At 45.4% G+C, this 60,948-nt stretch overlaps 2 protein-coding genes across 5 annotated transcripts; both read right to left on the bottom strand.

The window, feature by feature from the left end:
- Nucleotides 1–363: 363 nt before the first annotated feature.
- Nucleotides 364–7,900, bottom strand: Casp14 (caspase 14). 4 transcript variants are annotated; one of them, XM_087556189.1, is made up of 7 exons: nt 5,136–5,526; nt 4,833–4,899; nt 4,280–4,429; nt 3,993–4,179; nt 2,944–3,060; nt 2,682–2,785; nt 364–2,161 (listed from the first exon to the last, which is right to left on the bottom strand). In XM_087556189.1, exons 2-7 carry the CDS (start codon nt 4,869–4,871, stop codon nt 2,057–2,059), a joined length of 702 nt encoding a protein of 233 aa, XP_087412315.1. In that variant the 5' UTR covers nt 4,872–4,899; nt 5,136–5,526; the 3' UTR covers nt 364–2,056.
- Nucleotides 7,901–26,970: 19,070 nt separating this feature from the next.
- Nucleotides 26,971–32,462, bottom strand: Tektl1 (tektin like 1). The gene is given in 7 exon segments (NM_001025774.1): nt 26,971–27,350; nt 27,973–28,086; nt 28,173–28,268; nt 28,376–28,542; nt 28,850–29,048; nt 30,330–30,434; nt 31,825–32,462. Coding segments are annotated over 7 exon segments (1,503 nt in total). The 5' UTR covers nt 32,395–32,462; the 3' UTR covers nt 26,971–27,098.
- Between the last annotated feature and the right edge of the window lie 28,486 nt (nt 32,463–60,948).

The following is a 60,948-nucleotide window of genomic DNA, read 5'->3' as shown; positions in this document are numbered from 1 at the left end:
AATAATGTAAACATCTGGTATACAGGTTATCTGACATGTAACCCCTGTGAGAGGATCATTCAATGTACAAAGGAAACATAGCCTGCAGGTCATGGACCAAGGTTGTCTTCAGCATGTAGCTTTGACAAGGCATGCTCAGATACTCTCTTGGAAAACATGTAGCATATAGCCATCTGGTATAGAAATGTAACCTGTAATTTTATAAATCCTAACATCTACTCGTACATCAGAGTCAGGATAAGGGTCTTGATACTTTGTTCATGATAGAGTCACACACAGATAGCCATTGGGAAAAAGGAAGCAAACTCATAACTCCTTCTATTTTACCCCCAAGTAAGTCTCAGAGCAAAGAGTCTAACATAGTTCTGGCAAAATTCAACAGATGTTTACTGAATTCTCATTACACCAATCAAAGGTTGACATCTGACAAAAGTAATTACAGCATTTCATCATGGAAGAGACCGCAGCATAAGCTAAAAAGAACATTAGGAGTGGAGTCAGTGGTGAGGGGGAGGCACTGGAAAAAGGGAAAAAGAGAAGAGGCAGGCATGTGGGAGACCTAAGCTTGGAGAATCGGTCTATTGGGCAAAAGACACAGAGGCAGAGGGGAGAGAGAGAGGATGCTAGCATTTCTGGGAGAACAATTTCATAGAAAAGGAGATGAATTTATCTGAGGGCAGATTGGATGGAGTCATAAAAATATAAAAAAAAACACATCAAAAACCACAGATGTAGGGCTTGCCTTTGGTCTCTAAATATTAGTGCTCTTTGTGTCTCCTCTAGGCTTCCAGAGACACCTCTTTCGTAGGAATTGATACCAAGGAAGTAGGGTCACTGCTGTGATAGACCTGACCATGTGGCTTTTATGATTTGGACATGTTTTGTGGGAGGAATTTGAAAGCTTTAGGTATAGTGGACTGGAAAAGCCATTAAATTCTGGAAACAGAACTCATAGGTTGTTTTGGGATCATTGAGGCCTAGCTCGTGGGGTTTTGGAGAGAAGCAAAGACTCTGTCAGGAACAAATAAAACTATTTATAGATAATTTGACTAAGGATTTGTGTGTGTTCACCATGCTTGGGCTGAAGAAGCTGCTGAGATCACCAGAGGCCAGCACCATTATCATGGTATCTTCTTTACTGGGGTAAACCTTTTGGAATAAGAAAGTTACTAGCTGGACTGCAGGAAGGGCTACTCAAGTCCTCTGGGGGTTTTGGTGTGATTGTTTCATGCTCCAGTCCTTTGATTTTGAGTAAGAATATTTATTGTCACTAGCTGTTGTATGTCCTGCCCTGATTTCCTTACAATGATGAATTGTACACCAAGCATGAGAAACAAGAATATGATGTCGTTTAGCTTTGGTCTCGGGGCTCATTGTATCTTTCAGCGTGTTTCAGAGAGAATTCCCCCACAGGTTATGCAGAGAGAGGAGGAAGAATTCTGGCTGTGGCAGAGTTGAGATCATTCAGGCCGAGCCTTGAGGGTCCGGGGAAGAGAAGAGAGACGGATGCGAAAGCCATTTCAAAGTCAGCTAGAGGGAAGTGAGGGGTGTATGAGCTATAGAAAGAATCCCAGGCAAAGAACAAGAAAAGGAGGAAGCTGGGAAAGCCTGAGAAGAGAGACCAGAAAGAAGAGACCCGTCTTAAGTTGTGACTCATAATGACCGTAAAGCCAACATGGCTGGTCTCTCTTCCAGCCTACTGCCCAGATTCCACAGTGGTGACCTTAATTGGTTATTGGAAGTTTCTAGAAATTGTTCAGAAAGCTACTACCTCTGAAATAGGAATGACCATTTTCAGTTGAGTCGTTGGAGGAAAAGGAAGGCTTGGTGAGGCAAAAGAGCCGAAAGGTAGCTATAGGAAGACCATGCGAGGCTGCATTAACAGAGTCAGGGAGTCCAGGCAGAGGAAGGTGGCGTCAATGTGCTCTGGTTGCCTGGCTTGCTCTGAAACTGATACAGATGAAGGGCTGTGATGAATGAAGAATCCAGGAACTATCTTTGAAGACTGGTGGCGACCGAGAAAGCGGCTGCAGGAAGGCCGTCACTGCCTTTCCTTTTATTGCAGATAGAGCTTCTTCCGGAGGGTGCTTTGGATTTCGGGGTTCACTTTCCTTGGTTTTCCCTCCTGCATCACCTCTGTGTTTGCCATAAGTCGGGTGATCTGCAAAATAGATGTGGTCAGCTACGGGGACTGGCCTGCCAGGGAGGCTGATGTCAGGCGAGCATGGGGATGAGTTTGCAGGGAAAGGCAGGTTGGTCTCCATGTCTCAAGACCTTAATTGTCCTCTGGTGTTCCATAGTTTCTATGCACTCATTGGTTAGCTAGTTGGTGTGTGTCTACATGTGTACTTGTTCCCGTCATGCCTGTAACAACTGTTTGAGAGAGGTGACATAGGGATGTCGCCTTTCACAACTCTCCTGAATTAGTAGCTCAGCGATTTTGATAGACTCTCTGGGCCTCTGCATGTACGAATGTGCACACGCACCCATCCATCCTCACATACACGTGCCTATACAGATGCATACCACACACAAATACATGAACATGGAAAAAAACAACAACGGAAATCTCCCACACACAGGGGGCTCGGGAGTCCGATATGTACATGGAGATGAGAGCACAGGGAAAGGTTGGGAGGGCTCGGCCTGGGTGGGGTTCCCAGATGTCTCATCTGGCTCACCTCTTCTAACAGCTCTGTGATGGATCCTTTTTTATGAATGAACACATCCGTCAGGGTCTGGATGAAGCCAGAGCCTTTCTGGTCATGTCTATAGGAGAGGAACCCTGGGAAGGTCAGAAAATTGAGTTTGGAGAGTCTTCAGAGAGTGGAGGGGACCCCAGAAGAGGGTCCCTTCCTGAAGGGGAAGTTCAGGGATCATGGGTGCTGTTTGCGGGCAGGGGAGGAGCATAGGCCTCCCCCCAGGACATCTGAGAGCTCATACCCTCTACCGTGGAGTAGATATGGATCATATCCGTATATGTTGGGATAGTTGGGGGGTTTTTCTTCTTGATCACAGCAAGTTCATCTCCAGGTAGTTCCTCACCGGGGTCTCTGTGCTCTAAAACCAGGGGGAGGAAAAGAAAAAAGTCAGGAAGGAAAACAGGACCAAAGGAATGTTGTAGAGCAGTCTGGTCGCACGCCAGGTTCAGCTGAGGCTTGGAGTCTTGCACTGGGCTGGATGGAAAAGCACAAACTCTGGGCTAGAGAGATGGCTTAGTAGTTAAGAGCATTTACTGCTTTTGCAGAGGGCCAAAGATTCATTCCCAGGGCCAGGGAGACCCTGTACCTTCAGCTCCAGGGAGCTTCACCCTTTTGTGGCTGTCTCAGTTATTTGCAGTCATACACACACACACACACACACACACACACACACAGACACACACACAGACACAGACACAAACACACAGACACAGACACACACACAGACACAGACACACAGACACACACATACACAGACACACAGACACACACCACACACAGACACACAGACACACACATACACAGACACAAACACACAGACACACAGACACAGACACAGACACACACACACACAAACACACAGACACACAGACACAGACACAGACACAGACACACACACAGACACACAGACACAGACACAGACACACACACACACATACACAGACACAAACACACAGACACACACACACACCACACAGACACACACACAAACACACAGACACACACATAGACACACACATACACAGACACACACGCACATACACAGACAGACAGACAGACACACACACCTAAAATAAAATAAATCATAATAATACACGAGCATGGTGCTGCATAATGTCAGCACTTGGGAAACCAAGGCAGGAAGATCATAAATTCGAGGCCACCTTGGATTACATTATGAGTTTCAGGTCAGCTTGGGATACATAGTGAGTTCAGCCCTGAAGACCAAGGATAGAGTATCCCAGTCCCCACCTCCTCTGCAGGCCTGGATGATATACACTTTTGGCTTGCCTCTCAGGGCCTTGCAGTTCTTGTTGTTCAAGACCTCAAAAAGGTCTTCCAGTCTGACCATATTCCCGTCTTCTCCCTTGAGGAAGCCTTCCTCGCCGTGTGCCATGAGTACCACGAAGGCACAGCTGACAGGCTCTTTCCAATTCTCTATGGTCTGCTGAAATTCATCCATATCATCCAGAAATTGCTTGGAGGAAGAGGAATGAGCAGGATTAGAGAGGTGTCTCAAACCCTACCCTTCTTGTCCGGCCCGCTTCCCTCCTGACCTGGAGCCGGCTGCTCAGTACCTGAGCAGTAGGATCCCTCTTCATGGTGCTTTCAAATTTTAGGTACTGGAACATGCGTTCTAGGGCATCCATATCTACCTCAGAACCCTCCCGGGCTTTGGTGACACACAGCGTCAGGGCCAGGCGGGCACCCGACATATCGTATCTCTCCTAAGGAAGAAGACAGAGGAAGAAGAAAACACAGCACAGTGAGGCCTGGTGTTGGGGTTGGCAGATCCTCTGGACAAGTTGCCAAGAGATTCATGGTGCTCTGTGGACTTCTCCATTTCTTGCTTACTTGCAGAGGTCTCAGAATGTCTACAGCCATGACTGGGATCCTGTCTTATACCATGTGAGAAAGGACGGTATTGTGGTCAGAATTTCTTTTGTGAAGAACGGCAGTTGAGTAAGGAATAAAGTGATAAGAGCCTAGCTCTTGGAGACAGATGTTCTGGGATCCTTCCCTCCTTTTCCAAGTTGCTTTCCATTTCTAGGTCTATTTTTGTCGTCCTTTCTAGTCTTTCTGCAACATTTGTTTTTCCCCCCTTCCCATGCACTCTGTACCCTCACCCACCTCCTGCAAGGGCTGGGGATTAATCGTCTCTGAGTCCATGTCTGGCTTCCAGCACCTTTGTCTTGCCCTGGAGGTCAAGAGAACACAGGTAGAAAGTCTCCAAAGGAAGGCTAGTGGGGCAAGGTGGCAGAATTGTCTATCTCCGACTTTTGAGACTGCGTAGGAAAGTTACTGTATGGTCAAACCTAGAACTGAAAGTCCCCTAGAGTATGTTCTCTCTATAGTTACAATACAGTAGAGTCTTCCACCCATGTTATTCTAGGCCCATTAAAAATGACATCTCTTGCTGGGGGTGGCACATACCTTTGAATCCCAGCATACAGGAGACAGAGGCAGGAGGATCTCTATGAGTTCGAAGGTAGCCTGATCTACAGAACAAGTTCCAGGACAGCCAAGGCTATACAGAGAAACCTTGCCTTGAAAAACAAAAAACAAACAAAAAAACCAAAAAACAAAAGACAAAACCCAACAATGACAACAACAGAAAGAAAGAAAGAGAGAGAGAAAGAAAGAGAGAGGAGGAAAATGGCATTTCTTGAACCCCCTTTTTCTCCTCCTCCAGAACACTTACTTACTTGCCTGTGTTTGGGTCCCCCCTAGGATCATGGCAAATGGCTTACTTACATACTCCTCTATTATACCGAGGGATGTCTGGCTGAAGAGGTTCAGGGTTAGCTTAAATTGAGAATTCCATCAAAGCAAGGGCTGGCTTCATACTTGTGGTTTCTCATCTGAGGAGGGCAATCTATCTCTCCTTGTCTGCCTTGAGACTGAGCATCTGCCCGGAGTCTTCATCCTTCTCCCTGAGTCCTGTCTTGCACCCTGGCTAACCTGAAGGATGTCTGGCATGTCCTGGGCCTTTCCTCACACTCCTGTATGAGACTGGAATGCTTCTTATGTTTGGAATGACATAATGTCTGCTATGCCTTCTCTTCATTGCACATACTTTTACTCAGTTACCAATCCTTACATATACTGGCCATTCAACCATGTGTCTATCCATCCACTTATTTACCATTTATCACGTCTTAAAGTTATTCATCCATCCACTCACCCATTCATCCATCTACCTACCCATCCACCCATTCATCTATCCACCCATCCATCCACCCACCCACCCATCCACCCATCTATCCATCTATCCATTCATCTATCCACCCATCCATCCATCCACCCATCCATCCATCCACCCACCGATCCAACCATCTGTCCATCTATCCATTCATCTACCCACCCACCCATCCACCCACCCACCCATCCATCCATCTATCCACCCACCCATCCACCCACCCATCCATCCATCCACCCACCGATCCAACCATCTGTCCATCTATCCATTCATCTACCCACCCACCCATCCACCCACCCACCCATCCATCTATCCACCCACCCATCCACCCACTGATCCAACCATCTATCCATCTATCCATTCATCTATCCACCCACCCACCCATCTATCCATCCACCCACTGATTCAACCATCTGTCCATCTATCCATTCATCTACCCACCCACCCATCCACCCACCCACACATCCATCCATCTATCCATCCATCCATCCACCCACCGATCCAACCATCTATCCATCTATCCATTCATCTATCCACCCACCCATCCATCCATCCATTCACACATCCATGCACTTTAATATCCAACTATCCAATTATCCCTTTAGATATTCTCCTTTCAGCCATCAAACAATCTTCCAGCCACTGACCTATAAAACAACCATCCATATCTTGACTGTCCATACGTCTATCCATCCACCTACTTGCATCTAACTCTCTACTCCTTCACTGACCAAGCATATGTTTCCTGAGGGCTTCTTATGGATTAATCACTGGGAAGACATTACATTAGGTAGTCCTTCTTCTGGCCCTTATGTAGTTCTATGACAGACATGGACATTAACTTTCTTTCCTATGAAAATGCACACACACACACACACACACACACACACACACACACACACACACACACACTTGACGAGATCCAAATATGGAGACTATGGAAGTGACAAGAGCCCAGCTCTGAACTCAGACATAGCAGACCCCAGGCCCACCCCCGGAACCCCCAAGAACTTAAGCCTCTCTCTGTCTCTCTGTCTCTGTCTCTGTCTCTGTCTCTGTCTCTGTCTCTGTCTCTGTCTCTCTCTCTCTCTCTCTCTCAGATTCTGTTTTTGCGTCTGGAAAGGCAGGATCTGGGAACAGCAGTAGGTACTTCAGTGGTAAAGGCGAAGTAAGGCAGGCTTCATGATCCCTACTGGCCTCCTGGATGTGCCACACCCTCCTCTGCCTGTTCACACTTGCATTACAGCAATGCGTGTGTTTCTACAAGCTACTCACTGAATATCGCTTTAATCATCTTCACAATTACATGCATCTGAAGAAGAGTGTAAGACAGATGTACAGACAAGTAAAAATAAACTTTACAACGAGCATCCCAGGCTTTACATACGATGTAAAGTATTAGATCTCTCAGATTAGAAAGAAGAAAATGACAAGAAGAGGAAGTAGCCGGGTTTCCAGGTTCTTACTCCCACAGTCGAACTGGTAGCTGAGCTCAGTTTTCAGGACCAAAGCAAGCCTGAGGCCTTTATCTGTGCCTCCATCGAGGCTGACAGTGTGGGTGGAGAAGCAGGTGTTGAGGAGAACGTGTTGAGCAAACAAATACACAAATGAACAGATGAGGAAAGGCCTTTGTAGGGATTTGTTAGAACAGAGGGAAATTCCTTCAACTCTGTCAGAATAGAAAAGGGGAAGGGGAAAAGAGGGAGGGATGGCAGAAAGAGAGAGGGAGGGGAGGCGGGAAGAGAGAGAGAGGGACAGAGAGAGAGAGAGAGAGAGAGAGAGAGAGAGAGAGAGAGAGAGAGAGAGAGAGAGAGAGAACACGCAGTAAGTGACCGCAAAGCCCTCACCGGTGCGCTCCTTCTCCTTGGGTCAGGCCCTGGCTTGTCTGACTCCAAGCTGTTGATGGATGATGCAGCGCTGTCACTCAGGAGGAGTTAGAGCCACGTGTTGCTCTCTGAGAAAGGACAGACTCAGAAGTTTCTTCTGAGATCCTGTCTGTGACTGGAGCAGTGCAAACTCTGTCCCTTTATTGTCCGAAAGTTTGTTTTGTTTTTTTTTTTTCACTCAAGAAACCTCGTGACAAGAGAGCCACACCCCTCTGCGGCAGGTGTGGAAACAGAGTCAAACGCCCATGGAATGAATGAATGAATGAATGAATGAATGAAGGCGTGGCTCAGCCAACACCACCCCCACCACATCGCCACTTGTTCTTGGAGGTAGAACATCCGAAGGAAACAAATCAAGGCCCCTCTGCTCGCCGCCCCAGGTTCAGCTCAGCTCGTTATTAATGCGTGATCTCTATCCTTCATTCCTCTCTCTATCAGGCAGATAACAGCAGCTGCTTTACTTTCTCATGACCTCCAGTCCTCAGGAGTCCTCAGGAGTCCTCTTTAGGAGACCTTAGCATTGTCCCTCCCATTTTGAAGCTGAGGTTTACGGCTGTGCAAATAGGTGGCAGCTCAAGGCCACCCAGCCAACACTTGGCATTCAAACCCAGAATTGTCCAGTCCAGCTGACTCCATGGTACTTCATGGCCCCTCCTCAGTTCTCCTCTCTTTCTCTTATTCTCTCCTCTCCGTTCTTTCCCAGTGTCTTGTTTTGATTACTTTTCTGTTGACGGGTTTCATGAGATAAACTCATACTACTCTCCTCTTCTGCTTGGCATGCCCAGTTTGCTGGCTTTAATACCGTTGTAGAGTAGTACCAGGGACTCTTCACCATGGAGCACTCTAGAGTATGCTCACTGCCTTACAAAGACAAGCAGGCTCTCTCACTGAACCAGGAACTAGGCTTGCAGCCAGCAATTCCCAGAAATCCTGCTGCCTATACCAGGGCTAGGATTTTAAGCCTGGGCATGTGGCCCCATACGGCTTTTTACATGGGTTGTGGTGATCTGAATTTAGATCCTCACGCTCGCTTATGAAAATCTCTGATTCACTGAGGCATCTCCCAGCCCTGCGTTTTAAAGTAATTTTTACTACATTTGTATTTGTTTATTAATTGCATACCACACCCCATACCACAGCATGTGTATAGAACTCATCTTTTGGTCCAAGGGACCAAACTCAAGTCATTCGAGGTAAGCTCCTTGACCCACTGAGCCATCTTGTCCACCCACCCTTTTCTGTATATGTGACATGGTACATGTAAGAGTGCATGCACATGCATTCACACGTGTGGAAACCAGAGTCAGTGTTGGTTATTTTCCTCTCTTGTGTTTCACTTCAGTTTATGAGCCATGGCCTCTCGCTGAACTTCAAGCTCACTGATTCAGTTAGACCGATTGGCTCGCAAGTGCCTGATATGCACCTGTCTTCACCCCTCCGTGGCTAGGATTATAAATGTGTCCTGCTGTGCTCTGCATTTTATACGGGTGCTGGGAATTGGAACTCAGTTTCTCATGACTGAGCCATCTCTCCATCCCCCCTTTCTGGATATTTTACAGAAATTGATGCACAGTGCATAGTCCTCTGGGTCTGGCTTCTTTCACTTAGCACAGTGTCTTTGAAATTCCTCGACACTGTGGCTTGCCTCCGTCTCTATTGCCTTCAACATTGAACACTATTCTGCTGAGTGAAACCTATCTGATGAGGCTCATTTAGAGAATTCTTGCCTTTGGCTGATGCACACCACACATATTCATGTGCAATGTTATGGACATTTATGGACAAGTGTTTGTGTAGGTTCACGTATGTTCATTCCATTTCTAAGAGTGGCCTACCGAAACACACATTTTGTTTTGGTTCTCACAATTGTAATATCTCTGTTCACCCACTTCTGTTTGTTTTGGGATTCCCCAGGCACTAGACCCAACATTTTCTCTACAATTCCCCAAACCCTACCCTAATAGAAAACACTAGAATTCATTTTTTTTTCTGGTTCTGGCATTTCACATAAGAGATCTCATAATACACTCTCTTGTAAATTTTATTCTTAAAATTCAGTCACTTTTTATTACATTTATTTATCTACACTGTGTACATGTGTGTATGTGCTGTGAATGAGTGGAGGTCAGGGGACAAGTTTTGGGAATTGGTTCTTTTCCCACTGTGCAGGTCTCAGGGATAGAACTCAGGGGGTTAGGCTTGGGAGCAAGTGCCTTTACCTACCATGCCATCTTGCCAGCCTGATGGGCAGTGTCATTGGCACTTAGAATAATAGTGATTTATCAATCATTGTGGCTGGAGCAGATTAATAACTATTCAACCACCACCCTTAGAAAGAATTTAGGGATGCAGATTGTTAGTATAGTTGTGTTAAGATGTTTTTGTTAGTGGCTTTGATGTAAAAATTCTTGGGACACAATTTAAATTTCAGAAAGGCACACTCCTGAGAGTTGAGTGAGGGACTCCCTGAAGTCAGGGAATAAGAACAATATCCATTTATGCCCTCAGCTTCCTGATTCTATGATTTAATGGAAAATTGTTAACAGACGGGTAGCTGTGTACTCTGAGGATTTAAAGAAGAAATGACTGCTTTTTTTATATGAAAGTTTAGATTTGTGATTCTTTTAAGATTTTTTATAAGATTACTTTTTGAGAAAAATAATAAAATAGTCGATCCTTTTTTTGTAATCGAAAATTGCAGACTGCCAGTAAGAGAACTGACTGAGGAAAAAACCTTGCTTGCTTACGCTTTGTTAATCTATAACAAGTTACTTAAAAATGAAAGTTTGTAGGTCTTTGGGAATAATTTGTTTTTTATCTGTAATATGTAAAACATTTAATCATGTAGGGGTATTGGGAAACATGCAGTATTTCATTTGTACTTACTGTAAGCATTCACTTAAAATAGAATATAATTACATTGTAGTTTTTATACTGCGTGAGAAATTTTCCTGGGGGGTATAAATTATAGGAGAGGAAAAATAAAGTTGTTGGAGCATTGATTTATTTACCAAATGTGTGTGTGTGATTGTGTGTGTGTGTGTGTGATTGTGTGTGTGTGATTGTGTATGTGATTGTGTGTGTGATTGTGTGTGTGTGTGTGTGTGTGTTTGTATTTGTTTTACATTCGTCACCAATCCCCACATCTCCTCCTTTTGATTGCTCAACACACTGCTATAGCTGGCCTCCAACAACAGGGCATTTATGATATTTTTTCTCATTGTCCCACCATGAAATTTCAGCTGGTTATCTATCTATCTATCTATCTATCTATCTATCTATCTATCTATCTGTCTGTCTGTCTGTCTGTCTGTCTGTCTGTCTATCTATCTATCTATGTATCTATCTATGTATCTATCTATCTATCTATCTATCTATCTATCTATCTATCTATCTATCTATACATCCATCCATCACCTAGCAATCAATCTATCAACCTATTTCACACTCTACCTACATAAGTCTGTTATACATATCCATTTCTGTCCTCTACATCTATATATGTCTGTACACATGTTTTTATCTGTACATATTGTGTATACACCTGTGTACCTGAGCACAGGTAAAGACATATAAAGAGTAGGGTTATTCTTTCTCCTTCTCAAACCGGTTTTTGTACCTCTGGTGGTGGTGGTTCTCCGTGAGGATGGATGCTTTCTATGTACTGCACCCTGTGGAGAGAACACACTTTCTTACCTGATTTCTCACTGATAGGTATTTGGGTCGTTTCTAGTGCAACTTTTCAGATTATGAACCGGGAAGTTGTGCGTGCACGGCTCGCCTCTCTTGGCGAATGCACACTTGCATTGATTTCGAGTGCCCCTTTGTGAGGAGCCGCTGCTGGAGCTATGGCTGCTTTGAGTCTCGCACCAGTGTTTTCAAGCCTGTCCAATCCACAGCAGCACAGCTTTCCCAGCCTTTCTACCCTGGTCGTTTCAGTACGAGAGCAACCTCCAGGCCCTGTGAACTGCACAATATCTCATTAAGTGGGTGTCAGGAATTCGTTTAGTTATTCCTCTGCTGATGGATGTTTCAGGAGTTTCTTGTTTTTCTCCATGACAAGTAAAAGATGCCACGGGCAACTTCAACACACGCCTCCTTAAACCCGAGATTGAGTATCTTTGCTTTCTTACAGAATTAAGATAATGTGCACACTTATTTATTTGCACGTGTGTGTGTGTGTGTGTGTGTGTGTGTGTGTGTATGAGGGTGTGCGTATGCCACAACTCCTGGGAGTCAGTTCTCTCCTTCTGTCATGAGGGTCCTTAGGAATCTCACTTAGGCCATCAGGTTTGGCAGCAAGTGAGTGCCTTTACCGGCTGAGCCATCTCACTTGCTCCTAAGAGTTCTCTGAAGGCAAAGTTCCTAGAAGTAGATTTATTGGTCCCCAGATCACCAATAGCACTCCTTCAGTCACTTTTCCACATCAAACAATATGAGGGGGGAGAGGGGGAGGGAGAGGGAGAGGGAGAGGGAGAGGAAGAGGGGGAGGGAGAATCATTATTTCTGCCTTGCCATCAACACAGGCTACTCCTACCAAGCCAAGCTTCCCATATGTAAAATTAAGGTGACTCTGGCTGCTTTCTCTGGCTGCCATGGGAGGCACACACAGAGCAGGGCTTGAAGCTGGCTTTCTGCACATTGGAGGCACACCGTGATTCCTCCTTCTCTATATTTTCATGTTGCAGGCATGCAGCCGGTCACCACCATGCTGGGGTTTCTCTCCAGTCTTTTTCCCCATTCATTCTGTTGCTTTCAGTCACAGTTCTCTAGGACTAGGTCCAGAAATTTCCACTGAGAAACCTATCCTGCCAGAGAGTGGTGGATATGCCTTCAATCCCAGCACTGGGGAGGCAGAGGCAGGTGGGTCTCTGAGTTTAAGACCAGCCTGTTCTACAGAGTGAGTTCCAGGACATGGAGGGCTACATAATGAGATCCTGTCCTAAACGAAACAAAAGCAAGAACAGAAGACGAAACAAACAAAAGACAATACAAAAAAGGTATATAGAGAGATTAGAGCAACACACACAACGAACGAAATCAAACCACGAAAAGCAAGTCAAATAATAATGATGTCCGTTCGTAGCATTGGGCAATTTCTTTTGTATAAATACTCTTTCGGCTGATGTCAAGTTACCAGGAAAATGCTTGAGTGTGGGATGAGGAAGACGTGGCCCGAAGTCAGGACTGAATGGTGTGTAGGACAGCAGGGCGTCTAGACAGGCTGTCCCCTGTAAGGGAGTAGCCTGAGCCGTTCCCTAGGAGATAAACATGTAAGCATCTAGAAAGAAAAAGCAGGTGGCTGAGTGTGCTTGCCTTAGTGAGGTCTTGCAGTGAAGAGTGACAGGGAGGGGTCTTTGCTAACGTCTCCCTAACCCAGCCTTGCTGAGATCTCAGGAGGGAGTCCTCTAATGAGACACAGGCGTATGTGTCAGGAGCCATGAGAGTGAAGGATTTATCACTATGGGCCAGAATAATAGCTCATCGACTACCTCAATTGAGTTATCACACTAATAAGGTATTGGATGATTGTTGGGTGAGAGAAAGTCTTGTATAAAGGCTCCAAGGATTGCTGCCTGCTTGAAGTCGCAGAGCAATGGGGTGTTTTGGGGATGAGCACGGTGAGGGAGGCAGCCACTGCAGAGGGATGTCAGTGAGGAGAGAAGCAGCGGAGAGAGCTTGGTGGCCTTGGAGCTCCATGCTTGTTTTCACGTGGCTAGGGATCAAAGTGTAAGAGGATGTTGGTGTTAGTCAGTGAGTCTGAGTGGTGAGAGGCTATTGTGTGACACTTCCTCGAACACTTATTCACCCTAGATAGAGAATTGAACTTGGTGAGACAATGAGTTTATTTGGGTTACTTACAGGAGTGCAGATAAAGTGTTACTTATAGGAGAGTGAATGACTCAGAGCGCATCCCAGTCTGGAAGACAGAGCGTGAAGACTGCAATCCCAAAGCTTTCTGAATGACCTGCAGGCAGCTTGACAGGTCGGAGAACGTCCCTTCCTAGAGTCCTTACCACGTACATAACCTTACAGAGGGAGGGGTCTCGTGCATCCTGATAGTTTTAGGGCTATGTAGTGAGAACCTGCCTCAAAGTTCAGGAGGATTGGGGGTGGGACTGAGGCTTTGATCCATGAAAATATGCCCAGCGACAGAAGCCAGACTGAGGCCCACGTTGTAGATTGTGGGTTGGTAGAATCAAATTCCACCTCGTGTCATATTTAATATTCATCGTTAGTGGCTTGATGTCAGGAAGTGATTGATATTCACAATCGTAGCCAACAGTAGTATCCTGAAACTTTATCTGAAAGCCACAGTGAGCTAGGAGGAGCACACTACAGTGACTTGTTGCACAACTCACGGACAATGTATACTAAAGCATTGCACTGTCGAGCGAAAGCAGATAAGGAGATGGGTGTGTTGTTCGCCTGGCATAATCATGTTATGGCGTACAGAAGCCCACTCGATTTATGGGATTCTGCACCAGTGGATCCCACTAACTGCTCATTGAAAGAATTGGGGAAGGACCAGTGAGTGGTTTAAATGGCGAGGGTACTTGCTGCCAAGCTTGAGGACAGAAGTTCAATTCCCCAGGGCTTCCATTGTAGAAGGAGAGAACTCACTCCTGAAAGTTGTCCTCTGACCTCCACATGCACACCTTACTCCCAAATACAAGAGCACACATGTGTGTGAACACACACCAATATAATGATAATGATAATGATAATGATAATGATAATGATAATGATAATAATATATTTTGAAAAGAGAAAAAATTTGGGAAAAAGTTGACATCTGAGCTGGCTGCACAGGTCATCAATTCCAGCTACTTGAGAGACTGAGGCAGGAGGATCACATGTTCAATGTCACTCTGGACCCTGCCTCAAAGTAAGGAATAAGAGGAGGTGTAGGGGTATAAGAGTCAGAGGGGATGAAGGACACACACACACACACACACACACACACACACACATACACACCTCAGTGGTATCAAGTGGCACAAGATGATGAATTCGATCTTGAGCTGTTTGATATAAACCAAAAGTCTCACAGAGTTACTTGTTCTTCCTCAATATCCCATTAGTGATAGAGCACAGCCTTCTATACCATTGACATTTGACTAGGTGTTATAAACAACTCACAGGTAATTCCAAGAAGGGAGGCAGGAGGGACAGCTCGGCAGTTTAGAGTGCTTGCTGCTTTTGCACAGGACTTGAATTTGGACTTTCACAGCCATCAGCAACACCAGATCCAGGGGAATCCAACCCCACTTTCTAGCCTCTTCAGGCCCTAGTACCTATGGCACACACGCAGACAGACAGACAGACAGAGACACACACATAAATAAATAAATAAATAAATAAATAAGTAAAAATGCAATTTAAAAGCTGTTCAAAAGGACTGGGGGTGTAGCTTGGCTGGTGATTGCTTGTCTAACACACGTGGAGCCCTGCGTTTTCCCCTAGCGCGGCATACAACTCTATATGGGAGGCTCACACTTCATCCCGGCACTGGGAGGTGGGGGCAGAGGATTAGAAATTCAAAATCGTTTCAGTTACTTATGGTGTTTCAGGTCGGCCTGGGCTACCTGAGACCACGTCTTTTAAAAGAAAAAAAAAGTACATTGAAAGCTGCCTATACATTCACTGTACACATTTAATGGTATTTAAATTGTTATTACACTTATTATTTTGTATACGAACATGGGACCATGCATGCTGTAGCATGTGTGTGAAGGTCGGAGGACAACTTGTAGGAGCTGATTCTCTCCTTCCACTATGCAGGTTCTGAGAATTGGACTGGTCTTTAGGACTGCTGTCAATCAACTTCACTCACTGGGTCATGTCATTTGTCCTATGGCACTATCCATACAAGGGACTTGAATATCTACCTTTATGGTATCTGTGTGCTGGAACCAATCTTCGTGTCTTTGCAGCCTCTGAGTATTTTCTCTGCTGTAGCCTGTACTCTGTGTCACCAGTGCATGGTACTGGTGCAGGACCTGATGCTTTCCCCTGTATCCTGAGCAACAGAAGAGAGATTCATGGTGACGAAAGAGAGTAAATGGGGGTAGAGTTGCTCCAGTACTTGGGACGGCTTTCTGTCATCCCAGGCTGCCTTGGAGCCTAAACAACTCCCTACACATGGCACTGGTAAGATAGGGTAGCATCTTGTTAGGCAGGATTTTGTCAGGCATAGTCTGGGAAGATGCCCAAGTGCCTCGGGCGCTCACGTCCTTGAACAGATACAAGTTTTGCAAGACACTAGTTTGACAACCAATAAGAAGGGCTGCTGTGTGGCTGTGAGTTTTCAGGCCTTCTCATGGAACATTGATTTTATTTGTAAATATCCCTTCTGGTATTTATTACTACATGTATTTACAATAAAAGTACAGACAGGTTTAGTGGCAGCAATAACCATAGGAGTTGTTATTGTTGGGTAAAGCTTAATCCCCTTCCCTTTCCTCTCTGTCTCATTCCCTCTCCCTTCCCCTCCCATCCCTTGTGTCCAATCTCCCTTCTTTATCCCCCCTTCTGTTTTTTTCTTTTCTGTTTTCACTTGTTAGTCAGGACCTTACACATACTGGGTAAATGTCCTATTACTAAGCTACATCATTAGCTGTGAAAAATACTGATTTAGTCTTTTAGTCTTGGGAAGTGAACCTAGGGTCTCACACAAGCTGGGCAAGCCTTTGACTATCAGGTTGCCTCCCAAACCATCTTTTTCCTTGCAAATCCTCTTGCCTCAGGTAATAGGGCAGCTGAGATCACAGGCCTGCGCTCCCAGGCCAGGTGGAAGAGCTTGATCTCCCACTGCTTGGTTTCTTGCACCTCATTTGCAATTTTCTGTAGAGACGGGTTGATATCTCATCACGGCAAGGGACACATAACGCGTATTTTACCTCGCACAAAAGCACATGGTGTTCTCAATGGACATGCCATTCTGCATAAGCATGTGGTACAGTGTGATATCCCGGTACATGACTGTAATATGAAATGATTTGGCCTACACATATAAGACATATAGTTAGTAAGGAACACAGAATACTTAAAGTTCAGGTAGGGTAGCCTTATCTTTGTGTGTGAGTTCATGTGTGGCACATGCATATGTGCGGAGGCCAGAGGAATGTCTGCTTTGTCACTCTAAGACTCTCCACCTTATTCCCTGTGGACAAAGGTCTCTCGCTGAACCAGGAACTAGGCTGGGAGCTAGCAAGGCACAGTGAGCCTACCATCCCTGCTTCCCCAGCACTAGGGGTATAGGTGGCATTTATTGTCTTTTTGAGTGGGTGCTGGGGATTTGAACACAGGACCTCATGCTTGAGGTAAGCATCCTTAGGTGAAGGTCTCCCATTACCTGGCCCTTACTTTCCAGAGGAAGAGTTTATAATACTCTCTCAGGATTTTAAACATCAGAACTTGAAACCTACTAACCACTGTGCTTCCCTATGGGGGAAAATCCATGTGAAGTTTAAGGAGAACCGAGGTGGTGTCATGGATGTTGAAGGTAGCTCGGACTCTTGACTTCTCTTACTTCCCTTGCTCCACAGCCTTGGGTGAAGTCAGTGGAAGAAAACAAGCCTGAAAGCCTAGAAGACCACACAAGCTACCAAAGATCCTTTGTTCTGGAGACCCAAGAGATCAGTGGCAAAAGTAGTTTTGTTCCTGACTTTGGCCAAGTACACTCTTCCCTCATGGCCCTGGCTATGACTTCTGTTCTGTTACACCTTTTGGCCAGACTCATGTTGTTTCAATTTCTATTTTTTTTTTTAGTTTGTTATAAAGAGTATATGTCTTGGAGCTAGAATGCACAGTGATTAAAAATACTGGCTGCTCCTCCAGAGGCCCTGTGTTCAATTCTCAGCACCCATATGGTAGCTCACAATTGCCTGTAACTCCAGAGGATCCAACACCCTCTTCTGACCTCTGCAGGAACTGCGTATACATATGAACAGACACATGCAGGCAAAACACCCAGTCCACTTGAAATTGAAGAAAAATTTAAAAGTGTGTGTGTGTGTGTGTGTGTGTGTGTGTGTGTGTGTGTGTGTGTGTGTGCATTTTGGGGAATGGATTAGAGAGATGGCTCAGTGGGTAAGAGGGCTTTCTACACAATCATGAAGACTTGAGTTCAAAACCTTAACACCCAAGTGAAAAACTAGGCATGCGTGATTGTGGCCTTGGTGCTGTGGGGAGTGGAAGCAGGATGATTGTTGGGGATTGCTGGCTGAGAGCCTAGCTCCAGTTTCAGCGGGAGACCCTGTCTCTAGAGAAGGCAGAGACTGATAGAGCCTGGTATCCGATGTTCTCTGCATGGACACCCCATCCCCCAAACACAATGAAGAGAAAGAATAGGTGTGTGTGTGTGTGTGTGTGTGTGTGTGTGTGTGTGTGTGTGTGTGTGTAGTGAAGAGGAAAGCTTCACTCTGTAGAACCATATAACTGAGTAGAAGACACACAAATGTAATGGAGTGAAGCAGAGGCTCTACAGCCCAGTGTGCTGGCTTGGGCTTTGACATTGCTGTCTTCAGTTGGGTAACCCTTGGTGATTCAGTTTCTCAGTCTATAACGAAAAGATACTGATTCCCACATTACCGGAGTGTCACTTGGGTTGATACATCTAAACACTTAGGGGAGTTCTGTGTTTTAGGGAGTATTGGACTCCTTGGTACCCCCTCCCCCCATTGGTGTATGTTTGTGTTTGTGTGTTGTGTACGTGGATATGGAAGCACAAAATCCAATCATTACCCATCACTCTCCCACCTTATTTGCTGAGGCAGGGTCTCTCAGTCAGACCAAGAGCTTCCTGAGATGCCTAATCTTATTAGCCAGCTTGTCCTGGGATCCCTTCCAAGACTGGAGTTTTAGTTGGGCTGCCCCAAGAATCCAACATTGACTCATGTGGATTTCTGGGGATTGGATCTCTGTTTTTTTGGCTTCTGCAGCAAATGCTTTAACCCCAGAGCCATCTCCCCTGACCTTAGGATGCTTTTGGAATCTATCATTTCCTGTCTATGATCACTTTCTTGTCTTAGATGAAAGGACCAGCACCCAGGACCTGGGAGGGACCTTACATGCCCAGTAGACCCTAACTGAGGTGGGGAAGATCTCTGTGCCTTCCAGACTCTCCCTTTCCCTCTGAACAGGCCCTGGTTCGTGCCCATGAGGTGGCCAGAGGCTGATGCTGAGATGGGACTTCAGGGAGCTTCATGACTCGCTAGGATGTGATGACTTCAGAACAATTAGCGATCGCTGTAAGAGCCGTGCTTCTCAACGAGGCATGAGGCGGAGATAAAAGAGTAATTATCGGAAATCCGCAACTGTGGTTGTTCTTACAACTAAGAGTCACCAGTATGTTTGCGTGTTCAGAAATGGGTGAAGAATGAAGTGGGAAAGAATGAAAGGAGGGAATGTTAGTGACCCAAGAAAAAACCTCGATGGAAAATTACTGCTGGGAAACAGATTTCAGGAGAATTAACTTGCGCAAGGTCATTTCTCCACAGGGGAATGGTTCGGGTGTCCTGTGAATGATTGCTGCATGCTAGCCAATAGGAAAGTTTTAAATTAATTTTTAAAAAGGTCCACTTCCCCGGTGTCCTTTCTTTTCTACTACCTCTGGAGGGTGGTGGGCTAAAAGGGAGGTTAAAGCATTTAAGAACCATCATTAAAAATAGGCATTTGAAACAATTGGAGTTACAGGTATCATATCAAACGCAGGTCCTCATGTTTGCAAGGCAAGTACTAACTGTCCTATTAAACAGTAAACCTGTTTGGGATTTCTAGCTCTAGACTCTTCCTAAAGGTTCAAAGCACTAAACTCATGGTACTTTATTATAATATTAATAACAGATTTATATTGAAATGGAAATCGGCTGAAGTCAAGAGAGAGTTGTTTGAGATGGGGGGAACTTGAGGAGGAGCTGGGGGTCACAGCCTTTAGGGCCATAATAAAACCCTGTTCCAGGGGCAGTGGGCACCGTAGTGGGTGATGATGACTAGAATGCTGGAGACACGCGTGGACACTGTTGTGCTTTGAATGAGATGTCCCCCATAGGTTCATGCATTTGGACACTTAGATGCCAGGTGGTGGTACTGTTGGAGGAGGTTGTGAAACCTTTAGGAGGCAGAACTTTGCTGGAAGAATTATGTCATTAAGGGTTTATAATCTGAGGGTTTATAATCTCTACTTCCTGTTGGCTTTCTTAGCTTCCTATGTGTGGATACACATGTCATCGGCCAGCTTCCTACTCCTGCTGCCATGTTTTCCCCACAAGGATGGACTATTCTCCTTTGTAACAGTGTTTCTCAACTTGTGGGTTGTGAACAATCCATCTAAGATATCCTGTACAACGGACATCTACATTATGATTCATAACAGTAGAAAAACTGTAGTTATGAAGTAGCGACAAAATGACTTTATGGTTAAGGGACACCACAACATGAGGAAGTGTACTAAAGTGTTACAGTACACATCAGGAAAGGTTGAGAATCACTGCTCTGGAACCATGAGCTAAAAGAAACCCTCTCTTCCTTATGTTGTGTTTGGTCATGATATTTTCATCAGAGCAACAGCAAAGGAACTAGTGCAGACAACCAGACAGGAGGCTTCACAGCAACACGCAGGCAGATGGTGGCATGGGTCACAAAGTGAGGTGGGGCTAGAAGGAAACAGATGTATTTAAGATTATTAGGAGTGCTATGATTTGAGTGTGGTTCTCCCTCCCCTCAAAGACTTGGAAGCCTGGTCTTTAGTGTAGAGGTGTTAACAGTTGCAGGTATCTTTAAGAAGTGAAATGTGTTTGAATATGATTGGCCCAGGGAGTGGCATTATTGGAAGTATTGGCTTGTTGGAATAGGTATGGCCTTGTTGGAGTAGGTGTGGCCTTGTTGGAGTGGGTGTGGCCTTGTTGGAGTAGATGTGGTCTCATTGGAGTGGGTGTGGTCTCGTTGGAGGAAGTGTGTCTCTGTGGGGGTTGGCTTTGAGACCCTTCTCCTAGCTACCTGGAAGACAGTCTGCTCCTGGCTTCCTTTGGATGGAGTGGAGTTCACAGCTTCTCCAGTGCCATGCTTGTCTGGATCCTGCCATGCTTCCTACAATGATAATAATGGATGGAACCTCAGAATCTTATAAGCCAGCTCCAGTTAAATGTCCTTATAAGAATTGTCTTGGCCATGGTGTCTCTTCACAGTAATGGAAACCCTAAGACATGAAGTCCATCTACCATTAGAGGGCCGAATAGCTATGCACATGTGAGGAACACTAACCAGCTTTCGTATGCAAAATATTCTATTGGTTTTACTCTTGTATCTACCCATTTTTATTACTATGACTAAATATCTCAGGCTTGGTAATGTTATAAAGAAAATACTTCATTTAGCTCATAACTTCTAGAGATGAAAGGGCACAGAAAATGGAGTCAGGTCAGCTCCGGTGAGGACCTATGAAAGATAGTGTATAATCATGAGGAAACGCACCTGTGGTCTTTGAGTCAGAATGTCTCCCATCGACTCATATACTGGAATGTTTAGCCCCCAGTTATTGCCACTGTTTTCGAAAGATTAGGGTTGTTTAACACCAAGAGATGTGAAGCTGGGAGGGAGACATGGGATGAGGGTAGCTAGGATTTAGTTCTAGTGAGAGTTGTAAGAACAAGCCTGGTCCTAAGCTCATCCCTGTCTTTCTGGCCTGGGATAATGTCTTAGTTTCTTTTGTATTGCTATGAGAAGACATCATGGCCAAGGAATGTATAGAAAAGTTTATTGGGTGCTTACAGGTCAGAGGGTGTGACCATGACCATCAGGTAGGGAGAATGGCAGCAGACAGGCAGTTGGAACAGTAGCTGAGAGCTTGTATCTGACTCTCAAGCTTGAGGAAGGGAGGGAGGGGGAGAGGGAGGAAGGGAAAAAAGAAGGGAGGGAGGGAAGGAAGGAGGGAGGGAGGTAGGACAATGATATCACAGTCTCATGGGCTTTTAAGGCCAAGCATTCAGTATATGAACATATGGAGACCATTTCTAATTAGAAGACCACAGGTGGGCTTTCTCATGGTTATACACGTTATCTTTCCTAGGTTCTCACCAAAGCTGACCTGGTCCCATTTTCTGTGTCTTTGAGTCTCTAGAAGTATGAGCTAAATGAGTTATTTTTCTTTATAAAGTTACCAAGCCTGAAGTATTTAGTTACAGTAACAAAAATGGGTGCATACAAGAGTTAAATCAATAGGATATTTTGCATACAAAGTTGCTCTGTCTAGTAACACATACTTGTAATCTCCATTACACAGAGTCTGAGGCAGGAGGATTTTGAGTTCAAGTCAGTCTGGACTACTTAGTGAAATTCTTGTCACAATAAGTAAGTAAGCAAGCAAGTAAACAAACAAACAAAAGCACAAATACTTCTCATATTTAATAGTGCATTGTTTGTTCATTTACATTCGAACACATGTGTGCACGTGTGCATGTGTGTGCATGTGTATGTGTGTTCATGTGCATGCGTGTGTGTGTGTGTGTGTGTTTGTGTGCATGTGTGTGTGGGTGTGTGTGCATGTGTGTGTTGTGACACTGTTTCTGGGGGAGATGTGAAGAAATTTCTGCTGACCCCAGTTAGGGAACCAATGACAGAGCAGACCAAAGTAAGGATACTACTAAAGTCTAACTTGGTGAACTAGTTGATTTCATTGGGGTTAATTATAGGAATGTGGGTGAGAGGTTGCTTAGAGAACACAAAATGACTCAAAGACAGCTGCATCACCAAAGCCCACCCAGGAATGAGAGGTGGAACCCTGGAGTTCAGTGCCCCATCTATAGCCACTTAGCAGGTTAGAGGGTGTCCTTTCCACGTAACTCAGTTGGTCTGTGCCTCTTCTCAGAAGCTTGTCTTGTCTGAGAGTCTTCTAGGTATCTTATCTTCTCTGAGAGTGACTCTAGGCAGTCTTTTTTTTTAAATTAATTTATTTATTTACATCCTAAACTCTGCCCGTCTCCCAGTCTCCCCCTCACAGAGATCTTCCCCCATATACCCCTCCCCTTCTTCTATGAGAGGGTGAGGTCCTCCTGGTTATTCCCCCACCCTGGGTGCATCAAGTCTCTGTTTAGGCTTATAAATATTGCAGAGGAAGGGATTGAATGTGATTAAATCTATTCTGTTTCAGGAATTTCCTGATGTTGTTTTGAGTTGTATAGTTCTGTCTTCCCTTTAGGATGCAGTGTTCACCCTGAATCCCCTAGTATAACCTATTTCACTTCCTTGAAAATGTTCTGTCCTAAATGAATGTGTTGTTTCACTCTTGCCTTACATCCTATGTCTTAGGAGGTTTCCTTCCAACGTGGAATGTTTTAACCTCAGAGGTTTGTGTTGTGCCATCTCCCTAGGCCCAGCAGGGAGATGGGATTAATCAGAGTGAGATTAATAAGGCCGTCAAACAAGTGAGCCGGGTGTGTTCAGTATGGAAGGGAAGATTTGCAGGCCTGGACTGTTTCTTCTTTTGAGAGGCATTTGTTCATTTCACCTCCCAATTTCATACTGGAGTATCCATTTGGATTAAGACCTTCCAGTTCCACATATAGTCTGGGCCAGTGGTTTTTAATCTTCCTAAGGCTGTGACACTTTAAAATAGTTCCTCATGCTGTGCTGACCCCAACCATAAAGTTATTTTCATTGCTACTTCATAACTGTAATTTTGCTACTGTTATAAATGGCAATGTCATATCTGTGTTTTCCAATAATCTTACATGACCCCTGTGACAAGGTTGTTTGAACCCCCCTCCCCCAAAGGGATTATGACCCACAGATTGAGAACTTCTGGACATTAACCTATTCCTCAGTGATGCTGATAAAATATTCTTTTCTATCCTGGAGGCATCCCTGCCTCTCCAGTGATGGATCTCTTTGCTGTGTGGAAGCTTTTCATTGGCATAGCTCTGCTGGCCAACTCTTACTATTGTTTCTTGTTTGGGTTGCAAGTACTTACAGGTTAGACAGAGCCTTGCACTCACTGAGTGCCATATCTGAGCCTCATCACTGCCCCCAGCCTCGTCCCTCTTCTCTAAGGTGTGGATTTGACACCGCCTTATGGCCTCCCAGAGAAAGTGTCTTGCAGAGTCCCTGGAACTCAACCCTTGGGGAGCAGCTGACACCTCTGTAGGATTGTGCAAATGCCGCCTGGGAATATTGTGTAAGGCTGGGTGACAAATGGGGCTGTGTCAGCAACGATGGGGGCAGTGGCATGGGGCAAGGCATCGCTTGCAGAAAGACCATTTGCATCCCTGAGGGTGGTTTCTGAGAATCAACAAGCAGTCCTGTGCTCAGGGAAGGCAGTGCTGGAGCTTAAAAACGGGAGGCTCTACCTACAGGGAAAGCAGCCGGTGGGGTTCACCCTGAAGAATCTCCTAACAGCTTCTTGATTCTGGTCCTGGAGACCCCACCTTTGGAAAACTGCAGGAGTTAATATTAGGCCGCCCTGTCCGGGTTGTTTTCTAGCACATGACTCACATCTTTGTAAGGAACATTCTCGTTAGTGATCGTAGCTATGTTTCACAAAGCCCCTGTGAGTACTGAATCAGCGGACGTGGAACTGTGGCTCCTTTGGGAAATGACGCTTCTGACTACAATTCCACCAAATAATCCACACCCAGCCTTGTTTTCAGCTTCTGTTTAAAGGCACTTTACTTAGGACTTGGATCTCGTTGACCTGTTTACGGGTAAACAACATTGTAATGCGTGCCCGAACGAAGCTTATACGACGTGACGCTTGGCGTGTGTGCGCATGCGTCCATGCATTTGGTTTATGTGTACATGTGTGAATATGGAGGCTAGAGGTTGACGTCAGTTGGTCTCTTCTGTTACTCCTCATGTTACTTTTGACACAGTGTCTAAGTGAATAAGCTTACCAGATTGGTTAGACAGGCTGACCAATGAGCTCTGGGGAGGAAGCTCTGAGGATTCAGACTCAGTTGCCGGGTCTGGCTTTGATATGGGTGTTGGGGATCTGAATTCGGGCCCTCAGTTTCCTGATTGATACACCTCCTCGTCTCCCCTTTTATTAAGATTGTTCATTGGCAGTCTCATCCGGGTTTATGATATGTTCTGGTCACCCACCCACCCACCACCCCATATGCCCCTCCCATTCCAATCTATTGCCTTTTCGGGTTGTTGTCTTTCTGTTCTGTTACCCACTGAGCTTAACCAACGACGTCTGTGTGACCATTGGATTGGACCTAACGACTGGATCCTGGTGTGTTTATCAATGGACTCTCCATTCAAGACACTGACTCCCTGTAGGAGTCTATCAGGAGCTACTATTCATCAGGGAGGAGTAGGGTGCCACGAGTCCCTCCCCGATCCGTATCTGACTGTTGACCGGCTCAGTCTTGCGTAGGCCCAGAGGCAGGCTGCCTCAGCTGGTACGAGTTCATGATTACAACTGTCTTGTCCCGACGATGGCATTCCTTAGCCCTTTGCCTTATCTTCTGGTTCTTACCGTCTTCCACCCCCTCTTCCGCGGCGTTTTCCGGGCCTTCGGGGAGGTGGTAGAAATGTTTGGCTTAGCCCAGCCTTTTTCTTTCTTTCTTTTTTAAGGGAATGTTTCTCCTAGCCCAGGCTGACCTCGAGCTTACTGTGTATCTGAGGGTGAACTCTTGATCTTCCTACCTCCACCCAAATGCTGGCATGACCGATCTGTGTCAACCAACACACCTTGCAGTACGTTTTATTTTTTCCTCCAAGACACAACACGACTTTTTGGGTCAGAGACCTTGGACAGTGTTTCAGCACTAAGCATGGGATGTCATCCGAAACAGTGAAGCCACTATCCAAAAGCACGAGAAGTGCAAAACACAGACTGCCAGGAGAGCGCTTGTTCTCAGTTAGGATGCTGAAGCCAGGAGGAAGGGCCTCTTCTGCTTTGTCCCTGCTAGGGGAGCCTGTGGAGTCAGAATGGCTGGAAACTTTCAGTGCTCAGTGGCAGCAAATGACCTCACACACATCAGTATTGATTGGTGGTTATAAATTTTTTGGGGCATGCACAAATATGGGATCTGATCGGTGAGGATCAATCATCATTTCTTTACTAAGTTCCCTTGTGTTGAGGACTGGAGAGTTGGCTCTGTGGTTAAGAGTGTGTACTGCTCTTGGCAGAGGGTGGGAATTTAGTGCTCAGCTCCCAGCATCAACAAAAAGGTGGCTCACAACACCCTATTACTCCAGCTCTAGGGATCTGATGCCCTCTTCTGGCCTCTGGGGTCAACTGCATGCACATGCCCACAGACCTCGCAAAACAAGTACACATAATTAAACAACAAAACAACAACAAACAACAACAACAACACCCAAAAAACAAAAGGCAAGCAAGCAAACAGAAACTTCCCACAATTCCCTTAGGTTTCATGTACTCCTTCCTGATTGGTTTCCGGAAGAGACTGACAGGTGCTGATGTAGAAGTCTGATCCCTAGGAGTCCTGAGACTTTTCAAGTTGACCCTTGTTGAATCCATGGATTTAGATTCAAAGTGAGACGGCAAAAATCACTCGCCCCTCTTTGTCCGTGGATCTCAGGCCCTGGAATCTAGGGAGAACAGATCACAGAGTTCTTTGCTGGTGTTCAAGGTTACCAGAGCACACATGAGGCACTGAGCTACAACTGGACATGAACAGGGCCACTCGAGGGTCTCTCCCAAAAGAACACTGTGGCTGGGGGGGGGGGGGAGGAACAGATTGGAGAGCTTCACAAGGGCAGTGGCCATTTAAGCTGTGCCCACTGCTGCAACCTGCCTAGTTCAGGGCCTGGTACTTTGTGGTATGAGGACAGAAGCAGATGTCAGAGGCATTCTGCTAAGAGGGCAGGCGGTGGATGAAGCTTGGGCAAGCGACTTACCCTCTCTATGACTCAGTTTCCTCCACTGTAACATGGGACTGTTAATATCAGCGTATGTTACTGCTCAAGTTCTGATAGGCAGCGACTGTGCTACAGCCCTTCTGCTGATATATTCATCTGTTATTACCACAACCGGTTAAAAATGGGTGCTATAATATTCATTTTACAGGCCTGAAAGACTGAGGTCAGAGAAGGGCAGGGACTTGCCCAAGGCCGCACAGCTTGAAACCAGCAGCTGGGATTTAAATCCTAACAATTTGACTTCGAGGAGACTCTAGGTTTTGCGGTGTGATTGACGTACAGTAGGTGGATAATAATGATAATATATTTTAATTATACTTCTGTTAGAGGGCGTTTGGAGGGAAGGTTAGTCAGAGGGAAGGGAGGGCCGTTTATCTGGGGGCATCCGCTCCAGCTGCCCAGGGCCAAGGCTAGCTGTGATCACTTGGAGGAGGTATTGGTTCGGCTGCACGGTGGTGGTGTGCGAGGGTCCCAGTCGTTGATCAGGCGCTTCGCCTGCTCATAGCACACGTGCGGGTGGAGCTGGCGTAGGCGCAGACGCACCACATCATAGTCCACATCGTGTCCTATCTTTTTGCAGTTGAGGCTCCAGGCGAGGTTGTCGTGTGTTGTACGGAGTTCTTTTAAGTTCTTTTCCATTTGCAAGTTGTGGCGGGTTAGCAGGTCAGTACCCTAGAAAGGGAGGGGGCAGATATCTTGATGGGGAAGGGCAAAGCCTTGGCGAAGAAGCTGCCAGGTTGAGCTGGGGGCGCGGCGGGGGGGGGGCAGACCCTGGCAAAGAGAGCAGGGCCCTTACAGTGGAGGGACTGTTCTTTAATAGAGAGACAGCGCCTGTCTGAGCGGGATCAGGGCTTGTGGAGAAGGGGCGTGGCCGCGCTTGGGAGGGGCGTGGGCATTCTGGGGGAGGGGTGCGGCTTTTAGGAAGTAGTGGAGCTCGCAAAGTCATTCTGGGGAGGGTCAAGGCAGAGCTTGGAGGGAAAAAAGCTGGGCCAGGTTTGCCAGAAAACCAAAACAAAACAAAAAAGCAAAACAAAACACAAATACTAAATGGCTGAGATGGCTGAGGGAGGGATGTTCTTACAGCACTAAGAATGGTAGAACACGTGTGAGCAATTTATGTTAAGAGTTTCTGAGTTGTGGGAAGGCCAAACCGTGAATGGTGAGGCCCAGCAACTTGAAAAGCCTGATGTCAGAGGCCGATTGGCAGTGAGCAGTTTTCCCTTGGTCTCGTGTGCTTGGGGAAGGCAGCTTTTACGGATATGATCTCACCTAGGGGGATGTGGAGGGGACATACCTGGGCAAGGCGAGTAGCTTCCGGCAGCTGGGTGCCCACATGTCTCTGATACATGCGAACCAAGGGTCTGTTCAGTTTCTCTCGCGCCTCCAGGTCTCTTTTCAACAAAGGACCCTGGCAAAGTGTGTTTTGGGGAGCAGTGAGGCCGAGCCTACCATATACCTGCCCCTTCCCAAATATTATTCTCCCTCAAACCTTACCTTGATGAGGCCCCGTGTGACATACATTTCTTGATTGAATTTCATGCACCGGTGGATAGTCCCCCTCATTAGCCCTAAAGTCATGGTCATTCTTTCCTGGAGATTGGGGGGTACAGGGGTTTCGTTCTGGGCCACTGTTCCCTCCTTCCCCAACCACTCCAGCAGTAACCATTCTCCGGAGCCCAGCCAGGCAGTGTGGGCACCTTCAACTCCAAGGTCTCGCGCATCTTCTGTGCCAGAGAGTTGCATACACGATCGCTTATCTCCTGTTGTTGATTCTGAATGTCCACCTCGTTCTTCGCCAGCTCGGCTAAGATGTCCTTGGACTCCATCAACAAGCGCTTGGCTTCAAACAAGGCCTTAGCACAGGCTGTGAAAGCACAGGGTGTACACGGGGGCTACAGGCCTCTCCTTGTCTTCCTTTGTCTCTCCTCCCCTTCTCCCCTCTCTATGGTGGTGGGCCAGCGGTGAAGGACCATGGGTTGGGAGAAAGGCCAGGAAAGGGCTCGTAAGCGAGGACAATCTAAATAGTGCCTTGGGTTGGCTTCTTTTGAAGTAGAACCTGTGAATGAATGGGTGCTGTCGGGAGTGTCCAGGGAAAGAGGCCAGGCCAGGCTGTTACTCGAGTAATGGTTTACGGAGCATAGCTTTAGCAGACACCTTTCTGTGGTGCCTACCTGGGGTGTATGCGCCCACGGGGTCAGGAGGAGGCGTTTTCAAGCCCTGAGTTCGAGGAGTTGGGGGTCGGGTGATGTCTACCCACGAGTGGCGGCCAGCCTGCTCCAGAACCTTGTCCAGCGGCTGGTTCATGAGTCCCACAGCTTGCAGCCTTTCCTGACAGTAGAAGTCCAGAGTGTCCCTGCAGGAGGCCAGAGCCTGCGGGCCAAAGAAACAAGGCAGAAAGTAAGCTTGAATGTAGCAGGGAAGAAAAAAGGCAGAAAGTAAGCTTGAATGTAGCGGGGCAGGGCTAAACCCTTCGTAAAGCTCTTGGGCCTTTAAGCTGACTCAGCTCTTCGTTGTATTGAGGCCCGACTTCATCAGATAGAAGTCTTTTTGCACACATATGTCCTTGCAAACATACGTACCTAGATGATGCAGTCTTTTAGTAACTCATGCATTTTCCTGGTGCCTCTTGGTACCCTGAACCAAGATAATAGTTCTGCATGTTTTCTGAAGGGGTTAGCAAACCAAAGCCATACAGACTGCTGGCCCGCTTTAATTTTTATTATTACTATTTTTTTTTTTCTGAGACAGTTTCTCTCTGTAGCCCTGGCTGTCCTGGAACTCTCTCTCTGTAGACTGGGCTAGCCTCAAACTAATAGAAGTTCACCAGACTCTGCTTTCTGAGTGCTGGGATTAAAGGTGTGTGCCACCATCCCCTGGCTATTTATTTTAATCAGGACACAGTTGTAAACCTATTCCCGGACACACCCAGTCTGATGACTTTAAGCTGCTCTGGCCTCCTTGAGTAGTTATAACGGGGCATACAGAACACAAGGCTGAAGACATTTGTCATTTGACATTAAGAGAAAGCCTGCTGAGGGCTGGTAAAATGGCTTTAGCAGGTGAAGGGGGCTGCAGCTAATCCTGAAGACATGAGTTTGATACCCAGTATCCATATAATGAAAGGAAAGAACCTACATGGGAACCTTACAACTGTTGGTCATTTCAGCTCAATGAAGAATTGACACTACTGGTTTCTTGGGGGCACCTGCACTGCACACACACACCCTTCCAATATACGCATAATTAAAATAATCAAAAGTGATTCTGTGACGTAACTCAGTGTGTCCAATCCAAGGTGCTTCGAAAAATGTCTTCCCTAAATGGATCCTAATACTTGTGTGCCAGAGACTGTGCTGAGTGGAGATTTGGTGCTTGGCTAACAGGGACGAAATGGTCAGATCCAATTTCCACCAAGAGAAATCTATAGACAGGCTTGACTAGCAGCTGGGTATCAAGAGAATGGGGCTATTTGTTTATTCACTGTTTTTAAAAATGTTTTTATTAGTATATCTTACTTTTACACAATGAGTTTTATTATGACTTTTTTTTTCAGAGCTGTACACAATGCAGTTCGACCATATCCATCCCTGCTTAGGTCAGAGCCCTTTGTGTATTAGGCATCCAGGGGTCCCTCTCCAGGTACCCCCTAACCTTGAGCAAGGCCTCCGATCTTTCCATGTCTTTCTCCATTTTTCTCTTCATGGACTTCAGTTCCTCTCTCTCCCAGACAAGCATGCTGTCGGCCTTGTCTGGGATCTAGAAAGAAAGGGGAGAATTACTCTCAGGAGAAGGCTGGGAGGCGATTTTATCTTTTAGAGTAGAGAGGACTCCCACATCCTATGAACTGCAGCGCTTACAGGGGGAGGAGTTTTGTTCCTTTGGGGAGGCAGCGGGGGTGGTGGGGTGGTGGGGGATGGGTTGAATGCGTGGGGGAGTGAGGGTGTGTCTTTCCAGGAGGTGTGCCTATGACTTGCACAGGGAGCTGTTTACTGGCTTTTTAAAGTTTGCCATTTGGGCGAGGCGGCCTGCCCAGTGAGCTTCCGGGATACCTGTTTCCTGCCCTCACTGTTGGGGCTAAAGGCCCTCTCAGCACAAACCACCGATTCCGGCTTTTGTGTGGATGCAGAGGATTCAAACTTAGGTCTTTGTATTCACACAGCAAGGGTTCTAACTCACTGAGCTCTCTCTCCAGCTCAGGAATGACTTATTTATTTGTTGTTTGTTAGTTTGTTTGTTTTGTGTGGATTCTTTTGGTTTGAGGCCCAAGGAATCATCAAGTGCTCTTCTTAACCAGGTCTGAGGGCGTGTTTCATCCTTGAAATTGAGGCATCATGGCCTCTTGGCAGAGGCAGATTCTGTGAGTCTGGGAACTTCTTGGAGCAGGGGCAGAAGTGATGTGATACTCAAACTTGGGTTTGCGAATTTCCCTCTCTGGAAAGATTTTTATGCAATGTGACTTGGGGTGGGGGGCTGTCTACCCTCGTAGCTGGGAGGATTTCAAACAGTTTGTCTATTGGGAAAAGGCATCTGGGCTGTCCTTTTGGAAGTACCCTGATAGGAACGAAGACATTCGAAAGAGACACTAAGACCTTCAATCTGATCCCAGGAAACAGGAATTCACTCCAGATATCCCCCATAGGAGAGGGAAAAGGCCTGATGCCAGCTGGAGGAGAAACTTTCATCCCAGAAGGATGGCCACCTTGCTCCAGAGACTGAGCCTAGACAAAAGGTCAGCGATGGGCAGGACCACGCCTTAACTCGCACAGCTTAGATGTGCATAGTGTGGCACCCTCTTTAAACTTTATTCTCTCTCAGGACAATGAAAATGGATAGAAGAGGGTCATCTCTTTGTCCTTCTTCGTGATATGGTCTCATTTGTTAAATAACCTATTCTGTTTTTTACTATTAATTTGGCTGTTCTACTTGGCATATAGAGGATGGATGGCCGAACCTGTTTTCTTGGAGGCACAGGCTGTGACCTCACTTTTGGTAACAATTTTGGGGGAACTCAGGCTTAGGAACTTGGGAGGTATAGCTACCCTATCCTGGGGGTGTCCTCGCTGGAGATGGAGCATAGGGCGTGTTGTCTAGCTGCAGAAGGAAGCATCAACCTGTGCCTCTGGTGTGGTGGCGGGGAGGGTCGCACCTTCTCACATTTGGGTCGGTAGCCCCGCAACTTGACGCTTTGCTCATTGATGAGCAGGCCCTTGCGCACCTCGCTGAGCCTGCGGTCAGTGGCCTCTCGCTGGCGCAGCAGCAGCCGCAGCTGCCCATTGATCTGGTGCTGCGCGCGGCCCAGGCGGGCGGCGGTGAGGCGCGCCCCGCGCGCGTGCGCGTGCACCACCTCGGCGGTTTGCTGGGCACGCGCGTCGCGGTGCATAGGCAGCGGTAGGCGCGCGTACCAGGCCGGGGGTTTCATCTTCCCTTTCCATAGCGTGACGCCTTCGCCGGGAGGTGGCTTTTCCACGGTGCCGCCCCCTTTGAGCATCTCCACTCGAAAGCGCCAGGGTTCCATGTAGGCGGCACGGCCCAAGTGGTGCGCCACGTTTGGGTCCAGCACACTGTCCTTGGGCTGCCACATGGTCACTGCCTCCTTCCCACAGCGATCGGTCAGAAGGTGTGCCTTGCGGGACGTGGCCTTGGCCGCCTGGTGCCATTCTGGAGCTCCAACACGCGAGTCCTGGTCCCGGTCGGTGGAAGGGAGCAACACAGGCATGGTTCCTAACTTGGTACCCGGATTTGGCCCACGATCCCCTCGGAGAATGAACAGGGGTTCACCCACCCCTAACCACACACCACTCTTTCCTGGTGGCTAGAATGAGTGCGCCCAGAGCTCCCTTGGCAACCAGGACAACCTCAGAGACTGCGTTCCAGGGGCGGGGGATGGGAACGGCAAGCTGGAGAACTAGGCCTGGAAATTCAGCCGCTTTTGCAGAGTTCCCTCTCTCGTTTCTCTTGATTTTGGAAAGATGTCAACCAACCTATACCTCGGTCTTGCATTTGGAACATCCTAAGGAATTCACGAACTAGTACTAATATTAGTAGTTTTGAAGTATACACGAATACCATATTTGTGTGTGTTTGTTGGTGAGAAGGAATTGTGCAGTAATTAGTTCATCTTGATAGGTTCCGGGATCAAACTCAGACACTTGGGTTTGGGAAGTGCCTTCGGCTGAGTCATCCTGTGTGTTTGTATACTCTTGAACAGTAAAACAAACAAACAACCCCCCACCCCAAATGCTGAATTAAGAATAATTCCTGGGCTGGAGAGATGGCTCAGTGGTTAAGAGCACATATTGTTCTTCCTGAGAACCTGACTTCCATTACTACCACCCACACCAGGTGGTTTACAACTGACTTTAACCCAGGGGAATCTGATATCTCGCACCTCTGTAGGCCCTTGCATTTATGTGCACCGATCCACCCCCCACCGCCACATAATTAAAAAAATAAAAATAAATCTTTTTTTAAAAAGACTACAATTCCTGTAGCTGGGGAGATGGCTCAGCTGGTGAAGTACCTTGCAAACACAACATCTGAATTTGATTTGCAGAACATACATGAAAACATGCCAGGCTGACTTGGTGGTGAGGTTGTAATCTTAGCATCGAGTCTATTCTAAAATGAGGATTTCTGGGCTGGCCGGTCACTAGATGACCCGTCCAGCTCCTGGGTAGTGAGAGACTCTGCCTCAAAAATGGTGGAAGAGCTACTTGAAGAGAGACACATGAAGTTTTATGCACCTTAAACAAACAAACCAAAACACTGCGATTCCATTTAAAATACCATCAAAAAGATTAAAATATGCAATATTCTTAGGATAGTCTAAGTTCTTTCTCACCTCAAAGTTTAGAACTTTTTCCTTCTTGTAGAATTCTCCTTTGCTGACTTCAAGGTTTACTTCAGTTTGGTCTTCAGAACCCAGCTTGTGTATCTTAAAGGAGTCTTTCTCTACTGTGACCACGGGTAGCTTTACCCTCTGATTGCACAGGGTTTTAGTGCAAGCCACCAAAACTAAGAAGAAGATGGTCTTTTAGATGACAGTCACAAAAGAAAAAAAGAAAAATGCCCAAGTCAATGCTTTAGACAATGGAAGCAAACAACAAAGATCAACCAACCAAAGACTCAAAGAAAGAAGAAGAACCAAAGGCTGGAGTCTTTTCAGAAGGGGAGATGAAATAGATACCAGAAGTGGATGGAGGGAAAGGAACTGGGTGAGGGGGTGGAGAAGAGTGGGGGAGGGGATCAGATGTAGGAAGAGCTGGGGAGAGATAAATCATCTGTGGGTGTTTGGGGGGGCATCTCTAGGATATGCCAGAGACCTGGGACTGGGGGAGAGCCCAAGGTGGCTATAGTGATGACTCTAGTTGGAACTCCTAACAGCGGGTGACATGGATCCGGAAATGGCCACTTCCTGTAGTCAGGCAGGACCACCAGGATAAGGACAGCAACCCACCCACAAAACCTTCAACCTAAAATGTGCCCTGCCTACAAGATGTTCAGGGACAAAGATGGAGTGGAGACTGAGGGAAAGGCCAACCAATGACTGCCTCATCCCATGGGCAAGAACCAATCTCTGACACCATGATACTCTGTTATGCTTGCAGACAGGAGACTCGCATAACTGGGCGCTGAGAGGCTCCACCCAGCAGTCAATGGACACAGCCCAAATATTAGATGGAGCTCGGAGAGTCTTGCGGAAGGGTTGGGGGAAGAATCGAGGAACCCAAAGGGGGTAGGGACTCCAGAGAAAGACCAACAGAGTCATAAAACCTGGAACATTGGGGGCTCCCAGAGACCAAATCACCAACCAAAGAGCAAGCATGAACTGGACCTACGTCCACACATATGTGGCAGATGTGGAGCTTGGTCTTCATGCAGGTCCCCCAAAACCTGGAGCAGGGACTGTTTCTGAGTTTGTTGTCTTCCCGTGGATCCTATTCCCTTAACTGGGCTGCCTTGTCTGACCTCAGTGAGTGGATACACCGAGTACTGCAGTGACTGATGCACTGCAGTGGACAGGTGGGTGGGTGGGGGTAGGGAGTAGGGCGGGGAGTGAAGAGGTGGGAGAGGGAAGTTGGGGTAGGGAGTTGTGATACCCAGGGGTACTCTCCCTTCTCAGAGGAGAAGGGGAAGGGATAGGGAGGGGCTATGGGGTGGGACTGGGAGAAGATGGGGACTGATATTGGGATGTAAGGTGGATTAAAAAAAAAAAAAAGATCAGGTTTTTATCTGGATCCCCAACCTCACTGGGCCCAACCTGCAGCTAACTGCTCCCAAACCCCTTGGGAGATAGAGCTCACTGCCCGGACAGGTGGGCACTCCTGAGGCTGCAGAGCTGGAGAGACTACCAATACTGCCTACCCCTGCCCACATCCCTGGCCCAAGAGGAAACTGTATACAGCCTCTGGGAACCGAAAGATAGGGGCACTGGAGCTGCAGGTCACCCCCCTCCCCACGCTCCAGACACTGCCCGGACCTGAAGGGACCAGATCAACAGTTCTCTGCGCCCAAATCCCGTGGGAGGGAGAGCTAAACCTTCAGAGGGTCAGACACGCCTGGGAAGCCAGAAGAGACTATACTCTGCCCACATTTCTGACTCCAGAGGAAAACACCTAACGCCGGTGCACAGGGGCTCCCGGAAAAGGCAGCACAGGCCCTCCTGGTTGCCACCGTCACGGAGAGCTTGAAAGCAGTTCCCCACGAGCAACTTGAGCCGCGGGACCACAGGTAAGACCAACTTTTCTGCTGCAAGAGACCTGCCTGGATGACTCAGGACACAGGCCCACAGGAACAGCTGAAGACCAGTAGACAGGAAAGACTACACGTCCGAAAGCAGAACACTCTGTTCCCATAACTGGCTGAAAGAAAACAGGAAAACAGGTCTACAGCACTCCTGACACACAGGCCTGTATGACGGTCTAGCCACTATCAGAAATAGCAGAACAAAGTAATACCAGAGACAATCTGATGGTGAGAGACAAGCACAGGAACCCAAGCAACAGAAACCAAGACTACATGGCATCATCGGAGTCCAATTCTCCCACCAAAGCAAACACCGAATATCCAAACACACCAGAAAAGCAAGATCTAGATTTAAAATCATATTTGATTATGATGCTGGAGGACTTCAAGAAAGACATGAAGAACTCCCTTAGAGAAATGCAGGAAAACATAAATAAACAAGTAGAAGCCTATAGAGAGGAATCACAAAAATCCCTGAAAGAATTCCAGGAAAACACAATCAAACAGTTGAAGGAATTAAAAATGGAAATAGAAGCAATGAAGAAAGAACACAGAGAAACAACCCTGGATATAGAAAACCAAAGGAAGAGACAAGGAGCCATAGATACAAGCATCACCAACAGAATACAAGAGATAGAAGACAGAATCTCAGGAGCAGAAGATTCCATAGAAATCATCAATACAACTGTCAAAGATAATGTAAAATGGAAAAAGCTACTGGTCCAAAACATACCGGAAATCCAGGACTCAATGAGAAGATCAAACCTAAGGATAATAGGTATAGAAGAGAGTGAAGACTCCCAGCTCAAAGGACCAGTAAATATCTTCAAGAAAATCATAGAAGAAAACTTCCCTAACCTAAAGAAAGAGATGCCCATAAGCATACAAGAAGCCTACAGAACTCCAAATAGATTGGGCCAGAAAAGAAACTCCTCCCGTCACATAATAGTCAAAACACCAAATGCACAAAATAAAGAAAGAATATTAAAAGCAGTAAGGGAAAAAGGTCAAGTAACAAATGAAGGCAGACCTATCAGAATCACACCAGACTTCTCACCAGAGACTGTGAAAGCCAGAAGATCCTGGACAGATGTCATACAGACCCTAAGAGAACACAAATGCCAGCCCAGGTTACTGTATCCTGCAAAACTCTCAATTAACATAGATGGAGAAACCAAGATATTCCATGACAAAACCAAATTTACACAATATCTTTCTACAAATCCAGCCCTACAAAGGATAATAAATGGTAAAGCCCAACATAAGGAGGCAAACTACACCCTAGAAAAAGCAAGAAACTAATCATCTTGGCAACAAATCAAAGAGAAGAAAAGCACACAAACATAACCTCACATCCAAATATGAATATAACAGGAAGCAATAATCACTATTCCTTAATATCTCTCAACATCAATGGACTCAACTCCCCAATAAAAAGACATAGACTAACAAACTGGATATGCAATGAGGACCCTGCATTCTGCTGCCTACAGGAAACACACCTCAGAGACAAAGACAGACACTACCTCAGCGTGAAAGGCTGGAAAACAACTTTCCAAGCAAATGGTCTGAAGAAGGAAGCTGGAGTAGCCATTCTAATATCAAATAAAATCAATTTTCAACTAAAAGTCATCAAAAAATGTAAGGAAGGACACTTCATATTCATCAAAGGAAAAATCCACCAAGATGAACTCTCAATCCTAAATATCTATGCTCCAAATACAAGGGCACCTAAATACATAAAAGAAACCTTACTAAAGCTCAAAACACACATTGCACCTCACACAATAATAGTAGGAGATTTCAACACCCCACTCTCATCAATGGACAGATCATGGAAACAGAAATTAAAGACACAGACCGACTAAGAGAAGTCATGAACCAAATGGACTTAACAGATATTTATAGAACATTCTATCCTAAAGCAAAAGGATATACATTCTTCTCACCACCTCATGGTACTTTCTCCCAAATTGACCATAGAATTGGCCATAAAACAGGCCTCAACAGATACAGAAAGATAGAAATAATCCCATGCGTCCTATCAGACCACCACGGGCTAACGCTGGTCTTCAATAACAATAAGGGAAGAACGTCCACATATACATGGAAGTCGAACAATGCTCTACTCAATGATAACCTGGTCAGGGAAGAAATAAAGAAATAAAAGACTTCTTAGAATTTAATGAAAATGAAGGTACAACATACCCAGACTTATGGGACACAATGAAAGCTGTGCTAAGAGAAAAACTCATAGCTCTGAGTGCCTGCAGAAAGAAACAGGAGAGTGTAGTGAGCCATATTGGATTTGGGCCTGGCCGCTTTGTAACTGTATGGCCACAGTTAAGATTACTGCCATAAAGTCATGGGATTGTTGGACAGAGGCCTCTCCCATGTATTTACGGCACAGGAAGAAAAGACAAAGTAGTAAACAGCGGGTGTCTCCACTGCATGACCTCTGCTGAGCCCGGCTGATGCATGTGGAACTGACACAACCGGACCACACCTGGGTGGTGGTCAATTTACTTCTGCCTTTTACTTCCTCAGCCTTTATCCTTGAGATTTAGGCTGGTCTTCTCGGATTTCTCCCTAATTAATTCAGGTCTCCTAGTCCGTCTTTTGTTACTGAAGTCAGGAGCCAGGTAGTCACGAGCTAGGGTTTCCCACTGTGCTTCCCAGATATTTTCTACCTGGAGAACTTGGGTATATAAGTGGTAAATAAAGCTACAGGAGATTCTTCCTCCTCTCTCTTCCTCTCTTCCTCTCTTCCTCTCCTGGCTTGACACGATAACCTGTGTGTGTGTGTGCGCGTGTTTCTTTCATCCCGTAGGCTTTCGCCCGATTCTCGGTACCGTGTCCGTGCTGGCCCTGACAGGAGAGATCATATGTCACCAGCTTGACAGCACACCTAAAAGCTCTAGAACAAAAAGAAGCAAATACACCCAGGAGGAGTAGAAGGCAGGAAATAATCAAACTCAGAGCTGAAATCAGCCAAGTAGAAACAAAAAGGACCATAGAAAGAATCAACAGAACCAAAAGCTGGTTCTTTGAGAAAATCAACAAGATAGATAAACTTAGCCAGACTAACGAGAGGACACAGAGAGTGTGTCCAAATTAACAAAATCATAAATGAAAAGGGAGACATAACTACAGAATCGGAGGAAATTCAAAAAATCATCAGATCCTACTACAAAAGTCTATATTCAACAAAACTTGAAAATCTGCAGGAAATGGACAATTTCCTAGACAGATACCAGGTACCGGAGTTAAATCAGGAACAGATAAAACATTTAAACAACCCCATAGCTCCTAACGAAATAGAAGCAGTCATTAAAAGTCTCCCAACTAAAAAGAGCCAGGTCCAGATGGGTTCAGTGCAGAATTCTATCAGACCTTCATAGAAGACTTCATACCAATACTATCCAAACTATTCCACAAAATTGAAACACATGGAGCGCTAACGAATTCCTTCTATCAAGCCACAATTAATCTTATACCTAAACCACACAAAGACCCAACAAAGAGAACTTCAGACCAACTTCCCTTATGAATATTGACGCAAAAATATTCAATAAAATTCTGGCAAACCGAATCCAAGATCACATCAAAACAATCATCCACCATGATCAAGTAGGCTTCATCCCAGGCATGCAGGGATGGTTTAATATACGGAAAATCACCAACGTGATCCATTATATAAACAAACTGAAAGAACAAAACCACATGATCATTTCATTAGATGCTGAGAAAGCATTTGAAAAAATTCAAAACCCCTTCATGATATAAGTCCTGGAAAGAATAGGAATCCAAGGCCCATACCTAAACATAGTAAAAGCCATATACAGCAAACCAGTCGCTAACATTAAACTAAAGGGAGAGAAACTTGAAACAATCCCACTGAAATCAGGGACTAGACAAGGCTGCCCACTCTCTCCCTACTTATTCAATATAGTTCTTGAAGTTCTAGCCAGAGCAATCAGACAACAAAAGGAGATCAAGGGGACACAGATTGGAAAAGAAGAAGTCAAAATATCACTATTTGTAGATGATATGATAGTATATTTAAGTGATCCCAAAAGTTCTACCAGAGAACTACTAAAGCTGATAAACAACTTCAGCAAAGTGGCTGGGTATAAAATTAACTCAAATAAATCAGTAGCCTTCCTCTACACAAAAGAGAAACAAGCTGAGAAAGAAATTAGGGAAATGACACCCTTCATAATAGTCCCAAATAATATAAAGTACCTCGCTGTGACTTTAACCAAGCAAGTAAAACATCTGTATGATAAGAACTTCAAGCCTCTGAAGAAAGAAATTGAAGAAGACCTCAGAAGATGGAAAGATCTCCCATGCTCATGGACTGGCAGGATTAATATAGTAAAAATGGCCATTTACCAAAAGTGATCCACAGATTCAATGCAATCCCCATCAAAATACCAATCCAATTCTTCAAAGAGTTAGACAGAACAATTTGCAAATTCATCTGGAATAACAAAAACCCAGGATAGCTAAAACTATCCTCAACAATAAAAGGAGTTCTGGCGGAATCACTATCCCTGAACTCAAGCAGTATTACAGAGCAATAGTGATAAAAACTGCATAGTATTGGTACAGAGACAGACAGATAGATCAGTGCAATAGAATTGAAGACCCAGAAATGAACCCACACAGCATGGTCACTTGATTTTTGACAAAGGAGCCAAAACCATCAAATGGAAAAAAGATAACATTTTCAACTAATTTTGCTGGTTCAACTGGAGGTCAACATGTCGAAGAATGCAGATCGATCCATGCTTATCACCCTGTACAAAGCTTAAGTCCAAGTGGATCAAGGACCTCCACATCAAACCAGATACACTCAAACTAATAGAAGAAAAAGTGTGGAAGCATCTCAAACACATGGACACTGGAGAAAATTTCCTGAACAAAACACCAATGGCTTATGCTCTAAGATCAAGAATTGACAAATTGGATCTCATGAAACTGCAAAGCTTCTGTAAGGCAAAGGACACTGTGGTTAGGACAAAATAGCAACCAACAGATTGGGAAAAGATTTTTACCAATCCTACAACAGATAGAGGCCTTATATCCAAAATATACAAAGAACTCAAGAAGTTAGACCACAGGGAGACAAATAACCCTATTAAAAAATGGGGTTCAGACTAAACAAAGAATTCACAGCTGAGGAATGCCGAATGGCTGAGAAACACCTAAAGAAATGTTCAACATCTTTAGTCATAAGGGAAATGCAAATCAAAACAACCCTGAGATTTCACCTCACACCAGTGCGATTGGCTAAGATCAAAAACTCAGGTGACAGCAAATGCTGGCTGCGGATGTAGAGAAAGAGGAACACTCCTCCATTGTTATTGGGATTGTAGACTGGTACAACCATTCTGGAAATCAGTCTGGAGGTTCCTCAGAAAATTGGACATTGAACTACCTGAGGACACAGTTATACCTCTCTGGGGCATATACCCAAAAGATGCCCTAACATATAACAAAGACACGTGCTCCACTATGTTCGTCGCAGCCTTATTTATAATAGCCAGAAGCTGGAAAGAACCCAGATGCCCTTCAAAGAGGAATGGATACAGAAAATGTGGTACATCTACACAATGGAATATTACTCAGCTATCAAAAACAATGACTTTATGAAATGCATAGGCAAAAGGATGGGACTGGAAAATATCATCGTGAGTGAGGTAACCCTATCACAGAAAAACACACATGGTATGCACTCATTGATAAGTGTCTATTAGCCCAAATGCTTGAATTACCCTAGATGCACAGAACACATGAAACTCAAGAGGGATGACCAAAATGCAAATGCTTCACTCATTCTTTTAAAGGGGAACAAGAATACCCTTGGGAGGGAATAGGGAGGCAAAGTTTAGATCAGAGGCAGAAGGAACACACATTTAGAGCCTGCCCCACATGTGGCCCATACATATACAGCCACCCAATTAGATAAGAGGAATGAAGCAAAGAAGTGCAGGCCGACAGGAACTGGATGTAGATCTCTCCTGAGAGACACAGCCAGAATACAGCAAATACATAGGTGAATGCCAGCAGCAAACCACTGAACTGAGAACGGGACCCCTGTTGAAGGAATCTTAGAAAGGACTGGAAGAGCTTGAAGGGGCTTGAGACCCCATATGAACAACAATGCCAAGCAACCAGAGCTTCCAGGGACTAAGCCACTACCCAAAGACTATACATGGACTCACCCTGGGCTCCAACCTCATAGGTAGCAATGAATATCCTAGTAAGAGCACCAGTGGAAGGGGAAGCCCTTGGTCCTGCCAAGACTGAACCCCCAGTGAACATGATTGTTGGGGGGAGAGCAGTAATCGGGGGAGGATTGGGAGGGGAACACCAGTATAGAAGGGGAGGAGGAGGGGTTAGGGGGATGTTGGCTGGGAAATCGGGAAAGGGAATAACAATCGAAATGTAAATAAGAAATACTCAAGTTAATAAATATAAAAAAAAAGGAAAAAAAAGGGACAAAAAAAAGAGCTAAAGCCAAACTGCCGCCATCATCAGATAAAACACTCGAATACAAAACCAAAAACCAAAAATCAAAACCAGACATGTTAAAGAAAAAACACATGCAAATATGTAAAAACAAAAACAAAAACCAAACTCCACTCCCCTCCCCCCCAAGAAAACAAACAAACAAAAACCAAAAACCAAAAAACAAAAATTCCCCAAACCCTCAAACCTGCTTCCCTGAGCTAATTTACCTTGTACCTCTAACTTCAGCCTCTTCCTCACTTTTGGGTTTCTCTGATGTGTTGGGTAGTTCTTGCCCCAGGGCCTTTGTTCTTTCTGTGTTCTTTGACTGGCTCTCTTTCTCTTAGTATTTTAAAATCTACCTGAGTTTTTAGTATCTGCTAGATTGGTCGCAGTTACGTCCCTTATGTTAAAGCTTAGTCCTTCGCATGGCAGAAGACACCTCAAGAAGTGGATCCTAGTCAAATGTAGTAAGAGAATTGACGTCGCCCTTGGAAGGAATAAATGCAGCTCTCATGTGATCTTGACTAGTTCAATTTTTTAAAATTCATTTTTGATTATGTACCTGGGCATGTACGTTCAGTGCCTGCAGAGGCCACAAGAGGGCACTGTGAGCCACAATCCTAGGAACTGAACTGGGCAAGGGAAGTTAGAGCTCTTCCCGCTGAGTTGTCTCTCCAGCTCCTTAATTTATATATTTATCATCATGGAATGAACGTATGGACAAGCTCTTCCCCAAGCAGGAGCTGCTGAGAGGGTTTCAGGGGAGGCTGCTCACTTGGGACGCACTCTGGACTCAGCCGTTATCCTTTGCTTCCTCTATGTCCTACATTCTCCGCTCCTTTTTAATTTTAGTATTTTCGTTTTTTGAGAACTTCACATATGAGTTCTGTATTTACATAATTTCCAACTCTCTCCCTTTCAACTCTTCCTACACTCCTCAAATTCATGACTTCTTAAATTCTCTCTCTCTCTCTGTCTCTCTGTCTCTCTGTCTCTCTCTCTCTCCCTCCCTACCTCCTCTCCTCTCCTCTCCTCAATCCGTTTAGTGTTGCTTGTATGTACATGTGCTTAAGTAAGAGCCTAAGGACCAGGATTCTTACTGCTAAATAGTCCCTTCTAGACGTGACAGAGAAGCTGAACTCATGAGGACTTTCTTTTCCTTTCTTCTTTCTTTCTTTCTTTCTTTCTTTCTTTCTTTCTTTCTTTCTTTCAATTAGTAGCTGAAGAGATGACTTCAGTGGTTAAGGCCTTTTGTAGAGGAACTGATTTGTGAGTGTGGTAGCTCACAAAGGTCTGAAATTCCAGATCCAGGGAGTCCAACGCTCTCTTCTGGCCTCCAAGTGCTCCTGCACTCACATCCATACGGAACCTGTCACCTACACACACACACACACACACACACACACACACACACACACACACCACAAACAACACACACACACAAACGCACATACACCACAAATCACACACACACACACATACACCACAAATAACACACACACACAAGCACATACACCACAAATCACACACACATGCACATACACCACAAATCACACACACACACACATACACCACAAATAACACACACACACGCACATACACCACAAATAACACACACGCACATACACCACAAATCACACACACACACACACATACACCACACACATACACCACAAATCACACACACACACACACCACAAATTACACACACACACCACACATCACACACACATATACCACACATCACACACACACATACACCACACATCACACACACACACACACACCACAAATCACACACACACACACCATACATCACACACACTCACACGCACATACCACACATCTCTCACACACACAACACCACACATCACACACATGCACCACACATCACACACACACATCACATACACACACATCACACACACACACCACACATCACACACACACATTATACACACACACACCACAAATCACACACACACACACACACCACACATCACACACACACATACCACACATCACACACACACACCACACATCACACACATTATACACACACACACCACAAATCACACACACACACACCATACATCACACACACCACACATCACACACACACACACACACACACACACACACACACACCACATCGCACACACATCACATACACCCCCCCCCCACACACACAATTTTAAAACCTTATGGTGTGGAGCTCAGAGAACCCTTTGTGGGAGATGGGTCTCTCCTTCCGCCATGTGGGTCTCAGGGATCAAACTCAGGCTGTCAGGTTTTTCAGAAAGTGCTTTACTCACAGAGTCACCTTTCAAGTCCTGATTCCTTTTGTTGACCAGAGGAATTCAGTAGGCTGATTGCTGCCTGCTAAATGTAGACTAGCGTTGTATCCAAATACCAATCTAGCGGAAAGACACTGTCTCAGCTAAGGTTGCTACTGTGATAAAACGCAACGGAAAGCAACTTGTGGAGGAAAGTGCTTATTTGATTTATGTATCCCGAATCACAGTCCACGGAGGGAAGCCAAGGCAAGAAATCAAGCACGGCAGGAACCTGGGGGCAGGAGATGATATAGAGGCCATGGAAGGGTGTTGCTTACTGGGTTTCTCTTTATGCCTTGCTCAACGTGCTTTCTTACTGAACGCAGTACCACTACCCCAAGGATGGCACCACCCACAATGGGCTGGGCTCTCCCTCATCAACCACTAATTAAAAAACGACCTACAGCTAGATCTAATGGAGGGGTTTTCTCAGTTAAGGTTTCTCCCTTCAGATGACTGTAGCTAGTCTGGGTCAAGATGACATAAAGCTAACGACAACAAAAACCCACAGCTCTGCTGGGCCAGTCCTATGGGTGGGGACTTTGTCTCTCACATGGATGTTGTAACTCATTACGATGGTAGATGTGGGTACCTTCTGTCTCATGCTGACTTGCTTTCTTGCTCCTAGGAAAACGTTACTTTTACTAGTGTCTGTTAATAGCACGAGATAATGATTCTCATTGTGATATCTTCATAAAAATATACAGTGAACTTTGATCTGGTTTCCCCTCTTATTAACCTTCCCGTACTTTATGACTTCATACTTAATAACTTCCTGTATTAACCTTTGTACTTCGCCACTTCCTCTGTTTCTTCCCTTTCTGTAACCCGCTCAGTCCAGTTAGTGCTGCTGCTGGAATGTCGACTCTTCTTGTAGGCTTGATCTTTTTGAGGTAATCACAGCTGCAGTGAGTTTGTGACTGTGGTGCTCACGTCACGTCTGGAACACAGCATTTCATAGTCTCCTCCACAGTCTCTGGCCCTTAAATTACTAATGTCCTCTTGTCCTCTCCTCTGGGATGTTTCCTGAGTCTTGGGGCCACAGCCTCTTAGTCTCAGCACATCTGAAACTTATGAGTATCCTCTCTGATGGTAAGTTACTTCTCTACTGGTGAAATAAGCCAATTCAAGCCAGATATATAGGTTTAGGAGGCTGGAGAGATGGCTCAGCGGTTAAGAGCACTGACTGCTCTTCCAGAGGTCCTGAGTTCAATTCCCAGCAACCACATGGTGGCTCACAACCATCTGTAATGGGATCTGATGCCCTTTTATGGTGCATCTGAAAATAGTTACAGTATAATCACATAAATTTTAAATTTTGCAATTTCAAAAAGCAGTTTTATTGAGAAGATGCTCACAGGTGGGTGGCTCCAAGGAAGGAGGCCATGGGAAGGGAGACAGGGGAGGGGGAAGAGAAAGAGAGAAGGTACATGTGCAGAAAGAAGGAAAAGGGGGAAGAAGAAGAGGAGGAGGAAGGGAAAAAGGGATGGGGATGTGGATGGGAATGGGGGAGGGGAAGAAGGAGGAGGAAGAGGAGGAAGAGGAGGAAGGGAGAGCCCCAAATATCTGGGTTATATAGCAAAAAGTCTCTGGGGGAAGGGCATCCCAGCCTCCTGGACTGGACAGTTCAGGGTTGGGGGCAGTGTATGCCGGGTAGGGACTGAGGGATCCAGGGAGAACCTGAAGGCCAGGTCTGCTTTGATATGTAAAATATCCACCTCACTCCCTTATTCCAGGGTCTGAAACCAAACACTGTTCACTGCAGAAGCTGAGAGCAGCACTAATGCATGGACATAAAAATAATTTTCAGAGGCAGTTTAACAGCATTCCTGTGTAGTCAAAGAACAATATCAAATTCCCCCTAGAGTTACGACCTGCAACACGTGGTGTTTGACCAGGTTTCTATTTCCAGGCATGTCCCATTTTAGACACTTCTTTTGCCCACATTTCTGTGCATTTGAAGATAGGCAAACCATTTTCTGCTCGGCTGTTTTGTTCCATATTTACGCCGCATGTAAGCGTGTTTTGCCAGTATGCGTGTTTGTGCAGCACGTGTACCCGGTTCCCGTGGAAGTCAGATGAGTGCACCGAAACTTCCAGGACAGGAGTTACACATAGTTGTGAGCAGGTATGTGGGTGCTGGGACTCTAACCTGGGTCCTCTGGAAAGTCAGCCAGTGATTTTAACCACTGGGCCACTTCTCTGGCCCTGATTCTGCCCTATTTTTAAGCGTTTTATTTTTATTTTTAACTATTTGTTTGTTTATATGCCTATGTAGGAAGATGTGCACACGGGTGCATTTACCCCAGGAGGCCAGAAGAGGGCGATGGATCCCCTGCAGCTGGAGTTACAGGTGGCTGTGAGCAGCAGGACACAGGTGCTGGGATTGCAAGCACAGGGCACACTCTTAACTGTGTCCATCTCCCTATGTGCCCTGATTGATTCTCACCCAGGTCAGTGGGGACATCTATATCTATATCTCTGAGAAATTAGCTCTCTGAATTTTATAATAAGTGACACCTTATAGAATTCCCTTTCCCTGTCCTCTTAGCCTATGCTGTCTGTTCTCCATTGTGAGAGTCAGGTAGGCAGCAGAATTGTGTCCTTAGGTAAGGTATAGGGACGCTGGGTGGACAAGCGGGTGAAGAGAACCTCTGAAAAGTTCTAGCTCCCCTTTCCTCCTTTTCTTTCACGATCGCACGGAAATGCCCTTTGCTCTGAAATCTTGGCAGGTAATTATCAGAGACCCTTTTTTAGGTTCCCCGATGTCTTCCCTTCTGGGGCACTGGTTTCTACTTTTAGCAGGTGCCCCCTTTCTCTTGGAGATAATCACATCGGTTGGTCTCTCGTTCCAGGGGGACGTGACCTAGAATCTGTTTTGTCTTTGAGAAATGAGGTCGATTTCCTGGCAGAGGTGTCAGGAGACGTGGGAAGCCCCAGGCTTTGTGGAAAGCTTTCTGACCACCTCCTTCAAAGGTGGTGACCATATAGGTCAGTGAGTTGTAGGGATTCGTCTTTGGGATTGTAACCCTATTGACTCAGGCCAAGGGCATTAAAGGCGTCTTACTATTCCTTCTTTCCCAGTTTTTTTCCAACCGGATCGACGGGAAGCATTTTAAATTGTTGAGCACCTTAAACTTGAATCCCCTCCTGTGACAGTATATTGAATGCTAACTTGACACCATCTGAAATTACATGGGGAAAGAGTCTCAACCAAGGATCATTGAGTTCGCATTGATCTGTGAAATAGTCTTTGTTGTTAATTAATGAGGGAAGGCCCAGCCTATTGTGAGCAGCCAGTGCTATTCCCTAGGCAGGGGATCCTGTAGAGATCCCCTTATATACTTGTAGAAAGCAGGCTGAGCATGTGTGAGTACCTATGTACTTCTATCTCTCCCTTCTTCACAGCGGATACAGCATGACTAGCTACTTCAAGTTCCTGCCTTGACTCCCCTGATGTGCTAGACTGTACCCTGGAATTATAAACCAAACAAACCCTTCCTTGTCCACGTTGCCTAAAATATCAGGGTATTTTGTCACAGTAGCAGAAATGAAACACTGCATTTATATTCTTTCATATGTTTTTTTCTACTCTACTTCTGTCTACATCTATCCTTCATTGCTACTTGTTCACCATCTGTCTCTCACACTCAGTGTTCCTTAGTGGAGTTGGTATTCTCAAACATACCTCCAAATAGTCCCCATCTGCTGATTTCATACTCTCTATAAAATCCTTCTGTTCACTACGAATCTAACAGCTCACTTTTAAAAATATAGTATTTTTATTAATTCTTCAAAATTTTCACGTAGTAGATTGGCCATCTTGACTGGCCATTCATCTCGCCAACTCCTCCAGTTCCCATTCACCTCCTTGCTCAATGAACTTTCTCTTTTTCCTCTTTTTAAAATTTAACCTGCTGAGTCCAATTCATGCTACCCATACACTACTCATGGTGATCCTACCACAGACCATAGTCTTAAGAGATTTTCCATCCCCAAGAAGCCATCAACTGTCAATAACTTCTTAGTTTAGGGATGAAGACTTGGGAACTCCTTCCCTCTCCATGCAACAGTGTCCACTGGCTTGATCTTGTTTAGGCCTTCTTTGTGCAGGCAACCACACAGCTGCAAATTAATGAGTGCTGCCGTCTTGTTATGTTCAAAAGGACATTTGCAAAGTAAGAAGTGCAGGCCCAGATGTGGGATCTCTCCTCCTGAGCTGTTGGTTGAATTATTGTTTTACTTTGGTTTTCCCAGACCTTTGGCTCTTACGATCTTTCTGTTTTCTCTTTAATCATTGCCCCCGAGGCTTGGGGATGATATAGATGATTGACATATCATTTCTGGCTGAGCACCGTGTGTTTTTTTTCACTAACCACTACCCATCACACAAGGAAATTTCTCTCATGAGGCCCAAGAGCTGCACTGATGTATGGTACAGAGACACAAGTTTAGAGGACAGTTTGATATTATGTCTATTTGGTACAATAAGAGTAGCAGACACATCCCTGGACCCAACCATGGGTTTTTGTCCCTGTTTATAGGACCAGCCATGCATTTCCTCCTGTAGGGTAGGCCTTAAGTCCAATCAGAAAGTGGGTGGTTATCCCCGTAACAGTTTTGCCACTGTTACAACCATGGACATAGCTTGCTGTGTCAGTCATCGTTGTGGTTCACAGGACCAACAGCTAGGTCAGACTACTAGTGGCTTTTCCCCCAGCAAGCAGTCTGCATAGTGACTTCTAGTACTATGGAGTTTAGGTAGCAGGCAGAAAATTTCCTGGTCAGAACCAACTAGATCTCTCCATGTCCTAGGGTCAAAGTGTTGGGCGGCTTCATCAATAGGGACTTCCCGTTAAGTTTTAGTGAAAAACACAAGAGCAATAGCAATGGGCTACATCGTTTGGTGGGGCCTCTGGGTCGCCTTCAACCAACAGTTCAGGAGGTGGTGTCCCATGTCTGGGACTGGACTTGTTACTTTGCAATCTGTGACTTTTTGAAGTAGTATTGTCACCTGTGTAGGATAATGTTAATTAAACTCATTTTTATAAGTTATGTGCAGAATTATTTCTACCATCCTTGGTCTCCCCATTCTTTTCTCTGCCCTCTTGTTTTCTTACTTAGACCTCCATCTCCATTTTACGACCCCCCTTCCCTTCACATCTTCTTTGCTCTAGCATCCTCCCCCTTGACTGTCTTTTTTCCCAGTCCCCACCAATGATCCTTTCCCAGTTTCCTGGTTTCTACAGGTTCTCCCATTAAACACACAAACACCTAAAGGTCAAAGATCCACATATGAATGGAAATGTGACATTTATCATTCTGAGTCTGAGCTACTTAGAACAATATTTTCCAGCTCTGTCTGTTTACCGGTAGATTTTATTTTCTTTACAGTTGATTATAATTTAATTGTGTATAGTTACTACATTTTTATTATCCATTCATCAGCTGATGAGTGTCTAGGCTGTTATATGTCCTAGTTATTGTGAACAGAGGAGCAATAAACCTGGATGAACACACGTCTCTACTTGGAAATAGAATCCTTTGGACATATGCCCAAGGAGTGGTATTGCTGGGTCATATAGGGTAGATCTAAGTTTTGTCTTTCAAGACTTCTCTATAGTAATTTCCATAGTGACTTCACTTCACCAATTTGCGTATCTACTAATAGTGCATAAAGCATTTGTTGTTGTCCCAAATAAATTCTACATAGAGCAGTGGAGAAGAGATTCTCATTACAATAGCCACCTGATCCCTACCACTTGACAGGCCTGGGAGAAGGGCTTGATCATGTATATGCCAGGAAGACTAGGGCTGTTCTATCTGTGAGACTAGTAGGAAGATATCATCCCTGTTGGCTTTGACATATCACTGGGTGGGTTCCTATAAGTAACCTCTCATCTGTGCTCAATTTAAAGCCGAATTTAAACTCATTGGGACCTGGGGACAAGGGTTAGAGTTACCTCTAACCCTGGAAAAGAATTTTAGCAACAGTTTCTTTTGATTTCTAATTCTTAGTCATTCTGACTGGGGTAAAAATGAAATCTCAATTTTTTTTCCTGTTTTCTGAGACAGGGTTTCTCTGTGTAACAACCCTGGCTTTCCTGGAACTCACTCTGCAGATGAGGCTGGCCTCCAACTCATAGAGATCCTCCTGCTTCTGTCTCCTGAGTGCTGAGATTAAAGCCGTGCTCAAGTTAGTTTTGATTTGTATTTTCCTGGTGGGTGATGCTGATGAACGCTTTAAAAATATTTCTTAGACATCCGTATTTTGTTTTCCAAGAGCTTTGTCCGGTTCTGTAGCATTCTGTTCAGTTGTGTTTCTTGCTTTCTTGGTATTTAGTTAAATTTACATTCGCAAGTCCCTCCCTGAGTCTGTAGGCTGCCTCTTAAGTTGATTAACAATTTCCTTCACACTGCAGGAGCCTTTTAATTGTGTTAACTGGCGGGCTTCTAATTGTTGCTTTCATTTCCTGGGGGACCGCAGTCCTATTCAGAAGATCCTTGCCTTAGCCTACATCCTGAGCTGTACTTCCAACTCCTTCTTCTAGAAATTTCAGGTCTCACATTGAGATAATTGATCCATTTGGAAATGATCCATGTGTAGGACGAGAGAGGATAAGCTTTCATTCATTTGCGAAGGTACCCGGCTTCCCACAAACCATTTGTTAAAAACACTGTCTTATCTCCCGTACATATTGTTGACACCTTTGTCAAAAGCAGGTGGCTGTCTGTGTACTGTACTTTTATTTTATTTTATATTAATTTTTATAGCAGCTGATGTAGTGAAATCAGGGATCATTTCTTTGTGGTGCGATCATTTGAAACACATGAGTTTGATCTCAAGAACCCATTTAGGAGCTGGTATGTAACTGTAATTTTTTATGCTGGGGAGGCAGAGGCAGAGGGAGAGGCAGAGAGGCAGAGGCAGAGAGGCAGAGGCAGAGGGGCAGAGAGGCAGAGAGGCAGAGAGGCAGAGAGGCAGAGAGGCAGAGAGGCAGAGAGGCAGAGAGGCAGAGAGGCAGAGAGGCAGAGAAAGAGGCAGAGAAAGAGGCAGAGGCAGAGGCAGAGGCAGAGGCAGAGGCAGAGGCAGAGGCAGAGGCAGAGAGGCAGAGAGGCAGAGAGGCAGAGAGGCAGAGGCAGAGAGGCAGAGGCAGAGAGGCAGAGAGGCAGAGAGGCAGAGAGGCAGAGGCAGAAGCAGAGGCAGAGAGGCAGAGAGGCAGAGAGGCAGAGGCAGAGAGGCAGAGAGGCAGAGGCAGAGGCAGAGGCAGAGGCAGAGGCAGAGGCAGAGGCAGAGGCAGAGGCAGAGGCAGAGGCAGAGGCAGAGAGGCAGAGAGGCAGAGAGGCAGAGGCAGAGAGGCAGAGAGGCAGAGAGGCAGAGAGGCAGAGAGGCAGAGAGGCAGAGGCAGAGGCAGAGGCAGAGGCAGAGGCAGAGGCAGAGGCAGAGGCAGAGGCAGAGGCAGAGGCAGAGGCAGAGGCAGAGGCAGAGGCAGAGGCAGAGGCAGAGGCAGAGGCAGAGGCAGAGGCAGAGGCAGAGGCAGAGGCAGAGGCAGAGGCAGAGGCAGAAGGATCCCTAGAATCGGCTGGCTAGACAGTGTAGCTCTTGGTTCAGTTAGAGACCCTGTCTAAAAAAATAAGGTGTATATGCATGGGTGTCAGGGTGGCGCTGAAAAGATGGTGTCTTAGTTAGGGTTACTATTGCTATGATGAAATTCTATGACCAAAGCACACTGGGGAGGAACAGGTTTATCTGGCTTATACTTCTATACTATGGTCCATCACTGAAGGAAATCAGGACAGGAACGATGCAGAACATGGAGGGATGCTGCTTACTGACTTGTTCCTCATGGCTTCCTCAACCTGCTTTCTGGTGTAATCCGGAACCACCAGCCCAGGGAAGGTGGTCCCACCTACAGTGGACTGAGTTCTCCCCCATGAGAAAGAAATGCATGACAGGTTTGTCTACAGTCCCATCTTATGGAGACATTTTCTCAACTGGGGCTCCCTCCTCTCTGATGATTCTAGTTTGTGTTAAGTGGACATAAAACCAGCCAGTACAGACTCAGTGGTTAAGAGCACTTCTGCATGCATTTGGTGTACATAAATATATGTTGGCAAAAATATTCATAAATATAAAATAAATAAATCTAAAAACAATAAAATCTTCAAACAAACAGACTCCAGAAGTAAATAAAATGCAAGTCTCAGGCTATCCTGGAAATTTATAAGATTTATAAGGTCTTTTCAGAGGTTATTTAAGCAGAAAAGTCTGTTGGGGAGAGGAGACCCCGATCTGTTCGGTGACCTGCAAGGTATGCAGGGACCCTGCTGTTAGGTCCAAAAGAAACTCAGGATAAATGGCTAGCTGTGGTGCCCATTAGCTTACCAAAGTGCATGCTGGCCTGCAGGATCTCTCAGCACATCAGGTAGCCATCCTGGCTTTCTCGCCTCACCCCTCTCTCCTCACCTTAAACTTTTCCAGATCATGGGCTTCCCTTCTGGAAGATTCTTTTCTCTATGTAACTCTGCCATTGTGGGAATGTGCTTTCTTGGCTCTCGGCCCTCTCTTGGTCTCCTCCTTAACTCCCTCTTTCTTGGCTTTCTCTTGGACCCTTCTCTCTCTTGGCCCCCTGTTTCTTGCCCCTTTCGCCTGGTTCCCCCCATCTCACTTCTCTTACCCCATGGCTCACTTCATTCTGGTGGCCAAGTTCAGTGTACTGCTCTCTCTATCCATTCTGGATTCTTCCAGATGCCCCTCGCTATACCCTTCCTCCTCTCTACAACAACAACCTCCTAAAACATACCTTGGAATGGTCATGTTCTCACTTTATGCCTAGAATATACCTTTTGTGATTTGTCACCTGTGCTAGGATAGGCTTTCTGGTGATACGGTTGCCTCTGAAGAATCTACACTCTTGTAGTAACCCATAATCCTGCAGGTAACCGCAGTAAACTCATTGGCTTATCAAGTCGGCTCTTGTTGTATTGTTAGTTGATCTGTCGTTGGCTCCGTATCTGGGCAGTAGATGTTTGTTCATATCTCCCCAGAAAAATGCGTATAACACCTGCTCGTGACCAAGCAAATGAACCTAAAATGGAGACTTCCCCAGTGTACTCTTATCATGAAGTCCAAGATGACATTTATCTGTAGGCTCGGGGAAGACCTTGAGCCAGAGGACCCAGCTAAACCGCATCTTGATTCTTAACATGCAGGGACCCATTCAGTATACTTACTATGTAACATTTTTAAGCTGATAGATTTAGAATTGTTTGTATAAAGTAATAGGTAACTCAAACACTAACCTTCCATGCTCCTTTCACTTCTTTACGTCTCACTTCTGTTTTATTTACGAGTATGTGTGCATCTATGTGAGCGTACGTGGCAGAGGAGGGCAGAGAAGACCCTAGAGCTGGGGTTACAGGTGGGTTTTTGTAGTCATTGCTGTTCGGTTTTTCCTTTGTGTTGGTTGTTGTTGTGTGTCTGACACGCTGCTGCACACAACCGAGTGTGCAAATGTGCACACATACTAAAGCCAGTTTAGGGAAATGGGTGTCCTCCTCTACCATTCTCTGACTTATTGCTTGGAGGCAAGATCTCTCACTTAACCTGGAGCTCACCACGTCAGTGAGGCTGATGGAGTCTTGAGATCTTCTTGTTCTCTGTACCCCTCCCCACCAATACTGGGCTTACAGGCACGTGAAGCCTATGCCCAGCCTTCTTAAAGTGGGTGCTGGGGATCGTTAAAACTATACTTTATTTATTTTGTGTATTTGCACGTGTGTAAGCATGCATGTGTAACAGTATGTGTGTGTGTGTGTGTGTGTGTGTGAGTGAAAACAATTTGTAGGAGTGTGCCTGCTCTTTGTTCTATGTGATTCCTCTTCATATGACATGATTCTATCTACCTTGATGTAATTAATTATTTTTACTGGGCATTGAAATGCCAGAGAAGCACCCTGTAGAATTCACTGTGAAGATGTAGGCTACTTTAACTAAGCACATTAATTTAACTCCAGATTCAGACTGGAGGAGTAGTAATTAGGAACCAATTCTTAACTTGGTCAGTCCCAGACAGCAGACAAAACTTGTAACAGAGTAGTTGTACATATGAACTCACTGCAGTCATGACAATGTACACTAGACCTGCACAAGCTCAAGCTGGGCAAAATCTCAGAGGTAGGCACAAATTCTCTCTCCTAGCTGATAAGTTATTGGTATTTAACAGCTGCTGGGGCAGGGGAATTAGTTTTCTTTAAGGGTGGTGCACCATTCTCCTAGGCAGGCTCCACATTCAAGAATATTTGGAGAGGGCTAGCTCAGCTGTTAAGAGCACTGACTGCCCTTCCAGAGGTCTCGAGTTCAGTTCCCAGCACCCACATGATGGCCCACAACCGTCTGTGTAACTCTAGTCTCATGGGATCCAATGCCCTCTTCTGGTATGAAAATATACATACAGACCAAACACATATATAGGTAAAAATGCATAAATAAATCTGAAAAAAATTGGGGAATACCCTATGGACTTGAGAGGTTTCAAAAACTCTAACAACAACAAAAAGAGAATACTGAGTTTAGTGGGTATGCAGGTGTGGGGTGGACCTGGGAGAGAAGCTGGGAGGGAGTGAAACTGTTGGAAGCATGCGGGGAGGGGAACAAGGAAATCACTGAACCAGGTTCAGTTTCCTCTATCCCTTCAACCTCTGCCCTTGGCTTCCTGGCTTGAACCCAGGAGAAGCCAGGATAATGGAGCCAGTTGGTACAGTTCACGAGGACCAGTGTGCCTGGACATACAACATATGAAGGTGGACAGAGACCTTGCAGGCCACAGAAGCTCTCTAGCACTGTTTCTCATGAAGACATACATGACTGACTATACAGTCAGGCAAGACCAGACTTCTTCCTAGTATGATACCCAGCTGAAATAGATGGTTTTATTTTATGTTGTTGCTGTTTGTTATTATTAAATCTTTTGAGCAGAGTCTGACCATGTAGGCCTGGCTAACCTGGAACTCATTATGTAGACCAGGTTGGCTTTGATCTGACAGGGACCTACCTGAGTCCTGAGTTCTAAGGATAAAGGTGTATGCCGCCGTACCTAGCATTAGTAGAAGTTAATAAATGTTGAGTAAGGGCTGCAGAGATGGTTCAGCAATTAAGAGCACTAACTGCTTTTCCAGAGGACCTAGATTCAGTTCCAGGTAGCTACACTGTCGCTCACAACTATCTGCAACTCAAGTTCCAGTAGAACTGACATGCTGGAATGCTTGGTACATAGTCAGACATGTGGGCAAAGCACTCATGCACATACAGTGGAAACGCAAATATTTAAAGAGTTGAATAAACAATTGCACATTGCCCTGCTAACTAAGGGTAAAGTCTACCATTGCCTGGGTAGCCTTCTGGGCTGGGTGCAAAATGGAAGACTCTTTTTAATTATCAGGACTTCCCTGTCTCTGACCTCGGCTGGAGAATTCAAAATCCCCCTCATGTCTCTAGCTGCAGAATGTCACGTAGGCTTGGTTAAGATTACAGGCTCAACTTCCTTTCTTCTGATAAGAACCCGTTTAGCTAGCACCTGAGATTCCTGGAATGCCTCTCCATGTTAACAAGGCATCTTGGTACCTTAAGTCTTCAGCCAATGACCTTTGCCCATCCTGGATATTCTGACCCCTACCATCTTCAAAACTGTATAAGCCTTGAATCACCCCAAGTAAAGCTGATCTGTCTACCCAGAGCTGCTCCCAGCGTCATCGTTACTATACGTACTCATGTGGCCTCCCCATCCCCACCCCTTGTCTCTGCTCCCTTTGCTCTCATGGACATTAGCCGACCATTGGGCAGGGGCCCAGTCACAAAATGGAATGACATTTATCCTTTTAAAAACCTAAAGATTATCTATATAACATGGTGTTTTTATCATGTACAGATATGACTTAAATATTCTTACTTATTTTGTGAGAATTTCATATATGCATACAATATATTTTGATCAAACTTCACCTCTCATACTCCCTCCAGTTCATTCCAGACCCTCTCTTATATCACCTTCCCAACTTCTTGTTCTCATTTTACATCCCAATTAGTATTTTTTAAGTAATTAATTGATTAATTAAAATTTTTATTTATTCACTTTACATTCTGCTGGTTACCCCCTCACACAACCTTTACCCCTAAACCCCCTTCCCTTATCCTCTGAGCTGGTGGGGATTCCATGGGTGTCCCCCCACCCTGGCACATCAAGTCTCTGTGAGGCTAGGTACAACCTCTCACACTTAGACCAGACAAGACAGCCCAGCTAGAACATATCCCATGTACAGGCAACGGCTTTTGGACAGCCATCCCCGATGAAGACCAAGCTGCACTTCTGCTACAAATGTGGGGGGAGGCCTAGATCCATCTCATGTGTGTTCTGATTGGTGGTTCAGGGTTCAGGTTAATTGACTCTGTTGGTCTTCCTGTGGAGTTCCTGTCCCCTCTAGGGCCACAATTCTTCCATGCTCCATCTACTGTTTGGCTGAGGGTGTCTGCGTCTGTCTGAGTTAGCTGCTAGGTGGGGCCTCTCAGAGGACAGCCATGTTAGACTCCTGTCTGCAAGCGAAATAGAGGTATTGCTTATTGCTGTTAAGCGCACCAGTGCGGCGCCATCCACCAGAGCATGGTTAGCCAATCTACCTGGGGTCACATCCGTCACGAAAACTGATTCTCCTTCCTCTAGCAGCCATCGGTTGTTAGTCACTCTTCAGCTAGTGATGAGAGCTTGTGTGCCCATTCACACCCATGCAGGGATGTTGACTGGTTTCTTGTGCAGCTAGCAAAGAGCTCCTCTGAGTTCATGAGTGCAGAGGTCTTGTCATGCGCAGAAGTCACAGTGTTGCACAGGTCCTTCTTAAGCTCTGACTCTTACACTCTTTCTACATCTCCTTCCTTCATGGGAAGGGGCGTGCTGTAGAGGTCCCACTTATGGTTAACATCCCATTCGCCAGTTGTGTTTCCACGTTTGTCTCCACGCACTTCACAAAGCAATCTCTCTCATGAGATCCGAGAGCTGTGCTATCCTATGAGCATGGAGATGTCTAGAGGGCAGTTTGGTATTATGTCCACTGATTTTGAAAACTCTAGCTCTTAATAAATTAGACATCTTTCTAAGCAGTTTTTTAAAATTAGCATGCAGACTTACAGGCTTCGTGGTGACATTTTCATACATAATTTGTTTTGGTGGTTGTCATCCTCCAATGCTAGCCCCCTTTCCCCCCAGTAGCTAGCCGCCTTCCTGTTTTCAACCTTTTTTTCTTTTTTTGGAGCTGAGGACCGAACCCAGGGCCTTGCGCTTGTTAGGCAAGTGCTCTACCACTGAGCTAAATCCCCAACCAAAGAATTAAATGTAAGTACACTATAGCTGTCTTCAGACACACCAGAAGAGGGCATCAGGTCCCATTACAGATGGTTGTGAGCCACCGTGCGGTCGCTGGGAACTGAACTCAGGACCTCTGGGAGAGCAGTCAGTGCTCTTAACCACTGAGCCATCTCTCCAGCCCGACTTCCTGTTTTCAACAACTGCACTATGAATGTGAAGTGAAGTGCCTAGTGCTTCTTTCTTCTCATGCCCTCTCTGCCCGAGACCAACCCTGGGGCTGTGCTCTACCTTCAAGTTCCATCTCCAGCCCTTTGTTTCTTTTTATTTTATTTTTTAAATAGCTTTACAAACTTGTCCAGGCTGGCCTTGAAGCCTCTTTGTAGCCCACCGTCAACTTGAACACACGATCCTTTGAATACAGAATGGTTCTCAGCTTCCTTAGTAGCTGAGGTTAGAAGGCTGTACCTTCAGGCCTGGTTTGATTCTTTTGTTTTTAATGGTCAAATACCGAGATTGTTTTTTAAAGTAATTTCTTGTGTGTGTGCCTGTGTGTGTGTACACATGTGCATGTGTATGCTTTATTGTTCCTGCATGCATGCCATGGTGCACACGAGGAAGACAGAGAACAAATTACAAAACTGATTTGGTGGCAAGCACCATTATCCATTGGGCCATTCCTTGAGATTGATTGATTATTTATTTATTTATTTATTTATTTATTTGAGATGGGATTTCATCATGCTGACTTGGTGGGCCTAGAACTTGGTATATAGACCAGGCTGGACTTGAATTTAGAGAGATATTAACCTCTCTGTGCCTCCCAAGTTCTGGGCTTAAAGGTGTGCACCATCACGTTAGGATTTGATATTTCCTTTAAAGTGTAAAATAAACACAAGATGAAACTGACTGCTATGAAGTACACAGTTCAGCTGGGCCTAGTGAATAGATCCATATCCAGGAGGCGGAGGCAGAAGGATTGCTACAAGTTTGAGGCTAGCTCAGGATACAGAATGAGACTGCGTCTTCAAAATGTCAAAAGCAACCGATCACTCAAATAAACAAAGAACCCCATACCTTTCAGCATCTGTTACACCTGCTATGTGGCCATCAAATTCGAGTACCGGATTATGGGGCTGCGGTGGTGGCTCAGCAGTGAGGAGCTCACGTCGCTCTTGCCAAGGAGCAGAGTTTCAGCTCATAGCTGCCTATAACTCCAGCCCCCAGGGAGTTTCCCAAACCCACACACGTGAACACGATTAAAAAATAAGTCATTGAAAAGCAACTAAACTTTTGTCACATCAAAGGGACCCCATTTCCAGGGTCAATGCTTTATCTCCTGCGTGCAGCCCCCGACAGGCAAACGCCACGCTGCTCTCTCTCCTATGGATCTGCCCACTCTGGAATTTCTAGGAGCATCCATAAACGTAGATATGTACCGTTTTACTCTTAAATAATATTTATTTATTCTTTGAAAATTTTATAATTTATGCAATGTGTTTTCATCATATTCACCCATCCCCTTTAAAATGAATTCTTCTAGCACGTACAAGAAGCTTAAGGTAGGAAAACGATTGCTGTGGTTGACGAAACCCTTTACTGCATACGTGGATTATAAAGACATGGTTTGATGAGATCTAAAATTAAGAAGGAAGACTTTACTTGCTATTATTTTCGCAGTATGTCTCAAAAACCAGGAAGGGTTTATGAGGTTTCAGTTTAGTATGAGGTGGATAAAGTTAACTGTATAATATAAAACATGAAAATCTGATATATAACAAATATGACTAATATCACCGTATACTATCATACAACTACCAAGAGAAAAAAATATCTGGAGTTTCTAAGAATTAACATTCATATAATTGAAATTAAATGTGACAAAATGCAGACTGAACTGTGTGTGTCATTTCTGATTGTCCACTTCTTTTTTTCTTTCCTTGAAATTCTGCTTCTACTCAGACCTTTCCCCTGCCTAGCCAGTTGCTCCGGCTATGGAGGGGAAGCTGTGGGAGTCAGGGAGGAAGATACCTTCCATCCCCTCAGCCCCCACCCCCACCCCTCTGGGGTCCTGGGAACAGCCAGCCCATAATGAGACCCTTCTCTCCCTTAATGACTCTTGGGGCTTCGGGGATGCCTTAGGCTAGTGCTGCTCCAATTAATTGGTAGGGAGCAGTTCACACAAAGGAATTAGCCTGGATTCTTCCATCTCAAGCTCCTGTTCAGCGCTCAGGCCCACCCCAAGGAAGGTGTGCAGCTGTGCTGGGAGGGAGATGACTGGACTCAGGCTGTATTACAGCAGGCCACAGACATGGGCTCAAACCCATGTGCAACTGCACATTAACAGTCACCCGTGCATATCACTAAGGATTCCACTATCCTCGACCCACTGGGAGGGAAGCTTCACTGGTGAGAACAGGGATGAAGTATTTATCAAGTTTGCAAGATGCCAGGAAGGCCCAAATGACGTCATTTGCTAATAGTATTCCTATGTCAGTAACCACCATCCTCCCCACATTAGCACTGCTACATGACTATTAGCAAAATCACCGAAATATCTAAATGTTGACAGAATCAGTAATATCGTTGAGTCAAGTCACACAGGAGGCAGAGACAGAAGGAAAACCAAGAACCTTACTACTGTTTACACGGTGACATTCTGCACCATGTGGGTATTTTGTCATCATTTTAAAGTAGTGTCTAATACTGAATGTGCTTTGAGATGACAATGCTGGTAAACAAATGGAGTTTAGTATGAGAAGTGTTCAGTGTTGAAATCCTGTGTTGCGGGGCCTAGAGAGATGGCACAGACACACAGATACAGAGACAGATACACATAAACACAGACAAACATATATACACACATGTACACAGACATATATACACAGACACAGACACACAAACAAACACATACAACATGCACACAGACATACACACAGACACACACATGCACGCAGACATATACACACAGATACAGACAGACAGACAGACAGACAGACAGACAAACACACACACACACACACACACACATACACACCCTGTATTGCTTTTGTATACCAGCTCTGGCAGCCATCACCTGTTTGTGAACTATAGCCCAGAGGATATGATGCTCTCTTCCGGCCAATGCAAGCACTGCACTCATCCATATATACTTCTGCCTTTTACACTTCTTTAAAATAAATAAATATTGGAAAAATATTGTATTGAAATAGTTATTTTAAATGTCAAATGCTTTTTTTAATCACCAGTTTTTTGCTTTCTTGAGAGATTCATTTTATATGTAATAATCAGTTCAAAGGGCATCATTTTCGTATTGTT

The sequence above is a fragment of the Rattus norvegicus genome, chromosome 7 (genome assembly GCF_021556685.1).
Source record: "Rattus norvegicus strain SHRSP/BbbUtx chromosome 7, alternate assembly SHRSP_T2T, whole genome shotgun sequence".
NCBI classification, from domain to species: domain Eukaryota; kingdom Metazoa; phylum Chordata; class Mammalia; order Rodentia; family Muridae; genus Rattus; species Rattus norvegicus.
Note: the sequence above shows the minus strand (reverse complement) of the source record. Positions and strands in the feature narration are given on the sequence as shown.

What these genes read in the sequence shown, in the direction of transcription:
- Casp14 (XM_087556188.1), bottom strand. Translation starts at nt 4,871, where the DNA reads ATGGACTCAGAGACGATTAATCCCCAGCCCTTGCAGGAG. An exon ending in TATCTACTCCACGGTAGAGG is followed by an intron (nt 2,786 to 2,943) that starts GTATGAGCTCTC and finishes TGACCTTCCCAG; the next exon opens with GGTTCCTCTCCTATAGACAT. An exon ending in TCACAGAGCTGTTAGAAGAG is followed by an intron (nt 2,162 to 2,681) that starts GTGAGCCAGATG and finishes TCTATTTTGCAG; the next exon opens with ATCACCCGACTTATGGCAAA.